Here is a 68,598-nt window from a genome sequence, read left to right as displayed (position 1 = left end):
CCCAGGTGCCGAGTGGTGCTTCAGCCGCAGTGGTGGGATGGGGGAGAGGCCCGCACCTGCACGACCACACACACACACACACACGCGTGTGCACGCTCACACACACACCCTCCTTCCTGCCCTGCAGCCTGAGTCGGCAGGGCCCCCGATCCTCCCAGTGGACACAGTGCAGGACAGGTGTGGGAGGGAGCAGGGAGCCCAGGGCCCGGCGTCGTCCTGACCCCTGCCCACCCCCCCTGCAGGCTGCGGTAGGTGCCCGGGAGAAGGGCCCTCGGCTGGGCCAGCGACTGCCCTCGATCGTAGTGGAGTCCAGCGAGGTGGGTTCTGTGGAGAGTGGGGAGCTGCGTTGGCCCCCCGAGGGCGCCTTGAGGGGGTCAGCCCAGAGCCAGGTTGCTTCTGGTGAGTGAGGGGCTGCCCACGGGGGTCGGAAGCCGGGCTCCCCCTGCCCGCTCATGCAAACGGGGCCCTCCACCCCTCCAGCCTGTGCACACCATCACCCCCATCTGCCCGTCCTTGGAACTCTGCTTGGGCGCCTGGAAGCCTCCTGGCCTTGACCCTCTCTTTGTCCACGTGCCTCCTCCTACCTGCCCTTAAGGACTCTATCGACTGTGGCGGCCCCAGGCCCAGCCCATCAGAGGGGCCCGTGAAGCGTCTGTTGGACACAGGACCACATGCTTCCCCCTCAGTTCCAATTCCTTCCCCTCTCCTGATTCATTGCCTTTGGGGCACGTGTGCGTCCAAAGGGCCAGCCCAGGTGCCCGTGAGGTGGCCCGGCGGCAGGCCCCTGCACTGGCCGGAGGTGCCTGGTTAAAGGCCAAGGGACTGCCAGAGCCAAGGAAGCTCCTGGGGGGAGGGTGTGTGGGTAGGAGAGGGGGATTCCGTGTTCCAGATGCCAGGGGCGAGCCTGGGCAGTGGGGGCCTTCTGCCGAGGGCACACGAGGGGTGAGCTGTGCCCTGGGAAGTTTTGTCCCCTGGGGAGTTTCCCCCCTGATGAGGAAACGAATTCAGCCTCACTGGGGCTGCCTGGCACCCCCTCCTCATGTCAGCCCCCCAGCGGCTTGGGCCCAGAGGGGGCCCATCCACCCCATACCCCCCACCTTTCCCCCAAAGCCTCCTCCGCCTCTGTCAGGTTGCACCCAGGGCTGAGAGCAGCACCAGGGACCACGCCCTGGGTAACCGCTGGAACTTGGGCTGTGGGGAGGTCTCCGGGTGGGCAGAGGTGCCGGGGGAGGGAGTGCCCCTGCTCCCGCATCGTGGCCTTGCCTGCCCCGCCCAGGTGCAGCCCCCTCCTCCCCGTTCCCTTGCCGGCCTGTCCGAAAGGCAGCCCCACCGACAGAGGGGCCTTTGCGTTTCTGCAGCCCCCTCACCAAGTCTGCCGGGAGCACCAGGGAAGGTTCCAGATGATGCTGGCAGTGAGCGCGCCAGCTGCCAGGCCCCGGCCCCCCAGTGAGAGGACTGGGCCAGGCATGGCCGGATTCTGCTGTGCGAGGGCCCTGCAAACCCCGCCTCCCACCCCTGCTCCTGACAGCTGAGCGGCCTCAGCCCCAGGGTGGCCGGGCTGATGCTTGGAGCAGGGAGAGCTGAGCCGCTGCCTCCTGCCTCAGAGGGTCTGGCCGGGACCACGGGCCTGCCCTCTCCCATCCACAACCCGGGGTCCAGATCACACGCTCCTTGTTCCGTGGTTTGAAGCAGAAATAAAGGCTCTTCCTGGTGGTCGGCGGGCACACTTGCTGGGGACTCGCGGGGGGGGACAATTTTGGTTTTTCCATGGCCTTCCAGAGAAGGGCCGAGCCTTGGAGCCCACGCTGACCAGGCCAGAGTGCCTGGGTGTTGTACACGGGGTGGGGGCCGGGGTGGGGCAGGGGCTGTCCAGGGGCTGTGGGGTTTGCTCCTCTGGAACCCCTGTCAAGGGCCCTGAGCTCTGCTCCGCTCTACCTCAGCCAGGGCTGCCCAGGGCAGGACTGGCTTCCCCCCAGGTGGCCTCCTCACCTCTCCTAGGCGTCTCCAGCTCTGCCTGGACCCCGAGGGCAAGATTCCTTCCTCCTCACTGGGTGCACAGGGCACAGAAATGGACCGTGGGGTGGGGTGTCCTATTCCAGGCTGGATCTTACGAACGCCTCGCAAAAGTCCCACTTTACAGATGAAGAAACGAAGCGTGAAGTGAGGTGCCCCAGCCACGATGGGATCCCTGGGGCTGGGAGGCACCAGAGCCCCATGTGGGAGACTGGGTGGGGGAGGCACCTGTTCCTGCCCACGTGAGGGTCCCGTTCCTCCATGGGGTCCAGCAACACTGTTTCTTGGCTCTGTCCCACTGCACAAGGGGAGCCCTACGGGCTGGTCGGGGTTGGCATGGTGGGGGGACGGGGACAGAAACCTGACCAGTGCCTGGGCCCAGGTTGCCTCCTGCCCTCCGCTCCTCCGAATCTGGTCCCTTGCCCTTGGCTAGCCTGCCCCAGAGCTGAGGAAGCCCGGGGCCTGGCAGGAGGCAGCCGTGGATAAATGTTAGCTTAACAAAGTCCTCAGGACCAGGCAGGGTCGGACAAGACCCCGGTGAGCCTGGAGGGGCAGGAGGGAGACACAGTCCCCTCTGTTCTTTCTGGAGGCCTTGCTAACCTCAAGGATGAATAAGGCACTTTCTCCAGCATGCCTGCCCTCTAAAAATAACCCGCCCCCCCAAACGCAGGAGAGGTCGGAGGCGGAGGTGTGGAAATTTGCCTGGCAGCCTGCTTTAATTTTAACCCTGTGGCCCCATGGGCCACGTCCGCGGGCCCAGATGTCTCCTTGGTCTCTAGCTTAGGCAAGGCGTTGGACTGTCCTTCCAAGTCCTTCCTGTCCTCCTCCGGTGCTTTGGTGGTTCCCCGAGGGGATGGGAAGGAGGCAGACGTTTCCCAGGAAGCCCCGCCAGGACTTGCTGACGCGTACGACGTGGGGCCAGGGCCTCGAGCCAACTGGTGATTTCCGTGTTCCTGGTGCGGAATGTGGGGTGGGCACCGGTGTCATTTAGGAGATTTCGTCCTGGCCCCTCCCGGGCACAGTGTTCCCCCCACTTAAGCACGACTCTCCCAAGGCCTCACAGCTGACAAACAGCTGAGCTGGGACAGAATCCAGAGATCCACCCGAGACCCAGGCCTGAGTGGTACCCACAATGCCACCGTGGAGCCCGCCAGCTAACGGGGCGGGTCTTGAGTGGAGGTGACCCATAACTGGAGGTCCCAGGACCCTGTCGTGCCCAGTGAGCTGGGGGAACATCTGCTCGCCCCAAAGAGCGTGGGCCCCCACCCTGCAGGACCCGGTTCCCTGGAGTCGGGCCGCAGCCCGCTCCCTTCCGGTCGGAGCCGGTGCCCTCGGTAATGGTAGGGGGCGGTGCCAGAAGCGGATGCCCCACACATCCCGAGCCCCCCTGAGCCCCCGCCACCAGCACTCAGGTGCAGGCGACCTGGGGAAAGCGTTTTGGGAATCATCCCGTAGCTCCCTCTGGCACGGGCTGGGGTCACCGCCTCGTGCCTTTCGGAGATGGGCCACCTAAACTTTGCAATATTCACCTCGAGATAGAGGCACCGTCCCCTGTCCAGGCCCAAAGCCAGTTAGGGGCAGTGGGTGGAGCTCAGGCTTCCCGCTCTCCTATCGGTCTGTGCCTTGGTCCCAGCCGGCCGCAGTGCGGGTGAAGTTCGCCGCCTCTGGCATCTACATTTGGGGTGTGGCAGCCTGGCGTCCCCGGAACCCCTAGGACAGGCAGGCATCTGGCGTTGAGAGTCCTTCCCCCTGCCCTTCCCCACCTGAGAGCCAGGTCCTCTGCAGAAGCGGACCCATTTAATGCCAACAACACCTCCATTTTATGGAGGAGTAAACTGAGGCTCAGAGTCAGAAGTGCCTATCCCAAGGTTGTGCGGCCCAGTGCGGGGGAGCTGAACTTGTACTCTACTTGGGGTCCCCAGCTGTGCCTCCCCTTCCCAACTGCCCCCTCCGCTCTGCCTTCTCCTGACCCAGCCTGCCCAGCCCTGTGCCCCGGCCCCTCTGAGACAAGGCTGGGACTTTTCCAAAGGGATTTTACTGAGAAATTTGGGGGAAAACAACGTGGAAATGGGATAAAAGAAACATCACAGTCTTATGCTGAAAAGTGGGCGCAGGCTAGAGTGTGGAGTGGATCTGGGAGTTGGGGGAGGTCCAGGAGTGACTCCCCAGGCCCTGGGCACCACCAGCTTTTCAGGGACCTAACTCTTGAAAGGAGGTGACCCATGATTGAAGGTCCCAGGACCCTGACGTGCCCTGTGAACTGGAGACCAGGAAGGTCAGACAGAGGAGCCCCCGGTGTCTGTCCACCAGGGCCTGGCCTCTGTCCTGCCAGCTGCATGGCCACGAGCAGGGTCCTAGGCCTCTCTGAGCCTGTGTTCAAGTGCAATGAGGTGGAGAATATTTACTCCACAGGGGCTCCAGGAATCCCACTGAAGAACCCCGGGCAGTCATCTTGGGGTGTCCCCTCTGACTCCTGAATTGTGCCGCTCCCGGCCCCCCCCCCCAATCTCTCATTCTGACTCTCATCCTGACATGGGACAGGACCAGCCTGAGCCAGGAGGAAAGGCCCACCCAGCCACCGGGGCATGAGCTGGGACCCTTATGACCCACCCTATTTCACAGGGGGCACCCAGGGATCAGGGGGCTAATGACTCAAGTGGTAAGCCAGGGGGCTTCTTGGAGGAGGTGCTGGCATGTCTGGGTCCAACTTAGCCTGCCTACAGAGGGCTGTTGGGGTGCTGCCGTCTCTCAGGTGCCTTCCAATCGGTTATGGGCTGGGTTTTGTCCTCAAAAAGTTCTTATGTTGAAGTCATAGCCCCCGGTACCTCAGAAGGTGGCTCTATTTGGAGACACGGTCTTTAAAGAGGTGACTAAGAGGGCGCCTGGGTGGCTCAGTCAGTTAAGCGTTGTACTGTGGCTCAGGTCGTGATCGTGGGACTCATGAGTTCGAGTCCCGCATCGGACTCTGTGCTGGCAGCTCGGGGGAGCCCGGAGCCTGCTTGGGATTCTGCGTCTCCCTCTCTCTCTCTCTCTGCCCCAGCCCTGCCGACCTCCGGGTCTTGGGTTTCCAGCCTCCGGATCCTTGAGGAAGTCACTGTGTTGTTTAAGCCCCGGCCAGCCACGCTGTGCTGTGGCAGTGCCCAGACAACAACACACAAGCTTGTCCCTGCGTCCTCAGCACCCCGCTCGGAGCGCCTGCCCTGCTCGGCCTCATGCCGCGGTGGCTTCAGCCTGGCTGGGACAGGCCTGGATCTGTCCTCCCCGGATTTTCCCCAAGTTTCTTCCTAGGATGCTAGCGGTGGGATTCCCCCAAGAAGACGTGCAGCCTGCCTCTTCTGGGAAGTCTCGGCGACCCTCTCCACAAGACGTCTCCAACCTGAGCCACTGTGGAGGAGGAGGGCCCGGCTTCTCCATTCAGCAGGCTCAGGGCCCCTCTACACCTTTGCCCAGAACGCCCGCCATCCCTCCTCACCTCTGAGTGTAATCCTTCCTTCCTTCAGCCCCCATCCCCTCCGGCTCCTGAAGCCTTTCGGAATGGCTGTGGCTTAGGACATTCCCTTTGCTGTCACTGTGACATCCTCTCCCCCTCCCTGTGCCCCACGGCCCACGTTTCTGCACGCCTGGCTCTCAGGATGAGCCTGGCACACGGGCCTGGCGCCAGCATCTCTGTCCTGGAGGGAGGGGTTCTTTGGGGCTTTGGTGCCGGGGGCTGGATGTCCCTGTCCCCCCACCCCCACCCTGCACGCCCTGTCCCTGCACCTCTGGTCTCGTGTGAGCACGGCAGGGGACGGCTGGTCCATTCCCCTCACCTACCTGCCCCTCCCCTCCCCCCCCCCCCCCCCCCCCCCCCCGCCTGGAGCTATGGAGCGCTGCCCCTCCCCTCCCGGACTCTCAGGACTCAGCCCGAGCCAGAGCCACGAGCTGCCAGGGATCAAAGGTGGCAGTGACAGTCTCTGGAATGGGGGGAGAGTAAGAGCCTTTCTGAAAGTGAAAGTCTGGGGTCAGGGTGGAGGGTGGGGCCGGGGGTGGGGCTGGTGGGCCCAGGGCAGCGTGGAACAGGCTGGGAAGTCCCAGCTGCTGGTCATTCGCTCTGCCTGGCCCAGAGGCCCCACCACGGAGGCCCAGCTCCGAGGGCCCGGCTTCCCCTGGCGGCCCCGACCTGCCTGGGGCCCGACCTACTCGCTCAGCAGGTATGTTGGGGTGCAGGTGGGCACTGGGGTGCTGTGGACAGTGGGCGGGAATTCAAAGGGCCCGGGGTAATTCCGGTTCTGCCAGTGGCTTTCCGGGCCAAGGGCCTCAGCTCGGAGCCCAGGCCGGACTGCCAGCTCCAATCACAGCGTTCGTACACAAACATGCAGAAAGCAGACAGATGCGGACATCAAGACACGCACGCGGGCACAGACACACGGACGAGGACTCATGGAGAGAGCGGCTTGCACACATACAGGGAAACACACTCAGGTCAACGCACAAAGCCCATACGCACCCCAGTGCGGCAACGTACCCCCAGGCTACACTCTCACATTAGATTGCTTAGCTTTTTTCCCTGGGTGCCGGCCCTGGCCTGGTGGGCTCCTGGTCAAGCGGCAGATGCCCCAGACCGTGCAACTGTCCCTCAGTCAGGGGAGAAGGTACACCCAGTGCTGGGGCCAAGCCCGGAGAGAGAGGAGCTGACGATGGTCAGGAAAGGCTGCTTGGTACTGAGGCTCAAAGGCGGCTCGAGAAGGTGGGGGTGAGGTCACTGCTGGCAGAAGGAACAGCCTGTACAAAGGTATGGAGGAGAGGCGAGGCGGTTGGGCGGGTGGTGAGCGAGGGGGGAAGGAGCTGAGGGGTGGGTTAGGAAGGGCCTCGAGTGCCCAGCTAAGGAGGAGTCTGCTTTTCCTGATGGCACCCCAGGAGGGCTATGCTTTGTCACTACTGAGAAGAGGAAACTTTTTAGTGCCTTTTTCTAGTAGGCTTTTGTAATACACAGGAAAGCCCTTGTAAGCAGGTCTCATATCGCCTATGAACAACGACAAATTTCCCAGGTCCTTCCCAATATTCAAACCTCATTTATTCTCTTGCCTTATTGCCTTGACTAATCCTTCCTGGCAAATGTCGAATAGAATGACTGAACAGACACCAGGCCTGAGCCCCAGGTGCGGCCGCCAGTGCCTCTGAGCATTCAGGGCGATGGGGCCAGAGGGCCAGAGAGAGAAAGAGCCAGAGAGAGTCGTCACGGGAATGGGGAGGCAGGTACGGACGGGGCAGGGGCCGAGGTAGAGTCAGCAGGACATCCAGTCCCGCAGGTACCCGTGTGGCGAGGGGCGACCCTGATCCTGACGGTCACTCCTCCTTCAGGCTGGCTCTGGGATGATGGGGAGGAGCAGATGGGCAGAGGCTCCCAGGCCAGTAAGGAAGTGTCCCCATCCCCACAGGGACAGTGGTGCAGCCTGGCCCAAGGACACCTTGGAGGTGGGGGCACCCATGCCCCTGGGCCCTGAAATCCAGGTCAGTTTTGGGGGAGCAGAGACAGGGGGGCTGGGAGCAGAAGCAGCCTGTGAGGAAGCTGGAAAGCTGGACATTCTAGGGACAGGGAGGTGCCCAGGAGGCTGGGTGAGCGCAGGTCAAGGAGGCGAGGCTGGAGAAAGTTCTGTCCCGGACTGGAAGGCTTCCAGTGCGGGGCTATGGGGAGCCACGGAAGGATTTAAAGCAAGGGGGTGACCTGGTTGGCTTGTGCTGTGGGAAAGTCAGTAAGAGCCTTTCTGAAAGTGAAAGTCTGGGAAATGGCTTGGGAAACTGGGGGAGCAGGGTCAAGGGGGCAGCGAGACCGTCCGGGGGCCTCGGTGGGCCTTCAGTACAGGTCTAGTTCTGGACGAGGGTGGTTGAGCAGGCTGGGGGGACCCGTCTGCTTGTGTGGCCTCAGTAAGACCCAACTGCCAGCTGCTCCTCCTTCCCCCAGAATCGGCCTCTAGACCCCAGTCCTGGCATCTGAGAGCTGCCCCCACCGCGGGCCCTCGGCCGGGAGAAATGGTTCCTGGGGCAGCACCTGGCTTCCCGGGGCTGGAAGATGTGGGAGCCCAGCCTCTGCTCCCCTTTCCACACAGGCCTGAGCTGGCTGAGGCTCCCCGTGGGGGGCTGTGTGACTAGAGGCAAGGCCCTGCCCCTTTCTGAGCCTGTTTTCTCATCTATGAAATGGAATGACACCCTACAACTCTGTTGTTACGGGCATCTGATGTGTGCCAGGCCGTGGGCTGGGCACACAGTAGGTGCTTACTAAGTGTGAGCTCTACTCAACCAAGGCAGGGCCCACTTGTCCTGTCCCCACGTCCCCCTGGTGATAGAGCTTGAACTGCATCTGGGCACAGCACAGGCCCAGATGATTCTCATCATTCACTCAGAGCCTGCTGGATGCTGAGGGGCGCCAGGGAGAGGGGAGTCGGGGAGGGGCGGGGTGCAAAGAGCTCTTGCGACAATGTTCTGCGTGTGCATGGGTCAGTCTGAGTCAGGGCAGGAGAGGTGCCTGGAGAGGACAAAGTGAGTCCTGGCACCAGGAGACGACAAAGACCTGTGGCCTGGGCAGGGCAGATAAGGCCTCATCAATCATCTGGGCCTGCCCCTCTCTCGGTGAGGCCTCTGTCCAGCTGTCACATGGCATCTGGGAAGAGGAAGGTAGGCCTCAGCCGACCCCTCAAATGTCTGACCCCTGGACAGACATCGCCGGAGGGCATAGAGGGGTGGATGAGGGTCTGGGCCCTGCCTATCCCAATAGGCAGGCAAAATGGGGGCCTGGGGAGAGGGATTCCACCTGATGTCACCTAAGGGTCAGGTGCCGGCTCCAGCCTGACCTTTGTCCCAGGGATGGGGGCAGCCTGAAGAGGTCTCGGGGTTCTGGCCTCTGGTTGGCCAGTGACTTCGGTAGGTCCAGCCCTCCTCTTGGCTGCCCTCTCCAAGGCTTAAGTAAGATCCTGCTGATCTAACACAGCACCCCCCCACCCCCACACAACACCCTCACGATGGGGTGGGTGGGAGGTCCCAGCAGGCTATGAAATCTCTCTCCTCTCTCCCACCCCAGCTTAACCTAAAGCCAGAAAATCAAACACCACTGGGCTGTGCTTAAAAGGAGAGTGGGTGCAGCCTGGGGAGGGCCTGGAGCCCAGGGTGGGACCTAGGCAGCCCCTGCTTTGCACCTCCATGCTGTAGGGACCCCCGCCCCACCCCTTACAGGGGAGTGGCCGGAGCGCACGAGGGGTGGGTGGTGGGGAGATGCACCGGTGAGGAACAGAGCCTCGGGGAGCCCCAGCCCCTGGTTAAATATAGACCCGGGGCCCCTCCCACCACCCCCGCCCACAGGGCTGCAAGGCTGGGATAAGCAGATAAGCCCCTGGGGGCAGCCACGGGTGGCCACAGACCTCAAGCCTGACCCTGCCTCCCTCCAGGTCTAAACAGAAGGAGCCTCTTCCAGGGAGGGATCCCTGAGCCTCCCTCTGAGCAGAAATAGTTGGACCTGATGGGCTGAATGGGGGTGAGCTGAGGGCTTGGTGGGGGGGAGGGGCAGTGAATGCTAGGTGGTGGGGAGATTGGGCAGTTAGGCCTCAGGACCTAAAGTCCAGGAAATCCTGGATGTGGTTGCTGGGCCCAGCCCTGGGGACCGCGGGCTGCCGTCTCGGCTGTGCCCCCAGAATCTGCCTGTTTAACCCCCCTCTCCAACTCTGATGATGGCCTGGCAGAGCCAGAGAGGGTGGGCACCTGGGGGTACCCTTCGGAAGATGGTATCAGGGAAGTTTTCCCGAAGGAAGTACCTGTCTGTCTACATCTCAGTGCCGGCTGCGGTGTGGCACGGAGAGAGCTCCAGCCGTGAGAGCTGCCCGGTGACAGCTTGGGGGTCATCTCTGGGAGAAGCTTCTCTGACCAAGCCGAGCCACTGGGCCCCTCCAGGTCTCACAGGGCTCTCACGAGGTTTCTGTGCCCATTCCCCAGGGCTGCCCCCCCCCCACCCCACCCCAGGCCTCGTGAGACTCCTTTTCATCCCCAGCTTTCCTGCTGCCAAGATGTCGTTCTCACCGACAGTGACCTCCTGGCCAGAACCGCACAGCCCTGAGGAGTCTGATAAGCTGCAGACCCCAGAGCAGGACACTCAGCAGGCAAGCAGTGGGGACGTGCCCAGCACCCACTGTGAGGACACTCGGCCCGGCCTGGGCACCCTTCGGCGGGCCTTCTCCAGAGCAAGCCGGCGGGCCTTGGGCCAGGCCCCCGGGGAGGACACTGGCCTGCTCCGACGCAGCTCCCACTTCCTGCGATCCTTACGGCGCCCCCGGGATGATGGCCCGGCTGCTGCACCAGGGGGGGCCCGCGGCCCAGAGGGGCCCCCAGGCGTCACGGATGGTGGCAGCCGGCCGTCAACCACTGGGGTGGGGCCTGAGGAACCAGGACAGGAGGAAGGTGAGAGCTTCACAAAGGATACCAAGCATGGGAGGAAACTGAGGCCAAAGAGGGAGCAGCACGGCCCAGGCTTCCCGACAGCTCCCCCAAACACCCCCATGCACAACTGCATTTTACATTCTCCCAGCCTTTCAAGCAGGGGAGCATCCACTGGGCAGCTCAGAGGGGCCAGGGTGAGCTAAGTGAGGCTCAGAGAGGTTAGTGATCTGCCTCACGTCCCACGGCCAGGAAGTGGATACGTGGGAGTTGAACCCACATCTGTAGGACTCCAGAACCCTCACCTCTCCACAGACTTCCACAGCCTGGCCCCTGGCCAAGCTAGAGTGATGGATAAGGCGCTGGTCCTCTCAGAGCACAGGGCCGCAGGGGGTGCGTGGCAGTAATGGGCCTGGAGGGGAGCTCAGGAGGGCTGCGGGCGCGGGATGCATTGGCGCTGGGCCCCAAAGGGGGGGCTGCAGGTGGAAGTAGAGGGCTGCTGGGGGCTGGGGGCTGGCCCAGAGCAGGGAACAGCAGGAAGCGTGGGAGCTGGGCACAGGGACGGGACGCGCCCAGGCTGAGCTCTGACCCCAACAGACCTGCAGTCAAGACAGCAACATGAGGCCACCAGGCCCAGCTCAGCAGAGCTGGGAGCAGGGGAGAAGGTAGGGACCGAAAGCGGGGAGGGCAGGGCCTGATCCCAACTGCTGCTTTCAGCCAGGCTCGGGGCTTGGGGTTACCCCTCTTCCAGAGTGATCCCGAGGGACGATTCCCCGCAGGTGGGGGCCGTTGCTCCTGGAGCAGACCTTAGGGGAGCGCTGGGGCCAGGCGGCCCAGCTCCCGGTGGGCGAGAACGGGGCCCACAGGCCTTGGTTGGGGGCCCGAGGTTCCGGCGCGGCACCCCCCACCGCCCTCTCCCTGCCTGTCCTTGCCAAAGGCAAATCTGTGGCGGACCTCATCACGGAGCGGCAGCTGCTGGCGGCCTTCGAGCAGCTGCGGCAGCTGGAGACGCGGCTCCTGGCGCAGAAAGCCTCGGGCACCTTCGAGCAGGACCCCACCGGCTTCGCGCGGCGCGCCATGGACGTGTGCCTGCTCTACGACGGGCTGGCGGCGGAGATCCGCGCCATCGTGCGCGAGACGCTGGGCCCGGGCGGCGTGGACGCGGCCGCGCTCGCCGAGCTGGCCCGCGTGGTGCGCGCCGAGGAGGAGGCCCACCCGGTGCCCCCCGCCGACGGCGACTTCCTGCTCACGCCGCGCCGCTGGCGGCGGCACTGGGAGGACGCGGTGACGCGGAGCGCGCAGGAGCGCGTGCGGCAGGCGGGCGCCGGGGACGCCGCGGGGGCGGCCGAGGGCGCGTCGGGCCTGGCCCGGCTTCTGGCCGAGCTCGGCGGCTCGGTTCGCCGCGACCTGCGCCAGGTGCGGCTGCAGGTGCAGCCCGCCTGCTCGGCCGCCGGCCTCCCGGCGTGGGAGGCCTACCTGCGCGCCTTCCACGGCGCGGTGGCCCAGCGCCTCCAGGAGCTCGCGCGCGACGCCCGGGGCTGCGAGCAGCTCTACGTCCTGCTGGACTGGACCGCCAATGTCTACGGCAGGTGAGGCCCCAGCCAGAGCGCCGAGCCCGGCGGGGGGAGGCCGGTATCGCCCACCTGGCCCTGCCCACCCGGAGGCCTTTGGGCGCCCGCCCCGAGGAGCCCCGGGCACCTTTTCTCTCTTTCTTCCCGGGAGAGGGCTGGTGGGTGGGCGGCAGAGATCCCGGGGACTTTGACGTTCTTTCCTTTCCCCTCCTCTGGGCCGCGGTACTCTGCCGCCGGGGTTTTCCTACGTGCTACCCAGGCACCCGGTCCCGCGAGCGGGACAGCATCTGAGGGGAGGTTGCTTCCCTGACAGGGAGCCCAGATGGAGGCCTCTGCTAGTCCCCAGGACGCTGTTGAGCGGTTAGAAAAGGGCCCCCCACCCAGGCGGGACACAACCGTGGCTCACAGATGCCCGGCGCGGGTTGGACTTCACCCGCACTCTTCCCCTTGGATGGGCACCTGGGTACGGGGCCGGCGCTCTGACAGCTCCCAGCTCCAGCCCCGCGCCGCGGGACGGGCTGGGTTTCCTTCGCTGCTGAGCCCTCCTCAGCTCCGAAGGCCAGAGAGCGGGTGGGAGGAGGGTGCCTAAGCTCCGGGGCTCATTAATTTGCTGTGTGGCCTCGGACAGCTACCTGGGCCTCCCTGGCGCGGCTTGGATAGTGGCGGGTCCCCGAGCTGTGTGGTGCTTGGGTGCCTAGGTTTTGGCCAGGGGGAAATTGGGGCAGCCGCTAGTGCATCGGAGCCGGGCCCAGACCCTCAGCCCCTACCCTGCCTTCCAGTCCTGACTTCCTCGGTGCCCCGGACCTGACTCTGTCCACGGAGCCGCTGCCCCCACTCCTGGCACCCAGTGTGTGGGCGCGCCTGGAGAGCGACTACACCAGCTTCCTAGAGGTGAGGCCCTCGAGGGGCAGGGCCTGAGGGGCGCCATCCAGGCTGAATGTGGCTGCCTCGCTGTGGGGAAGTGTGGAGCCCAGAATCACCCTGGGTGTGTGGCCTCGCTCAGGGGAGAGCCACTCCTCACCCTGTGGCCTTCAGCACGGGCCTGGGCCCCAGCAGGGTGGGTCAGTTTCTCCCAGGGCCCAGGACAGGGCTCCGAAGGTAGGGGGACCCACGCCTCCCTCTTGGGAGGGGCTCACTGTGCCCCCGCCCCTACCTCGCACAGACCAAGATCACAAGCTGCTTCGACGGCATCCTGCAGCTGGAACAGAGCCGCTGGGTGGCCGCTGAGGCCCCCGATGTGCTCCAGGGCCTGTACCACACGCCTCTGTCCATCGACATCCACATGGTGAGTCTTGGGAGGGGGGGATGTATGTTTGGGCCTCAGGTGGTGTCTGTCCCCTTCCAGGTGGGGACACCCAGAGCTATACAATCCAGTCCCGACCTCCCTTCCCCAGTAGGCGAGAGCCTGAGGCCCCACCTGGGTGGAATCAGGGACCCTGGGTCGCCAGCCAGGCTGGGAGTGCCAGGGCACAGCGCCCAGCTTAGCAAGTGGCCCGTGGATGTGGGGGTGCCGGGAGGCTGCTGGAAGCTAAAGCCGAGACCACTGGAGTGGGGCAGGTTGGAGACGTCATTGGGCCACAGGTGAGGGACAGGGGGCATCAGGTGGGATCTGGGCTTCGACGTGGGTTCAGCACGTGGCATCTCTTACAGCTCGTGGCTGAGCACGTGAAGGCGGCTGGTGCCATCTCTGCAGAGCTGGAGGCCACCACCCTGCGCATCTGCGCGCGGGCACTCGGCCTCTTTCTGCCCAGGTGCAGGCATATCCTTGGCCCAGGGTGGGGAGGGGGGTGGAGGGACCAGGGTAAGGATGGTGGTCGTCCCTGGGGAAGGGCCACCCTGTTTGCTCAGAGTCCGAGATCCAGGGACAGATGGGAGAGAGGAGCCTTCTTATAAGGCCCCGGGTCTGGGTAGGGACCTGAGGGGGAGGGCAGACCCCAGGTCATCGCGCCACGGGCAAGGGTCCCTAAGGCTTTTGCGTACTTCGCCCCCAGGTTTGAAAAGGCTTTTCTACAGTCGGAGGCGGTGAGCGAACCTCATCTGGGCGCCAGCATCAACGCCTGCGAGGAGCTCAGGTGGGTCTCGACCCTGCTCCTCCGCAGGGAGGTGCCTGGCGCGGCCAGCAGGGGGCGCGCGAGCTCGGGGAACCGGGAAGCCGTAGGCTCCCGTGGCGGCCGGCGCGCATTGAACAGTCTGGACCATGCGCCCGGCGTTGGAGGGACTTCCCGGAAAGCCTCCCAGGAGGGCACCCGCCTCGCAGCTCCCGCCCCCGCTGGAAGGTCCTCCCTCCTCCCCGCAGGGGTGAGGCCCTGGAAGGGATGCAGGGAGTTTCAACGCTGAGCAGAGGCTAACAAATTCCAGCCACCCCAGTTATCGCCTGTTGTCTGCCCAGTGTGTCCCAACCCCCCGACCCTCCCCCCCCCCCACGCCACCCTGGGCTCCTTTCTTTCCTCCCTTCACCCAAGTTGGCCGGCTTCCTTTTTAAAGACACTCCCTCCTCTTCCCCACTACCCTGGGTCCCTCTGCCCCCAGAGGGCAGATGCCTCCCCTTTCTGCAGGCAGTGGCTGCCCCCCTCCTGGGCCTCCGGTGTACCCCACATTATGGATGCACCAGCTGCAGCAGGTACGGCCATGGACTTTGAGCCGGGCAGTCTGGGTTCTGATCCCAGCTCTGCCACCTGCTCCCTGTGTGCCTAGAGATAAGTCACTTCCCCCTTCTGTGCCTCCTTTTGTCATCTGTCAGATGGAGACGTGGGGCTCCACGCCCTAGAGGGAATCATTTCGTATTCACTTTTTGTGAGCGCTTGAGATCCAGGCACTGAGCTGGAGCTTTACCCGCCTGATGTATTTCGTCCCGAGGGCAGTGTCCCCATGTACTGGGACAAGTGGAGGCTCAGAAAAGGAGTGCCACCGGCCCACCATCATGCACCGTCCAGTATGTGCTGGACCTGGGACCTGAACCACACTTGTCTGAATCCAAGCATGACCATGATGAGGACCACTTGTCTAACACTCTCTCAACCCTGATCGATGCCAGGCTGGTCCGTCCCCTTCAGCCCCAGGAAACATTCTCTGCCCCTTGGTAGGCAGCCTCTGACCCAGCCCCTGATGGAACTTTTTAGCCTGCCTTTCTGTGTCCCTGTTCTGAGGACTGGGCATAGCCTGGCCCTCAGTCTCCTTGAAAGTGTGTGACGGGGTGGGTTTGAAGTGGGGGACATTGTCACCTTCAGAGAGGCAGTTATGAGGCTCAGGGGAGGGCCTCTGTGCCAGTCATGGCCAGGCTGCCCTGTCTCATCACCAAGACGGTTGGAGGTTTGACCCAGAGACACCACAGGGGCGTTCTGCGATGCAGTGGGGACACCACCATCACCCTGCTGACCTACCCTCTGGGATCAGCTCCTGGGGCTTTGGAGCCATCTTCTCACCCGACTGTGCCTTCGGGGATACTACGCTGTACAGCCCCAGGGGCTGCCCTTCACATTATAGTCTAAGTGAATGGCACCTGGCCTCCGCGGCTGTCTACCGGAGCTTGTTCCACAGCCTCTCCTCCTTGCCCACTCCATCTCCTGTCCTGGCCTCTCCCCAGGACCAGTCTTCTGGCCAGGTTCCCAGGAACCTTTGAAGAGCTGGAGAAACCTCTAGTGGCTGCCGTCTGTGTCTTCCAAAAGCGGCTGCTCCAAGGCTTGCAGTATGATGTGCAAGTGAGTGGGACAGGCCCTTCTCTCCCCACTTTCCACACCCAGCGGCTGCTTCCTGTGCCCTGGAGCCTGGGGCCCCCAAGTCCCAGCATTCCCTCACCTCAGGGGCAGTTTCGGGGGTGGTGCGTTGGGGGGTGGGCAAGGGACCCAGATAAATTCCTAGTTGGGCAGGGAGGTCAGGAAACGCCTACCTACTTGAGACTCTCAGAGAGGGTGTGTTCAAGGAACCAGACCCCTCACCCCACCCCTCAAGGCCTCCCCAGGCTCCCCTAAGCAGGGCCTGCCTAGAGGCTCAAACTCAAACCCTGTCCCCTGGAGCTCAGGGCTTGGAGGAGTCATCCTTGCAAGAGGCTTAATGACATTCATGGCTGAGAGAGATGTTACTCGGGTGGCATTAGAAGGGGGTCAGTCTCCCCAAAGTTTCTTCCTGGCGACAGATTGTCCTTCGGCCTGAAACACCCCTGTTAGGAACCACGCACTGGCTCTGAGGAGAGGGTCTAGGGGATGAGGAGGAGACGGTTTGAGGAGGGTTAGAAGATTCCTGTCCCCCTCTGCCCCCAGCCGCTTTTCAGGGTCCTGTGTACCAAGGCCTGGCTGACACACGACGTGCTGCAGCCCCTCATGGACAAAGTGGTGGCCTTCGCCCATCACCTGGAGCACGTGGCCCCACTGCGGGCACAGGTATTTCGGGACAGGGCTCTGGTGGGGCCGTGCCCTGGGCTGGGGCCTGTGACTCTGACTCTGACTCTGACCCTGGCCCTGATCCCCCGACGGCCCAGGAGACTCTGCAGGAGGCACACCGATACGTGGTCCGTGAATACCTGGCACAGGTGCTGAGGCCTCGTGAGCGGTTCCGCGGTGTCGATCGCGTGACTGGCTCCCAGAAGATGGGCCTCGACGCCCAGGCCATTGGCAACACCTTCCAGGGCTTGGTAGGAGCATTGACTGACTGCCCCCAGTGCCCGCCTCCTCCTAGGGCCTCTGGCGCGAGGAGCCTCCCCTGGCACCCCCCATTCTCATTTCCGGGAGGGGGGGCTCCGCAAGAGCCCCCTGGGGCGGGCTTTGGCAGAGGTGGTTGTCACCACTCTGCAGCAACCGGGAGAGGGTTTGGGAGTGCTGGCACAGCGGGGGCGGGGCCAGGTGGGATCATTTCCATATATTTGCATACGGCCCTCGCGGGGCGGGCGCGGGCGGGCCAAGTGAGCAGCCAAGGGGCGGGGCCTCCGGGAGGCCCCTCCAGCATCCCTGACCCAGCCTTTGGAGCCTGGGCACCTGTTCCTTACGCCGGCGCGGATGCGCTGTAGGATTCCCGGCAGGACTTCCGGGCCTGGGTCTCGGTTTACCCACCTGCGCAGAGACCGGAAGACCTCTCTGAAAGTGCTGCGGCTCCGTCCACAGCGCCAAGACCCGAGTCCCCTAACGCCGCCCGTGCAGTCACAGCGGGTGTCGGTGCATTAGTGTTGGGACTGCAGGCAGGGGTGGCAAGGGGGCTCCCGCGGGAGGCGGCCCGTGCCCTAGGAGGCTCCCTGTCCCCGCAGGGCTCAGAGGCCACGTGGCTGGGCCAGGCTATCCCATGTGTCGCTGACATTCTCGGCGAGACTTACAAGGACGACATCGGGCGGCACCTGGAGACACTCATCGGGAGCTACCCAGACATCAGGTCCGTTTCCCACCTGCTCCCCCCCGGGGTCGGGGGACCGGGGTCTTCAGAAGGGTCCCTGTGGCTCTGGCGGGGGGGCAGGGGAGGAACCAGAGGGAGGTGCAGCGCGTCCCCTACGGAGCGAGGCCGGCACCGGGCACGGGCTCGTGCGCAGGTGCGTGAGGTCCGGGGCGTGCGGGGTGGCCCTGACCTTCAGGCGCGGGGCGGGGGCGGGGCGTGAGAGCCGGGGCGGCCCCTCCTTCTACAGCTGTTCTCGGATTTGGCGTTCGGTGCCTGGGGTCCCGAGGCCTCTAGAGTGTGAGGGGGTCGGGGCCCCTCCTCATGCGTCCGAGGATGGGGACAGGTACCCGTCCCGGAGTCTGAAGGGGAGACGCCCCCTCTACGAGAAAGCCCTATTGGCAGCCCAGGACTCCTGAGACCTGGCCAAGAGGAAAGAGGCTTTGATTCCGGGGTTTGGAGGGGAGGTGGGGGGGATGGTGAGTCATCGAACCCGTGGAAATTCCAGCCCGAATCTCTCCATAGCCTTGGAGATTCCGGGATGGGGAGGTCGCAGAGAGCCTGGGACAAAGCCCTTTTCCCCAGCTCGGACTGTCTCCGCCTTTGGCCCAGAGTGACAACTTCCCCCACAGTGCTCCGGGGTTCCCCCCTGGTCCCTGGGGCTTGTCTACTCTTGGCTGCCTGCCCCTGTCTGCCTCCCCCCACCCCCTCCCCACCCCCATTCCTGGAGGCGGCACTTCTAGTGCTGTGCCTGGGCCTCTCTCCTCGCTGCCTGTCTGTGGCTCCCGGCACAGTGCTCGCAGGAAGAGGCCTCAGACACCTCTGGGCCCGGACCTGCTGTCCTTGAGGCCTTATCACGTCTCTCACTCCACTGATCTTTGAACCTCTGCTTAGACTGTGTTCCCCCACGGGCATGCCCTTTCCCCTCCCCACCCAGCTCAGCCCCCTTCGAGGCCCAGCCACCCTGTCCAGGGCCCTGCCCCTCCTGCTTCCCTCATTCGCAGCCTTTCTCGGGCCAGCTTCCGGGAATGCTGGGGGCACCCGCACTTGGGCCCAGGGGCTCGCCTCACTCAAGGCTGGAAGTGCCACGGAGATGCGGGGCCTACAGCGATAGGGGCGTGTCTTTGCAGGCGGGACCACGTGCTGGCCATTCTGGCGCTGCGCAGACTGGGCCGCCGTCGGAACCAGCGCCTCTTGCAGCATGCCCAGAGCCTGCTGAAGGCTGCGGCCAAGGCAGAGGGCTCCGGGGCTGCTGGCGGCCGTGTGCTCTTCGAGGAGATCCAAGTGCCTACCTCCGTGGACCTGCTGATCACCTGCATCTAATGCTCCGGGTCTCGGAGGGGGCGGGCCTCAGGTGGGGGGCCGTATTAACTGAGGGTCAGCACCTTCACCCAGGCATCACCCAGACACTAAGCCCCAGGCTGGGAGTCTAGGGAGGCGCTCTCAGCCCTGCCCCCAACCTTGAAGCCCGTAATCACACGACGACGTTCGTCCTCAGCTGTGCGTGGTTGCTTACCAGAAGGAACAGCACGAAGAGAGGCATTTCAGGCATTTGTGGGGGAGTGTTTGGGGGTGGCGGAGGTTCCTTTCAATACTGCCTCCCGGCCTAACGGTCCAGCACCACCCCCAGTCTGAAAGTGAAGCAGAGAGTATTTATTTTTAAAATAAAGGTGAATTAAAATGGTGCCTCCCTAAAGAGGGGGCAGGGCCAAGTTGACAGTCTGAGTCTCCAGGTACCAAGGGGTCGGGATGGGAGGTTCTGTGGTGACTCCATTTGGTAGATGGTCCTTTCCTGTGCATTGCACAAATGGGGAGACTGAGGCAGGCCCAGAGCTGGGAAGGCTTGTGCCTGTGGCTGCAGAGGAAAACAGTCTTCAGCCCTGGGTGGAATCCTGGGTGCACTGGCCTCGTGCCAAGTGCGCCTCACCCAGCAGGAGTTGGCACTGTTCTGTCCTGTTCTAACAGGCCTGGGCCCCTAGGAGACAAGAAAAGGCCGAGGCTTGTTCTGCAGCCTGAAGTATTTGGGTTAGATGTGAGAGGGACTTCCCAGCAGCGAAAGCTGTAGAGCTGGTAGAGGGCAAGTGTCAGCCCTGGAGTGTGTGTGGGGGGGGGGGGGATGGGGGGGATGGGGTCATGATCCTGTCGGTCTCAGCTTGGCTGGCAGGGCTGCAAGGACATTGCCCCACCAGGGCTGCAAGGAGATTGCCCCACCGTGCACCTGTTATCCACCCCCATCCCCTGGTTCTTCTCTCCCGGAAAGCTAGCACTGAAATCTGACTCTAGCCTCTGGCAAGGCTGCTGAGAAACCCATTTGCATTGGCAGCCTCCAGCTTGCCAGGGAGGCTGAGTGCTGAGATGGTGTGTGCGTGTGGAGGGGGTGGGGTAGACGCTGAGGCAGACAGCGATAGGTGCCTTCCTGGCCCATCCCTCTGCAGCAGACCCCCATGAGCCTGACCGTGACCTTGGCAGAGGTGGGGAGCAAGGAACTGCAGGTGGGCCAAGGTTCTAAGAACCCAGTGAAGTTGAGCCTCCCAAGGGCAAGGTGAGAGTTCTGAAAGGCTGCAGGGCCAGGCCGGTGGGGGATCTGACTCCCCTAGCTCCTTTCAGGCCCATCTCCCTACACTGTGGACAGCCAGGGGCGGGTCTGCCACAATCCCTACACCAAGGCTGGAGAACTGCGTCTTGTTGGGGTGCTGAAGGGAGCGGGAGCAGGTACCAGGGGCAGCCCCTCCGTGGATACACGGGGGTCAGGGGTGGGCGGGCAGGAGGCCTGGGTGTCCAGCCCTCCCTAAGCAGGAAATGCAGAGGGGTGGGGTGGGGTGGGAGGAGCAGGAGTGGGATCAGGAGTGGTTGGGGCTCCCGGGCTCCAGGCTAAGGATGGGGACAGTGTGTTCCAGTGTCGACACTGACGAGCAGTCCTGTGTCTTTCCTTTGTGGGGAAACTGAGGCCAGCGGAGGGTAGAGGTTGCTTCACATCAGGCCCCAGCACAGGTAGCCTGAGACCCTCACAGTCAGGAGGAAGGGAGGTATCAGAGGGGTACCTCCTTCCCCAGGAAGGGCAGGGACTGACGGGCCAGCCTGACTCCACATTTGACCTCAGTAGCCATCAGTGGCCTGGGTGAGTCCAAGGCTGGGTGGGGTGGGGCATAGAAGGTTGGATTTGGTCCTGGCCGGGTTCTCCCTAGGGAGCCCATACCCCATGTTTGAGCCCCAGTCTCCTCACGGAAACTGCCCCCCCACCGGCAGCCCCTGCCCTGACCCCGGCCCTAACACGCCTGCCCCTCCCCCCCGCCCCCCTGAGCCCCTGGCTAGGGTGGGAGCCCTGGGGCTGGGTTCCCAAGGCAGGCTGCAGAGGTGGGGAAGGGTGCAGTCCCAGCCCTGCCACTTTCCCGTCATGAGACCGTAGGCACATTCCTTTACTTCTCCATGCCTCTGTTTTCCTCGCTGTGAAATGGGGGTGCTGTCTGTGCCCCCCAGGCTGGGAAGGGTTACATACGAGCCAGCCAGAAAACCAGATGCCTGGCTCTCTTGGAATGCCATCCCCAGGGCCTGGCCAGGCCACGGTCTGCAAGCAAAACTTAAAAAGGCCCCGGTGCAGGAGTGGGGGCCTCTGAGTGACAGCGAAGCCTGAGGCCGGTGGGGTCGGTGAGTGGGGAGGGCGCCCGGGAGGAGGCGCCAAAGTGGGGGAGCCCCTCGCTGACAGGAGCATCCCGTTGCGGTGGAAAGGATTCGGGCTGAGACCCAGGGCCATCTTCCGGAGTGTGTCTGGGCCTGGAGACAGGAAATCAGATCCTCGTGTGTGTTCCTGTGAGCCCGGCAGCGCCCGGAGGCAGGGGCTGGCTTCCCGAGGCCAAGCTGAGAGGTGCAGGAGGCTGGACGGCGGCTCCTCCGAGGCTGTGGTCAGGACGGTTGGGGCCCAGAGGTGGGCCAGGCCAGGGGCACCGGACTCTGGCCATTGACCGTTCTGCCTCAGACCCCCTGGCTCTCCCATCCCACCGGGTCTTATGAGGCCTTGCGGAGGGCCTGGAGTATTTCGTTGGCCATCCTGTGGTCCGGGCCAAGTGTGGGGGAGGGGCTGGCCCTCAGAGGGCAGCTTCCGGACTTGCAGGCCAGGTTGTCTGCCTGACAAGGAAGCATGTGCGCACGGCTGTTCCTGGAATGTGCCTGGGGACGGAGGGGCCTTGCCCCGTGTCTGCACTCCCCAGGTGGGGCAGGACATCCGATCTGCCCCTAGAACTCGGGTCCTGGGCCCTCCCAGCTGATCCCTGGCTCCGTCCCTGTCTGGCCACCCTCTTTCTCCTGCACGGCTCCCTTCTCTTTCCTCTCCAGCTCAGCCTGGCTTCCTTCGATGCTCACGTTTCTTGGGGTTCCTTCCTGCCTTGGGGGTTGCTTCTGGCCTCTGGCCCCGAGCCTGCGGGCTCTTGAAACAAGGCTTGCTCTGAGAAGTTTTGGGGACCCCAGCCCAACCTGGGGAGGGCAGTGAGAATATGCGGAGGGCCACCCTGCCCAAGGCAGAGTGCCCAGGTCCCAGGACATGGTGAGCCACAGCCTGAGAGTCCTGCTAGCCCCAGGACAATCCTGGGGTGACAGACGGGGACTGGAGTGTCACCTAGGAGCCTCGCCCTAGCTCAGCCTCGGACTCGTGCCTTCTGTGGGCTCCTCTCCCTGCTGGGACTCGTGGCTGGGCCCAGCTCCCCTGGAGAGTGTTGTGCCGTACAAGCCCACGGGGCCATACCAGGCAGCAGTGTTTTCGGGTCTCGGCTCTGCCCTCCTCGCTGGTAACCTGGGGCCATCTCCTCCCTGAGGCTCTGTCCCCTCATCTGCAGCACCCCCCAGGTGAGGGAGGGCGGGAGTAGATGAGACCGTCCTCAGATCCGGGCACGCTGTGAATGACAGTGTGTCGCCTCTGTCCCCGTACAGCCTCTCTCTCTCTTCCTTGCTTGCCTGGTGACCCCAGCCCCTTCCTTCCTGGCCCCTGACCACATGGAGCCCCCGTACATAGGGCGGCACCCTCATCGGCCAGCAGGCAGTCCTTACGGGGCCCCCACCCCTTCAGGGGAGGGGAGAGGAGGCTGCAGTGTTCCCAGAGTCACCCTCCAGCCGCATTGTCACTTCCTTCCTTTGCTGCCACCAAGTCCCTTTGGGAACTCCAGCAGGCCAGAGGGGCCCTTCTCCCAGGTCAGGGCCCGCCCTTCCCCTGCTGGCTGTGGAGCACTGGGTGCTGAGGGGCCCGTAAGGATGCTGCTGATGAGGGCCAGCTCCACAGAGGCCTGGGTCTGGGAGGACCAGGCCCCCCTGGTGGCAGTGCAGGCCCTCTTGTGGGAGAGATGTGCCCGGTGCCGGGAGCTCCCCTGGGCAAGTGCTGCCAGGGTCTCAGCCCGCACCCCCCCCCCCCCGCCCCGCCCCAGGCCCTCCTGTGGTGAAATGGTTCGAGGGGACTAAACCCAAGACAAGTCAAGCCCACCCCTGGGTCCACTCCTCTCCTGGGGCCCGTGGGGCCTGGACTGGTCCATTGCAAAGACTTTCCTCCTCTCGAGATTCCCCTACTCTGCACAGTATAGCTCCCCACCTGTTAGTGGCCTTTAACATTTATTTGTGAAATGTTTTCATTTTTAACTCTCATAATATTTTGGATAGTGACACAATCACACAGCTCAGAATTTTTGTTAATGTTTACTTACTGATTTTGAGAGAGAGAGGGAGAGAGAGAGAACCCCAAGCAGGCTCGGTGCTGTCCGCACAAAGCCTGACGCGGGGCTCGAACTCACAAACTGTGAGATATGATCGTGATTTCAATCAAGAGTCAGATGCTTAACTGAGCGAGCCACCCAGGCGCCCCCACATAGCTCAGAATTGTAAACGTACAAAAAGGTTATAAGGTGAGATGTCTCCATATTCCCATCCCCTATATCCTTCCCCAGAAGCAACCAGGGGATCCTCACAGGATACTGGCATTTGTAAAAAGCGATGCTCATCCGAGGAATATACGTGAATAACGAAATGTCAGGCATCCATGAAGCCTCTTGCTGGAGGCGGTTGGGGACGCGGGCAGTCCTGTAAACAGAGCAAGTGACAAAGAACCTAACACCGTCAGATTGCCAGAATCCTCAAATCATGGAATCTCAGGATGTTGGAAAAGAGGAATGTCATGAAAAGCCCCGCGGTTTCTGGGGCACCCACTGGGTGCCTGCCTGGCTGTGCTCCGCGATTTACGGCTTCCCCCCTTCCTGTGGATTCGGGGCAGCGGCAAGAGTCAGCTTCTGGATTCAGACACCCCGGGCTGCACCTTCTTGGCTGTGTGACATTGAGCAAGTTACTCTCCCTCTCTGGGTTCCATCTCCCGGTGTAAAATCGGAAGCATTACATGAGAAAACGCAAATATGGTGCCGGATGAGAGCCTGGCTTGTGGCTTGCACTCACCAAGAGGAGCGTTACTGCTCTTGGCACGCACGTCTCTCGTAAGCCTTTCCTGGCAACCTCCTGAGCGTGTGCCCCCTCCACTTCCAGGAGGGAAGACTGAGGCCTGAGGGATGGAGCCACGTGTCTGAAAATACAGATGTGAGTGACGCAGCTCCCCAGGGGCCAGGTGGTCTTCGCGCCCAAGCCCCCATCATCACGCCTGCCTTCTCCAAAATCCAGAAGCTCGCAGCTTCCGGTGCCCTGTCGGATGAGGGGGAGTTCTCAGCACCCAGGCCCTGAGAGGCTGCGGGGAAGCATCCCTCTCGTCCCCGCCTGGCCAGGCCCGTGCGGTGCTGGGATTCCCAGAGAGCCCCTGCCATGCGACTTGCCTCTGCCGTCGGTGGGGCCTTTGGGGGAGCAAGCCTCCTGGCCGTTTTCCCGGAAATCCTACGGACTCGGAGAAGGGCCCCAGGGCAGCCCCAGGCCAGAAGAGACAGGAGCTGAACTTGACTTGCACTGCCCTGCACTCCTTGGAAGAGTGCTGGGCTTGAGGTGGGCCAGTCTCATGGAACAGCTGCAGGAGCCATTTCCCCTTGCCTCAGTTTCTCCATCAGGCAGACGCTGAAGGGATGGTGCTGCCGGCTTCCTCTGGGGGAGGGGGGAGGGGAGAGGCTTCATGGGCGATGGGAGGGGCACTATCTATTGGTAAACATTTGGCCTGGTGAGTGCGCGCGAGGGCGGGCACGCCCTGTGAGGGAGGTTCCCGGTCAGCTGTCCTGGCCATCCCGTGGTCCCTGGGGAGGTCAGCAGACTCCAGCTGAGGTCTGGTGCAACTTCAGATACCCTTGAACAAGTGACTTCCCCTTTTGGGAAAGGTCAGTGGCAGCAGGGACCACAGACTCAAGGCCTCAAACTCTGTGCCCACTTACACTCTGAGACTCAGTTTCCTCATCTGTCAACAGGGGATACAATGGCTCTGCCCAGTGCCGTTGGTGAGTGGGGTGTCCCCAGGATGAGGGAAGGGTCCCAGGTCGGGTGATGGCCTGAGACGGACAGGGAGAAGTAGGACTGGAGAGCTGGTTTAGGGTGGTGGTAAATGCATAGTCTTCTCGCAAAAGGAAGTGGCCTGTGCCATGGAGGAAGGGCTCAGTGACATCCTGGAATGCCCTAGACACCCGGTCCTGGGGAGTCCACCACACGGTCAACACTGCCCTTGCGACCAAGGCACTTTGGCCGGGTCTTCCCAGTGAAGCCCAGCCCTTCATTCCTGTGCGATCCCCTCCCTGGGCCTTTGCACCTGCTGACCCTTGCTCCAAGCTGCACCCTCCTTCTGCACATGACTGGACCTATCTGTGCCTCTGTTTCCCTCGTCTGTGAAGGAGAGGGAAATGCATGTAAAGCACTTAGAACAGAGCTCGGCACCTGTGGAGGCCAACACACGTCAACTGACCACCCTCAGAGTTGAAAGCAGGGTCTCAAACAGGTATTTGCACACCCACGTTCAAAGCAGCATCACTCACGACGGCCACAGGGTAGCAGCAATCCAAGCGTCCACCGACAGGCCGTGTTGCATAAACAATGAAATATTCAGTTGGAAAAAGGAAGGAGAGTCTGACCCAGCTACAACATGGGTGACCCTTGGGGGCATCGTGCTGAGTGACATAAGCCAGTTACAAAAGGAGTAACGCTGTTATGATTCCACTTCTACGAGGTGCTTGGAATAGTCCAGTTTACAAAGAGAAAGTGGAACAGTGATTGCCAGGGGCTCGGGGAAGAAGAAACGGGGAGTTAACGTTTAAGAAGTACAGAATTTCATTCTTGCAAGGTGAAAAGCGTTCTGGAGAGGGATGGTGGTGAAGTAATAATAATATTGCGCAATAATGTACACGCCACCCAACTGTATACTTAAGATGGTCAAAATGGGAAACTACGTTATGCGTGCTTCATCACAACTTTACAAACCAACCAGCTGTCATTTCTGAGCAGAGGGAAGGGAGGCCGACTCACTTTGTCTGGGCTTCTGAGCCCTGGGCTGCCGGTGAGGAGCTGACCGCTACTGCTGGCCGGGGGCTGATACACCTGACTTCCGGGCTAGGCTGGAGGGGTCTGATGCCACTCTGCTGTGCCTGCTGTCCACCCCTCTCTTCCGGGTGGAGCTGGCCTGCTCTCCCCTACCCATCCCTCAGGGAGGTGGCCACTGGGACAGCAGCTGGCAGGAACACCCCCAACCAGCGTCTGATGCTCATTTCCTGCTGAGGGTGGAATCCTTGGCTGGCCTTCTCTGGAAGTGTCTGGCCTCTTGGGGAGGTTTCCTCATCTCTCCAGACGGGATAAAAGCAGCACCTGCCCCACTGGCTGTCGTCCCCTGGCCGTCCATGCAGCCCTGTTTTCAGAGGATTTCCCTTGTGTTGGGGGCTCCGTGTAGGAAGCACTTGACCTCCTGTCTCGACGCAGGGAAAGGGGAAGTGAGTGGTACGACCACAAAGGAGAAGGCAACTTTTCCCAACTCTTGGCTGCTGCCCAGGGTGAGGCCATGGAGAGGGAGCCCAGGCAGCCTGGGCATCCAGGGATGAAGTTGGCTGCCCAGCACCTGCCCTGTGAAGTGTCCGTCCTGTCTCTGCTGATCAGGATCTGGGGCTCTGATGGGTGGTGGGGTGTGTGGGCCTGACAACCCCCTCCCCCGGACACACACCCACTATGACCCAGAAAACTTCAGATTCTCCAGTGATTTCCCAATCTGTTTGGGGAGAGGAGAGAAGGGCTGGCAGGAAAGTGTGGGGATTGCACAATGTGGCCACGGGAGGCAGTGAGCCAGGACCCCTTGGCTCCCACCCTCCTGGCCCCTGTCTGGCTGGATGAACTTGGGGGAGTGGCCTTTCATCCCCACAGTCTGTTCACCAGGGAGGAAATGGAATGACCCTCCCAGCCCCGGGGCACTGTGGCTCTGTTGGCTCCTCTGCAATGGTCACCGCCCCCCCCCCAGACACTTAGGGAAAGAGAGTGTGGAATCCGTCTTACTGCCATTTCCTGAGGTCCCCCCACAAGTGCCCCCCAGGGACAGGATCTGTAGCCAAGCCCAAGCCTGGTACTTGACCACCACTCCCAAGGAGGAAGAGGAAGTTCTTAGTGCAAAGGGCACCCCCAGCTCCCCTCTACCCCACCTACTCCCTGACCTCAGAGATCTTTGCCCAGCTGGTACGGGGAGCAGGAATCCACACGTTGGGGGAGAGAGACCAAGGGCAGAGGCAAACAAAAGGTTGGAAGGGGCAGAGGCTCTAGCAAGAAGTAAAAAGGAAGCCGGTGCCCAGCTGGGGAATTCCTCAATGACAACACTCTTTCCAGAAGGCAAGAATTCCTAAAACAAGAAATGGGGAAGGGGGTGAGGCGCTAATGGTTGCTCTTCACCAGCAACGCCCCCCCCTCCACCCCCGCTCCCCCAGACCCCGAGAGAGGGAGAAACTGGGTTTGGATGAGGAAACTGAGGCCCAGAAAGGGGCCTGGCCTGCCCAAGGCCAGTAAGGACAAGGCTGCACTGCGTGAGGATCAAGCCTGAGCTGCAGGGGTCTGGGCCTGGTGCCTCGGAAGACGTCCCGGCCCCACCCCAATCCCAGAAAGGGAAAGTGCCCCCGCGGGAGTCCGCAGCACGGTGTGCAACCTCGGGCGACTTGGAGGTCACGTCACCTTTCTGAGCCGTTACCCCCTTTCGAGCCAGGCTTCGTGAACGAGCGGATGCCAAGCCCCCAGCACGGTGCGCTGTGTCAGTAGCTGGCCAGCCCTGCGGCCCCCTTCCCCTCCCCGCCTCCTCCAGCAGCGCCGCCCCCCTGCCTCCCGGATACCCGGAGCGGGGACGCTCTACCCAGAGGGGGCAACCCTCGCGCGGCCCAGGGAGTCAGGGTGGGACGGTCCCCGGGACCCCGCGGGGAGAGAGCTCGGGAGCCGGGGCGGGTGCTGGCTCTGTGACGCGGGACAGAGGTCCCGAGCCCCTTCCAGCCGGCCAATCAGAAGCCGTGGTCGGACAATGCCAGCGCCTGGCGGGTCCCCGTCCGCCCAGGGTGCGGTTCCCGCGCCCCCAAGCCGCGGCGACGCCCGGCCGGCCCCCCCACCCCGCCCGGGCTGGTGCCAAGCAGTGCCGCCCCCACTCCCCTCTGCGGGGCGCGCGCGGGGCTCGGGACTCGGGGACACTCGGGCCGGGCCCCCGCCCGCGGGGTTTCCGCGCCTGCCGCGGGCGGGGCAGGAGGGCGGGCGGGGGCGGGGTCTGCGACTATTTCAGGCGGCGCCGGGCTCTGCGGGGACAGCGGCGGCCCGGCCCGGACACAGTAAGTGACCTCCACCCGCGCAGCGTCTGTCCCCCGCCGCTCCGCGCGGCTGCCCGCCCGCCTCCGCCCCGGGTTCCCGGCCGATCCCCCCCCCGACGGAGCGGCCAGGGCACGTCCGGACCGAGGGGGCAGAAGGCTCCGAGGGCCCCAGGCCTCCGGCGGCCCCACTCCTAGGGAAACTGAGGCCCCTGCGCTGAGCGGTGGCGCGTCAGGGTGCAGGGGGCCCGGATTTGGTGCCCCCAGCCAAGAGCTCCGTCCTGCAAGAGGCAGGGGGGAGGAGTGTGGGGGCAAGGCGCAGGGGCCTCTGGTCCTTCTGCAGTAGGGAGGCTGAAGGCGGTGGGGCTGGCGGGCTTGTGTGACCTAGGCCAAGTCACTCTGCCTGCCTGGGTCTGGGCGTCCTCACTCGGGGGGATGGCTGTGCCCTCCGTCTCTGGGCCAGGACAGAGGAGCCAGGGACAGAGGCTGTGAGAAACCGTGGGCCTCAGCCCTGACCCAGAAAGGAGGTAAAGGGATGTGCGGTGCCTGAGAAGAAGCTGGGAGGCCGGGATGGGGTGGGGGGGGGGTTGCTGCTGGGCCACAGGCTGTGGTCACATGATATGACTGAGCCGGTCCCTTGTGTCAGCGTGCCTAGCCTAGAGCCCAGGCTTGAAGGGACGCCTTTCCTGCCCTCCTCCGCTCTACCCCAATGCTGAGGTTGGCTTCACAGACAAGGGGACACACGACAACCTCCCCTTCCTTACAAAGGCTGGCTGGGGGCCAGCACATGGCGGTGGGGTTTTGCCACTTCCTTCAGCAGCCCTGTGAGGTGGGGGTCGTCATCTTCATTTCACAGATGGGGAAACTGAGGCCGATGAAGGCCCACATGCTAGTGAGTGGTACAGCTGATCCCCTAGCCCGTTAACTTTCCACTGCACCAGCCGCCTCTGAAAATCAAGTCCCGGGACCCAGCCAAGGGGGCTGCTGCAGGACCTCAAGGGGTGAGAAAGATTTTGTGTCATAGAGGCAAGGAGGCAGCGATGTCGTGTGGGGACCCGCAGGAGCCAGTCTGGAGGCCAGATAGAGCCTAGCATGTGTGGGGACCGAGGAGGTGTGGGACAAGGAAGGGAGGGCAGAAGTGGGGCCTGGCCACTCAGGGTGGTGCCCAGTAGCCCCGGCCTGCTGGCCAGACCAGCTCCTGAGGGTGTGCAGTGTGACAACGGGACGGATTGGGAGAGGGCTGGGGCAGTGGGTGGGAAGGGCGGGAGAGCCTGGCGGCCTTGCGCCTTGGCTTTGGGGCTCCCCGGAGCGCCCCCTGCTTGGTCCTGGTGCGGAAGCCTCAGCCCAAATGGCACAGGGAGACAGCTGAGGTCCAGCGGTGTTGGGCTCTGCTGAGGGCACTTGGTGAAGCCACTTGGGAGAAACTCAGGCCATCTGCCCCCCAAGCGGCTGTGGCCAAACTCAGGGGTTTGTGATGAGGCCCTGGAGGGGTGTGGGGCGGGGGGTAGTTGGGCTGCTGGGGATGCAGCAGGGGCTGTGAAAAGGGTCTGACAGCCCTGATCCATGCCTGCTGTGGGCTTGTGGCAAGCATCTCCCACACCCCTCCTCGCCTCAATTTCTCCTGCACGATGGATCATTCCATCTGCCTTGCGGAGTTGCCGCAGAGGTGAATCAAAGTCATCGTGTTCCATGAGTCACAACTTGTCGTGTTTGCTCTTGGGTGGTGGGGCAGGCACCAGGGTGGTGGATCGCCCCAGTCATCAGGGAGGCCTGATCCTATCTGCTCCCCATTCCCAGCCCTGCCTTGCTCCCCTCTCCTGGGCTCAGCCATGTTCCCCTCCACCGGCCTTGCTCTGATAATGGTTACGGTGCTGGCGGGGGGTGGTGCTGGGCACAAGGGGGTCCTGCCTCTCTGAATGCAGCCTGCGAGGCGGTGGGGGACAGGGAGGCAGGAGGACGCGGCACCAGGTGATCTGAGTTCCAGGCCCGGGCTGTCGGCCGCAGGCACATTTCCCCGAGTCAGTTCTGTGTGATGAGGACGATAAATCCCCTCCTTTAAGGGAATGAGGAAGAGGCGTGATGGGCACCTGGGGAGGGCGTGGGAAGTGGAGGCTTTTGTGGTGACAATGTCACCAAGTTTGGGACCGGCGGGGTAAAGCAAGAGCCAGGAAGCCTGGCTTCTGGTCTGAGTTGCTGGGTGACCTCAGATAGCTCGGTGCCTCGTCGGGCCCCTGGCCTCTGCCGGCGTGTGAAAGCCTCTCTCTGGTCCCTTCCCACCCCTGGAAGTTTGGGGGGCGCCACGCTTTCCAGACCTGAGCCCCAAAGCCAGGATGGCGGGTGGGGCCCTGCTCCCCTCATGGTCCCAGCAGGAGCGGCAGCCATGTTTCTGCCCAGAGCATCTCTCTGGGACTCCACACAGACAAGAAGAAGCAGGCAAGATGGAGCGGCCGCTGGTGCCGTGACCCTTGTGGACCCCAGTTCTTGCTCTGTGCAGAGGCACAGCAGCCCGGGCTCTGCCTCCTCTCCCAGGGTCTCACGGGATGCAGGACGGCACTCGCACCCGCCGGTCCTTTCCCCTGGCCCAGGAGGATTTGCCGAAATGAAGTGAAGGCCCCCTCTGCCTGGGACACCCGACATGCCCAGATTCCTCCCTGCCTCTGGTGATCTCGGGAGGGACTGGGCAGTCCTGGAAGAGAAACCATAGGTGCTGAGAAACTGGTGTCCGGGGAGGGAGCTGAATTGTTCGTGCCGCTCTGGGCCGGGATCACCAGACCCGGAAGGTCACACGGTGAAAACAGGCCAAGCAGGCTCACGGCTGCCCGTGCGGATGTGTGCTGGGGCCTGTCTGCTGCAGCCGCTCTTACCTTCCCTCTCCCCTCGCCTGTTGCCCGTCTGCAGGCCCGAGTCGGGGTGATGCTGAAGATGATGACCTTCTTCCAAGGCCTCCCCGGCCAGCAGACTGTCCCAGGGGTTCCCGACCTCCCCGGAAGCTCCCAGAAGTTGCCCCCCGCCTCAGAGGTGGAATCAGAGGCCTCCATGTCAGAGGCCTCTTCTGAGGACCTGGTGCCACCCCAGGAGGCCAAGGGAGCCCCGGACAGGGAGGAGGAGGAGGCTACCAAGAAGAAGAAGAAGAAGAGGCCAAAAGGACTGGCCAACGTGTTCAGCGTCTTCACCAAAGGAAGGAAGAAGAAGGGTCAGCCCAGCTCAGCAGAGCCAGAGGGCCAGCCCGAGTCCCAGCCTGAGCTGAGCGGCCCGCTGCCCACAGGTAGGCCCGGGGCCCCGGGCGGCGTGGGTACCCGGGATCGGAGCCGGCGGGGGCGCCCCGGGCAGGGCTGGGGCGCATGCCGGCGAGCGGGGCGCGAGCGCGGGAGAGACTGGCCCCGCCGCGCCGGGAGGAGGCCGACCCGCTTCCGCCCGGGCCCGGGGCGCGCGACGCCCCCTCCCGGGCGCCCGCTGACGGCGTGTCCCCGGCCCCGCAGCGGAGGAGCTCAAGGCGGACCTGGAGCGCGGGCGGCTGGAGGCGGCGCGGCCGCTGCTGGTGCTGGAGCGCGAGCTGCAGGCGGCGGCGGCGGCGGGCGGCGAGAGCGCGGAGGAGCTGGTGCGGCGCCAGAGCAAGGTGGAGGCGCTGTACGCGCTGCTGCGCCGCCAGGTGCTCGGCCTGCTGCTGCGGCCGCTGGACGCGGCGCCCGAGCGGCTGCGCCAGGCGCTGGCGGTGCTGACGGAGCAGGAGCGCGAGGACCGCCGGGCGGCGACGGCGGCGGCGGCGGCGGCCGGGGGCTCCGGGGCGCTGGTGTCCGCGCGGCCCCGGCGCTGGCTGCAGCTGTGGCGGCGCGGCGTGGAGGAGGCGGCCGAGGAGCGCCTGGGCCGCCGGCCCGCCGCGGGCGCCGAGGGCCTCTCGGAGGCCGAGCGCACCTTTCTGCACATGGGCCGCACCATGAAGGAGGACCTGGAGGCCGTGGTGGAGCGACTGAAGCCGCTGTTCCCCGCCGAGCTGGACGTGGTGGCCGCCTACGCCGAGAGCTACCACCGGCACTTCGCGGCCCAGCTGGCGGCCATGGCGCAGTTCGAGCTGTGCGAGCGCGACACCTACATGCTGCTGGTCTGGGTGCAGAACCTCTACCCCAAGTGAGTGAGGAGGCCGCGCTGGGAGCGGTGCTCGGCGAGTCTCTGCCGTCTGTCTGGCCCCGGAGACTCAAAGGAGCAGGGCCCGCGCTGCTTTGCGCTCGGAACCCTTCGTTTCCTGGCTTCGGCCACCTTCCACAGCTGGGGAAGCTGAGCCGCCGAGGACGGCAGGGACTTCGTCGTTCGTTCCTGAGCTCCCATCCTGAGGAGGGGGCCAGGTGGTGACCATCCAGGGCAGGGAGGGCGGTGGCAGAGGAGACCAGGGACCGTGGGAACCAGGAGCAGGGGCCCTGACCAGCCTGAGTCACTTGAGGAAGCCGTCCAGGAGGTGGTGGAGGAGGAGGAAGAGGAGGGAAGGGAGGGGGAACCAAATTCTGCCCGTGGCCGGAAGTAAGAGAGGCAGGCAGGGGAGCGGACACGGCAGGCCTGGAAGAAACTGGAGAATGATGTCCCCGCAAAAGGAGTCATCTTCCACCGCCCAGAGGCTGAGCCCTGACACGTTCCGGCAGCGGTGCAGAGCTTGCCAGTGTTTGGATTTACCCAGCAGGCTATGGGGCACTCCCGGGGGTGCAGCAGGGCTGTGTGGCCATCGAGCCGGGTCACCCCGTGAGCCCACTGCAGAGCTGGGTTCTGGCCACTGAGGCCCAGGGCTCCCTGGGTGGGAGGCTGGCTCTGCTAACAGAGTGCCTCGGGGTGTCTCGGGTCTCCTCTGATTGACCCAGACTCCGCGGGGCCCTGAGCGCATCTGTCATTTGTACAAGCAGGGTGAGGAAAGACTGGCAGCGCCGTGTGGAAAGGTCCAGGGCACGGAATGCCGGGGGCTCCTATGGGGGCTTGACCCTGGTCACCAGTGTGAAGCCTGCAGGAAGCCTGGAGGTATAGACAGCGTGAGCAGTGTCTGAGGGTCTCGGAGATAAATCTGGGTGGCCAGGGGTCTCAGCTGGTGCCGGTGGGTCGGCCTCCAGCGGGGGGCGAGAGGAAGGGCCCTGCGGGGGCAGTGGGCGAGGCAGCAGGGTGCAGGGAGATTGGCATAGGGCAGGAGCTGTGGGAGAGACAGGCCGGTCGTGAGCCAGTTTCTTCTTGCTTATCCTAACTCACCAGGAAACGCTGGGCACTTGCACCTCAGCCTTCCTGTCCCAGTGACCTCGGGGCTTTTGGCCTGGGGCCCACTGGGGTCGGCGCAGCAGGAAAGTGAGGCCAGCCGAGTGGAGCCGTGGGGAGAGGGAGTCTCAGGAGGTGCCGTCGGGGCCTTTGTGGCCAGAGTGGCCAGAATGCAGGGAGCAGAGGGACGCAGCCACATCCAGACCGGGGAGAGGGGCAAGCGTCCAGGCGGATAAAGGCCTCTGAGGAAGTGCCAGGGCTGGGCAGTCCCTGGGGACCCGGGGTCCCACACAGGCGCCACAGAATGAGTGGAGTAGCTGGGGTGGGGCAGCCCTTCCGGCCGGGACTGACCCACCCTCCGGGGGCAGCAGGGCCAACCTGGGGGTGGTGGAATAGGGCTGGCAGGACGCCTGAGGCCAGCAGTGAGGGGATGAGGTCGGGGCGCGGCCGAGAGCGAGTGGCTTGTCTCACAGCTGCCGCCAAAGGAGCCGGGTTTTATCTGTATGAGACGGAGGCCTTGTGGCAGGGAGGAGGCCGGAGTTGGGTTCGAGAGGCAGTTCCGCCTGCCGGCTGGAGGAGGGAGGGATTGCTGGGGACGAGGGTGGGAGCCAGGAGGCTGGAGAGGAGGCCTCTGCCACGACCCGGGGGAGAGCTGGTAGAGGCCGGGCATCAGGCGGGCTTCTGACCTGAGCCAAACTGGGCAGACAGAGACGGAGAAGCAGGGATGGGGGAGGGCGATCGAGTTCTGGGCCCGCCAGGGACTGAGGCTGCGAAGGCGGGCTCTCGCTCGGGCGAGGCGCCGAGGGGGTGCAGGCTTCCTCACGCTGGCCCCCCTTTGCCTGCAGTGACATCATCAACAGTCCGAAGCTGGCCGGGGAGCTGCAGAGACTCAACCTTGGGAGCCTCCTGCCCCCCAGGCAGATCCGGCTGCTGGAGGCCACGTTCCTGTCCAATGAGATGGTGAGTCCAGCGCCAGGGCGGGGGCGGCGGGGGGGGGGGGGCAGGAAGGAAGCTAGGGGAGGTTCGGAGACAGGACGCAGGCAAGGAGCTTGACAGGGACTCTTCCACGTGGGCAGGGTGATGGGCTCCGTGCTACCCTAACCTGCCTCTCCTCCCCGCAGACCAGTGTGAAGGAGTTGATGGCCCGTGCCCTGGAGCTAGAGTGTCAGCGCTGGGCCCGGGATGTGGCTCCCCAGAGGCTGGACAGCCACTGCCACAGCGAGCTGGCCATTGACATCATCCAGGTAGCACAGCCGGTGCCTCGTGCTCTCGTACAGGCTGCGTGCGAGAAGCCGTGCACCGTGCGGGGCCCACGCCCATGGGATCCCTGCGTGTGCACACGCACGTGTCCACTCCGAGCACCATCCGCCCCTTGTTCCCGCATGTTCCCCGGTCCTGGTCCAGGTGGGCTCTTGCTCAGCTCTCCCCTCACCCCTGCAGATTGTCTCCCAGGGCCAGGCCAAGGCCGAGAGCATCACCCTTGACCTGGGCACGCAGATAAAGCAGATGCTGCTCCTGGAGCTGGCCACATTCCTGAGGAGGTGGGTGTGTGCGGTGTGGGGGGGGGGGGGGTCTGCCTAGCCACTCCTCTCAGAGCCGTCCCCCCTCCCTTGTGGCCCAGGTGGGTATCCCTTTCCTGCCTCTGGGGTGTCTGTCACTATAAGCAGGAGTCCTTTCTGCCCCCACACCTCTCCTGGGACCCCTGAGTGCCTCAGGTGATCTGACCACCCACCCCCTCCCACTCAGCAAAAAGCTCTCAGCAGTGCAGCCTCCAGCTGCAAAGAGGCCCCCCCCCCCATGAGGCTGCTGGCTTCCCTTCTGGTGGCGCGCCGGGTCTCCAGCCCTGCATTTCTCTTGGCTGCTCCCTCCCCACCCCTCACCCCCTCTCCAGTCCTCCAGCTATAGAGGGATCTGGAGGGAGGAGTCGGGGCAGCGGGAGCCTTGACCCCACTGGCTTTAGCGTGTGAAGCCCGTTCCGTGATGCTCGGGGGCCAGCAGCCCCTCCCTGGACTGCAGGGAGCCTGTCAACCGGAAGAGCACTCTGTAGACCCAGGGAGGCGGCTGGGCTGGCCGGAGGCTGCCATTGTCCGGGTGTTTGTGCGGGTCCGGCATGTGCCCCTTCCGGTTTCAACAGCTACCAGCGAGCCTTTGATGAATTTCTGGAGAGAGGCAAGCAGCTGAGAAATTACAGGGCCAATGTCATTGCCAATATCAACAACTGCCTGTCCTTCCGGTAAGGGCGCTAGGAGGGGTTTGTGGGAGCGGGAATCACTGGGCCTGCCAGCCTATTGGAGGGAAGGGCAGCTGGAAGGGGGAGAGGAGGTGCGGGGTTCGGGAGGGGGTGGGGGGTGCAGCATAAGCGAAGATGTGGAATTCGAACGAGCATGGCCCGTGAGTCGATCGGGGTCTGTAGGGGCAGCGGCAGCAACGTTTATCAAGTGCTGGTGGGCCAGCACTCCTGCGGAGGATTTATTTCTTATTTTATTCGCATGACACCCTCGTGAAGTAGGCGCAGTGGTTACATCTGTGAAGCAGATGTGGGTTAAGAGCATGTGGTGCAGGTGTTTCCAGGGGCTGAGAAGGGCTGGGTGCTGCCTGGGGCGCAGAGATGGGTTGACTTGGACTTGCTTCCACAGGGAATGGGGAGTCACGGAAGGTTCTAAAGTGAAAAGGTGGTTTAGGAAGATTTGCCGAGGGCATTGGGCTCTCTGGGTATGGGGCTGTAGGTTGACCTCTCTGCCTCCATCCCTGTCCTTCCAGGACAGCCATGCAGCAGAAATGGCAGACACAAGACCTCCCCGGCCACCTGCTGGGCCCCCTGAGTGAGCTCAAGAGTCACGGCTTTGACACCCTGCTCCAGAGCCTGTTCGGGGACCTGAAGGTAGAGGGAGCCCCCCGCCCTGGGATGCACGCTGAGCTTAGCGTTGGAGGGGGGGACGGAGGGGGCCCGGGAGGGGAGGAAGGGCAGAAGCCAGTGCCTGGCACTTGTGCGGCCAGCTGTTGAGGCCCGTGCTGCCCAGGCGATGGGGGCCATGGAGGGCTTTGACCTCGTCCCCACCACTTCAGCCCGGGCTTGGCCTCAGAGGGGTTGCCCAGGGCTGGGAGCTTTAGTGCCCCTTCCCACATCAAGACCCCGTCCTGAGCCTGCACGCTTTTTCTGCAGCTCCCCCAGACCTACCCGCCCATGCCGTGTCCCCATGCCCGACTCCCAGCTGTGATGCCCAGAGCCTTTGATGGCCACTGCCTCATCTGTTCTGGGCCAAAAAATACGCAGAAAGCCCTTGGCTCCCGTAGCAGAGGGCGAGGCAGGGGTCCCTGGAAATGAAGAGGAGGGTTCCCTGCCTGCTTTCTGTGGGAGCCCGCCTTGTCCCTGCTGCTCAGGACAGGCGGCCGTGAGTGGCCAGCCAGTGGTGAAGGCCGGGCAGTGACCCTGGGTGACTTGGCACAGGTCTTTAGAGGCTCAGCCAAGCACAAACCCTTGTTTATGCAGGAATTTATTTATTTCAGAGGGGACGGTGGAAAAGGCCCCAAGGCAGACAGATGGTTGTCCTGGCTCCAGGGCTGCAGCTGGTTGACCTTGGAGAAGGGTACACGGAGCCTGTCTCCACTTCCCGTCTGTGAACGGGGACTTAAGTTCCCTGGGGAGTCCTCGAGACCCCCTTGCCCCTGCACTGGGCCCTGTGTGTCCGCGTGCGTGTGTCTGCGGCTGGTGGCCCTTCCTCTGGAGGGCGTGACCAGACATCCTGCCTCTCTCCTGTCACAGCCGCTGTTTAAGAGGTTTACACAGACCCGCTGGGCCGCCCCCGCGCAGACCCTGGAGGAAATCATCTCCACCGTGGGCGAGAGGCTGCCTGAGTTTTCGGAACTGCATGACTGTTTCCGGGAGGTGAGGAGGTGCCGGGCTGATGACTGGGCCCGGCGGGGAGGGGCGGGAGGGACAGTCTGGACACACGCTATCGTGCACATACATACTCAGAAAACACACGCACGCACACACATGCACACGTACCACTCTTTTGCTTGGCCTCTGGCCCTCCCCGGACTCCTGGCTTCAAGGCTTCGAGGGAAGGCGGTGAGCTCCCCAGCGGTGATGGCTCACGCGTCCCCCCCCCCCCACCCCGCTCGCCTCCCAGGAGCTCATGGAGGTTGTACACCTGCACCTGGTGAAGGAGTACATCGTCCGCCTCAGCAAGCGGAGCCTGGTCCTCAAGTCCGCGGAGCAGCAGCAGCAACTGGCGGGTCACATCCTGGCCAATGCCGAGCTCATCCAGCGTTTCTGCACTCAGAATGTAAGCTCCTGTCTACCCTTCCCAAGCGCCACTGGGATGGGCGGCCCCTCCCCCCAAGTCCCTTCAGGGCCAGGCACGACCCCAGGCCACTCCAAACCCGATCGGTTCTGACCTGAACTTCTCTGAGCCCTTGGGTGCCTTTTGGGGAAGGGGCAGCCTACCTCCAACCACACCTGTGCCTGCAGGGCTCCCCAGCGACCTGGCTGCATCACGCCCTCCCCAAGCTTGCTGAGATCATTCGCCTGCAAGACCCCAGTGCCATCAAGATCGAGGTGGCCACTTATGCGACCTGGTACCCTGACTTCAGGTGAGAAACAAGGGCGCCACGGGACCTGGGCAGTCAGCATGGCCCTGCTGGACCCGGCCGGAGCCTGGTAGGGCCGGAGTCGGTCCCTGCAGGGCTGGTAGAGCTCAGATACTGGCCTTGAGGATGCAGTCCCAGCAGTTAGCCTGTGCTGAGGGCTGACTGTGTACCCGACGCTGCCAGGACCTTTACAGCAGCTCATGCGTCTGAAGCTCACTGACCACCTTATGATGCTGGTGAGGTCTGAGCTTAAGGAACTTGTCTAAGGTGACACAGCTGGTCAGTGGTAAAGCCAAGATGGCAAAGCCAGGTAGCCTGGCTCCACGGTCCATGGTTCTAGCCTAATATGATACTGCCCTCAGAGGGGAAACTGAGACCAGAGGGACTAGGGACCTGCTAGAGGTCGTGGCAAGTCAGGAGTGAAGCTGGGGTCCACCACTGAGGTCATCCTAGGGATCCTCAGAGTGGAGGTGCAGCCCCCCGCTGCCTGAAGGTCTGGTGAACTAGGACAGTTTTTTCTCTAGGGTGAGTCCTCTGACATGACAGGGAAAGTTTGCACAGTCTTGAGTTGGAGTGCTTAGCCTAGTCCAGCCTAGTCTAGTCTCTGGCTGATTCACTCCATCCATCCACCTACCTGTCTACTTATCTATACACTCATCCATCCATCCATCCATCCATCCATCCATTTATCCATTCACTCATCAACCCATCCACCCATCCCTCCATTCACTCATCAACCCATCCACCCATCCATCCATCCGGTCATCCAACCAATCAATTATCCATCCATCCATCCATCCATCCATCCATCCATCCATCCAAACACCCATCTACATGTCTACTCATTTACCCATCTGTGTAGCTATCCAGCCATCTGCTTATCAACCCTTCTACCCATCTCCAACTGTCTAACCTTCCACCTACTCATTCATCCATCCATCCATTTAGCTACCTATTCATCTACCCGTCTACGTCTACCCATGCATCCATTCATCCCATCCATCTACCCCCTAACCTACCTATCCATCCACTCATCCACTTACCCATCCATCCACCCACCCATACAAACACCAACATACTCATCTACCCATCCATCGAGGTATCCATCCATTTGGTCACCCACCTGTCTACCTATCCAACCATCCATCTACCTCCCCACCCACTCATTCATCCATTTATCCATTCATCTACCTAGTCATCCATCCATCTACTCAGCCATCCATTCACTGATCTGCCTATCCATCCATTTATCCGTCTACCCATCCGTCTACTCACCAACCCACTTACCCATCCCCTCATCCATCCATCCCCTCATCCATCTACCCACCTGTCCCCCATCCATCCATCTATCCATCTACCCACCCACCCACATGTCCATCCATCTACCCATCCATCCTCCCTCGCTCCCTCCATCTACCCATTATTGAGTGGTCTCCTGCTTAGTGCCAAACTCTGTTCTAGGTATATGCGTTACTTCTGCAACGAAGTAGAAGACAGAACAGTCTCAGTCCTCCCTCGTGTAGGTTGCAGCGTGATGAGAGTTAGTCATAATGAAGCGATCAGGCACAGAAATAAACTTACGAGCTGTAAGGATTGTTTAAGCAAGGTTGTGAATGACAGGAGGTGCTGACTTTAGAGATGGGAAATCTTGGGGGAGGTGACATTTTAGCTGAGACCCGAAGAGTAAGAAGGAGCCGCTCACCTCCAGAGTGTGGGGAAGAATATTTCAGGAGGAACAGCCAGTGCAGAGGTCTGAGGTGGGCAGGAGTTCGGTGCACTCCAGGGAAGGACAGATGTCCAGGGTTGCTGGAGTACAGCGGGCAAAGGATCGAGTGAGTCCCCCTCACGGGCAGGGGCTTGGCTGCGGGGCCCTGTGGCTTGGGCCAGGTGTCTGGGGAGCTGGAAAGAGGGGTGAGCAGGGGTGTTGGTGACTAGACTGGACTGACAGGATGCTTTCCTTGCCAGCAAAGGCCACTTGAGTGCCATCTTGGCCATCAAGGGAAACCTATCGAGCAGTGAGGTCAAGAGCATCCGAAGCATCCTGGACGTCAGCACGGGGACACATGAGCCCTTCAAGTCCCTATTTTCGCTTATAAAAGTTGGTTAGCTTTTCCTGCCACCTGACCTGCTTGTGAGCACACAGTGAGCATCGGGCACCACCCCCCTTGGTGGGCAGCCACCCACTTGGGGGCTGTTCAGACCAGCCCCCGCTTCTTGGCTCCTCGACAGGCTTCCGGCCTACTGCTGCTGCTTCTGCCCAGCCTTGGCTAAGGCACAAACCCCTGGGCAGCTAGAATCGGATAAGCCCCGATTTGTTTACCGGTCCAGCTCGGGGCGGGACACCCAGTGTGGGGAGCTGCATGGAGCTGGGCTCAGCACGTCTATGGACTCGAAGGCAGAATTGGAAAGGCAAGGAGGCAAAAATGAACTCTTATCTGGGGCCTTGGCCTCCTGGGTCCTCCATGCACTGACAGGGGTGCCTCCATGGGTCCTCCTGGAAGTCAGCCTGAGGTCTGGACAGGGCAAGCCTGACCTCTGACCCCTTGGCCTCTGTATCAGTGTCCCTGTTGCTGCTGGAACACGTTTCCACAAACGTGGCAGTTTCAGTTGGAACTTATCCTTCGGTTCCAGAGGTTAGAAGTCTGACACAGGTCTCTTGGGCTACAACCAAGATCCCAGCAGGGCGGGCTCCTTCTGGAGGCTCTGGAGGGGATTTCGTTGCTTTTCCCAGTTTTGAGAGGCTGCCTGAATATCGTGGCCCGTGGCTGCCTTCCATCTTGAAAGCCATCAGTGGCCAGTCAAACCTTTTTCACATCACAGACCTCAGACCTTCTCTCCTGCCTCCGCTCCCGTCTTCCAGCTTTAAGGACCCTTTTGATTACCTTTGGCCCACCTAGATAATCTGGGATCATCCCCATTTTAAGGTTAGCTGATTAGCAGCCATAATTCCTTAATTATGTCAGGTCCCTTGGCCGTGGACCCTGACATAATCACAGCTCCAGGAGTCAGGACGTGGGCATCTCTGGGGTGGGGGGGCACTATTTTGCCCACTGCAGCCTTCATGCATCCCTGCCCTGTAAGGCACCTTATCCTACCCCTCTGTCACCCCCCCCCCCCGGCCTCTGCCCACCCACGAGGCCCTCCAGTTCAGCCAGTGCAGTTCAGACTTAGGCACGCCTCAGCCGCGTGCCTCTGACAGTACTGAGCTGGGGTTTGTCCCCTCTTTCCAGGTACTGTGGCCAGGAGCTGGCCTGTGTAAATGGTGCACAAAGGCCTTTGTACATTTGTAGGAGTTAGTGTGTGTCAATAATGTCATTAATATTATTTTTGATAGTACTGCTTTTGTATGTATGTACTCAGGACATGGTCCGGATTTTTATAGCTTAATATAAAAAACTGATTTCAGAAGTGGCTTGGAGTGATTTATTTGGGGAGCAGGAATGGGGAGCAGCAGTGGCTTTCTTAGCCTCCGGGGGCCTGGGAAAAGCCCGTCTCCCAGGCTCTGGGTCAGACCCCCAATGTGTCCGATCCTACAGCGCCCCTCCCCCTTCTCACCCATAAGCATGAGCTTTGGAAGGGTCTGCCTGTGGGGCATGACCAGTCACTTCACTCTCTCGTGCCTCAGTTTCCTTACCTGTAAATAGAGGACCATAAACCAGTTTGGCCTCCCCACTGTCCTTCTGAGGATGCAGGGGTAGGCAGTGGACCCCAGACAGTCATGTCAGCCCCCCCCGCCCGTAGGCCCCTGTGGGGACTCACCCTTATATTTCTGGAACCGATCTCACAAAGCTGCAGCTGTGATCAGGGGAGCCCCACAATCTACCTTCAGAGATGGCCCCAGCTCACCTGGACACCAGTTCACCTGGCCCAGGATTTGGGGAGGGGCAGAGTCCCTGGGACCAGGGTCCCCTCCATTCCACATAGCTGAGGGAGGGTCCCCAAGGGAGCCATGTGTGGAGTCTGGGGCTCCTTGGGTGAATTCCAGAGGAGGGGCGAGGGGCCTGTGGAGGTGGGGATGGGATGGGATGGAGCCAGCCTCTCAGTGGGGAGCAAGGAGGGAGGGGGACAGTGGCCCCTGGACATCCTACTCCCCAGAGCTGGGGCCCCAGGTCCACAACATGCAGATCGAGGGTGGGTTGGAACCTCGCTGCTCCCACGGAGCACGGGGTGGGAGGGGCAGGGGGTCCTGGGACCAGCGCGCCTGCCCCCCACTGGATAGGGCCTGCGGGGAGCTATGGCACCGGCACCCGGGACAAGCTGGAAACTTCAAATCCCTTGGGCCAGGCCGACCTGATGGACCTAAAAGCCCACCCTGGCTGCGGCTGGGATGGGTGGGGGTCCTCAGCACGGAGCTCCCCTCCCGCCCCAATGCGCCCCTGCACCCCCCATCTCCAGGAAGCAGAACTCCAGGAGGAATGAGGAAGAAGAGGCACAAGGGGTGGGGAAGGGACCAAGTCGCTGGCCCTGGCTACCACCAAGGGTTCCACTTGAGGAACTTCCCCATCCCGCAGGAAAATCCCCTTAAGGGAAGAATTTGACCCTAGTGGTGGAGTGAGTCACCAGGCTCAGGGCACAGAGGGGCGGCCTGGACAGGGGGCCTTCTGTGGCCACCTGCTCTCAGCTGTACATGGACATGGGGCCCCGTGTGAACGGGGAGTGAGGGGCACAGCATTGATGGGGCCCTCCACCCCTCCCCCATCCCTGCTGGGGGCGGGGCAGCGGGGAGAGCTGGCCAAGGCCGCCCAGAAGGGCTGACGACATTCCCTGAGGCCCACAAGAAACACAGAGCCAGTAAATAAACAGTTCAGGTCCAAGTGCAGTGGGGTGATGGGTGGGAGTGACTCAGTAGAGATTAAAGCGGGTGGGGGGGAGTGCTCACGCAGGAGGCGATACTTGGTTTGGGACCCCAAACTTGGCAAGGCCACTTACACAGTCCTCGACAGAGCAGTGCAGGGGAGGGGAGCAGCCCGGCAAAGGACGTGGGGTGGGGGTGGGAGCGGGGTGCTGGCAGGGTTCCAGTTCTAGGAGGAGCTCCAGGGTTGGGTGGTGAAGGTAGGAGGTGGAGCGGATCCCCCCGGAGAGGCAGGCGAATGTCCGAGAACCTTAGCTGGGCCTGGGAGTTGGGGTTCACTCCAGCTGTACGAGGAAAGCACTGAGGGTTTTGAAGAGGCACTTGGGGCTGATGTGATGTAGGACTTGGAAAGACCTCTCTGGCTGCTGCATGGACACTGGAGGGCCGAGGGGAGGCCAGGAGACCCCTAAGGGGTGTGGGGTTGCCTGGGAGAGAGATGATGTTGTCAGTGAGGGCTGCGGTGTGAAGGGAGACAGGGCTGGCCCTGGGGTGGCGTGTGAGACGAGCAAATCCCCGAACCGTTGAAAAGACACTGACTCAGACATATGGACCATGGTGCCACCTCCCAAACGAGGAAGGCCTGAAGGGGAGAGTGGGGAGGCCCCAGGAGAGACATCTGGGGGGTTAAGTTTGAGAGGTCTGCAGAAAGAGTATGTCTCATAAGATTGTCGAAAGCATGCGAGGCCGACAGCCATCAGGTGCTGTCACCCCCTACTCTGGGAGGGCGATTTGACACCCCCATGGAGGGCCATTTGACAATATCAGTCAAGTCAACAAAAACTCTCTGAACCAATCATTCCCCTCCCAGCAATGTATCTTTTTTTTTTTTGAGAGAGAGAGAGAAAGATAAAGGGGGGGAGGGGCAGAGAGAGAGAGAGAGAAAGAGAGAGAATCCCAAGCAGGCTCCATGCTCAGTGAGGAGCCCACCGTGGGGCTCGATCCCTAGGATCTTGACCCGAGCCGATCTCAAGAGTCGGTTGCCCAACACACTGAGCCACCTGGGCACCCCCTTCCAGGAATATATCTTATCCATGTTGGAAACTCCCTACATGTCCATCAGTAACCCCAGGCAGATAATTGCAGTGCACCAAACAATGGAGTACTATACAGCCAGAAAAAGGAAGTTCTCTCTGTCCTGATGTGGAACTGTTCCAATATATAATGTCAAGGAGAAAAAAAGCACACTGCATAACAATTTGTGGTATGTTACCTCCAAATAAACAAACGTGGGAAAAGATACCTGTAGAAAATTATATCGACCTACCATACGTATATGCATATGCATATACATATGCATATGTATTATATTCATTTGCATTTGCCTACGTGTGCATTGAGGCAGCCCGGAGGAATGCGCCAGGAACTAATGAGAGTGGTTACTTGTGAGTGTGTGAGCACACAGGTGTGTGTCTGCACACCGGAAACGGGGAGGGGAGAGCAGGAGGCAGGGAGGTGATGGGGAGGGAGATGGGGAGGCAGATATTTCACTGTATATCCCGTTTAAAATTTTTATTACTGAACCACATGAACATGTTACACATCAACATGTTATATATGACATTTAACTGAGAAATGCAAGCCAGCGTGGTTGGAGGTTTGAGGGGAGACTAAATGAGACCTGGGGTCTCAGGTGTAGGGCTGTCCAGCAATGTCAAGTGCCCTCTGAAGTGTGTTCAGCAGCAGCCTGAGACCTCCTCCAGCCAAGTTCAGTACTCAGGTGCCCGCCCGGAGTCCCAGAGTTGGATTCAACTGAGAACAGGGCTTTGGTCAGACGGTCGCATCAGGGGATGAGCACAGCTATGGCGTTGAGGAGGGCTCCCTGGGGAGGTCATGGCCTGGGACCTGGGGGCTGGGGGAAAGTGGGAGGGGCTGTGATATCAGGCTGGGTCAGAGGGGGGTGGAGCCAAGGGCTGGGGTGGAGTCACAGAAGGAAGGGAGTGACGGGAAGAGGGCTCTCCGGTCACAGAGGAGGACCCTTACAATCGAGGTCGTGGCAGTGTCGCGGTTGCTGGTGAGGACGCCCCCGGGGGCATGACCTTGAGAGAGTGTGGCTGACATTGGCAGTGTTGAGGACTCAAGGAACAGGAGGCAACCGGTGGGTGCAGAAGCCCCCAAGAACATTGACGAAATCATGGAAGGGATAATGGGCGGGGGCTGCTGTCCTCTGAGGGTGCCACGGAGGGACACCGCTGCTGGTGAGCAGAGGACAGCGGCGGGGAGGACAGGGGGAGCCCGCAAGCTTGCCCGCGGCAGGGGGCGCGATCAGCTTTAGCCCCCCCCCCCCCCCGGCGTCTGTCCCTCACCCTAGGGCAGTAGACAGTCCTCGGCTGAGCGGACGCATTGGGCTTGTGACGGATCACGACGCCAGAGCTCGGGCGGGAAGGCTGAGCCTGTGGAAGGAGCGGTGCCTTCTTGTGGGTGGTGCCGACAGTGGACCTGAGGACTGCGGGGAAGTCAGGTGGCCGGTGCTCCCTAAGGACAGTTACTGTCCCTGCAGAGACACCCTGAGGGCCTGGGGTTTGTCAGGGGCAACTAGCCCGGGAGGCTAACCTGGGCTTGTTCACAGACCGCCAGAAGGTTCTAGTAGCAAGTGAAGACGAGCCTGGGTGCACAAGTGCGTTTCCAGCTTCTGCTCGTGTCACGTTCGCTCATGTCCCCGTGGTCAAAGCCAGTCACTCGACCAGGTCCAGATTCAAGGGGAGGACTAGGTGCCCTTCTGATGGGAGGGACTGGAGCGCGTGGTGGCATCTCCTCCAATCTGTGTTGTGACTACAAGTACTTACACTCCCCCTCGTGAAACTCAGGCTCCGGCCGTCCTCAGGTCTCCCAGGCTCCTCCAGTTACGGGTCAGACGGACCAGGCGTGCGGGACCGAATGGTGACGGGCTTCTCACGCGTGTTCCTTGGGTCGGCAACTCCAGACCCACACGCCGTGAACTAAGAGGACAAGTCAGTTGCCGGACACACTCGGTGGTGGGCCCAGGGACAGGACGGCCACCGTTGGCGACATCACTCAGAAGGGGAGGGGCAGGAGACGAGGCGCGGTCTCCTCCACAGCCCTAGACTCCCCGGCTTTGCCCTCCGATGGGACTTCCTTTGCCTTTTTTGTTTTTAATTTTTTAATGTTTATTTATCTTTGAGAGAGAGAGAGAGAGAGAGAGAGAAAGTGAGAGACAGGGAGGAGCAGAGAGACGGCGAGACACAGAATCCGCAACAGGCTCTGAGCTGTCAGCACAGAGTCTGACATGGGGCTCGAACTCACGAACCATGAGATCATGACCTGAGCCAAAGTCGGATGGTTAACCGACTGAGCCACCCAGGCACCCCGGGCCTTCCTTTGCCTTAACGCACGGCCTGTTTGGTAGCTGAGCAATTTCCTCAGTCTTTCTATGGTTCAGGGTCCAACCAAGAGGAGGAAACCCCCCCGGTCACTGGAACGGGACGCTTAAAGAAGGACTGTGGCAGGGGGTTGGGGTAACAAGGGGTTGGCTACGGAGGGTGAGGGGAACTCTAAAAATGCAGGAACAGCAGACATGTGGCCGCCACCCCAGAGCGGAGGCAGAGCTCCAAGGAAGGAGCAATTCTGGAAGAGTCTCCTCACCCCCCAAACCCGCACTGGGATCCGGTCAGGCCTCATTGGATGCAGCCTTGGTGAAGTTCACTGAGGTCTTCTGCCAGCAGAACTGGCTGGAAAGCCACTCCCTGGGATGCCAGGTACGCCACGTGCAGGCAAGTGCCGTGCCCGGGACTTGCTGCAAAGCCCCGCGAGGAAGTGGTGGAAGAAGAAGTCCCTGGGGAGGTGTGGCCGGTGCCAGCCCACAGGCACGAGTGATCTGGAAGAAAACCCCCTCCCTCCGTTGCCGTCCCTCCAGTGCCCTCTACTGACAAACTTTAGCACTCTGCCAGCGGGCAAGGCAGAAAAGTTCCAGAATGCCCAAGAGACGGATGAAAGATGAGTTTGGGGCTCAGTTTCCAGACACGCTCCTCTACGCGCGTTTAACCTCTGTGAAAGCGCCCAGCAAACACTATACATCTTCCTACAAGTGAAGCCCCTCCACGACGCGGAGACGCAGTCCCAAGAGTAACCACCCGTCCCTGGGGGTGTCCGTAACTCCTCAGGTCAGGTCCATGGCTGTCCCGTTACCTACAGACTCACTTGCACAGTTAACCTCTGACGCGTTGCACCCACGGGGAAAACGTCAAGGGGAGGAGAGCGGGAACGGTCAGCATGGGCGAACAGGCGCGTTGAACAAGCAAAGCTGCCGCAGCCCCTGTTTCTGGGACCCTCCTCGTCCCAGAACTCCCCCCTCAGCCAGAGCCTCAGGAGTCGGGGATCTTTACTCGATGAGATGGCCTGGACCTTCATGCCCGAAGGGTCTGAGTCCCAGTTACACTGTCTTCTGTGCGGGGGAGGGGGTCGCCTTCCGTGAACCTTTCCTGTGGGTCACGGAAGTTACGAGAAGAGCTGCGGAGAAGCCCTGCTTTCCTGACGTGACCCTCCTGCCCTGACTGTGTGGAGGCAACACAGCTTCCCCTGAGGGAGCGGGGCCAGGAGAGCAATCCCTTTGTCCCCGCACCCGTGTACTTGTCTAGGGGGGAGACACGCCCATAGGATGGTCTCTAATTCAAAGTATATATGGAATCCTGTGGAACAGAGCCCCATCCTCCCTGAATGTGGTCTCCCAGCTGGCGCCATAACTGAATCTTCAGTAGGTCACTCGGCCTTTCTGTCAGGCCAGCCGCTTCCGGGGGATACGGCATGTGGTAGGACCAGTAAGTTCTCGGCCATGAGCCCGCACTGCTGGATTTCTCTGGCGGCGAAACGAATTCCTCGGTCAGAAGCAATGCTGTGTGGATACCATGATGGTGGATGAGGCGCTCTGTGAGTCTGTGAATTGTGGCTCCAGGAGCAACGTGATGGGCAAGGAAGCCAAAGCCACGTCTAGAATGCGTCTATCCCAGAGAGGGTGAATCGTTGCCCTCCATGATGGAGGAGCTCCACTGCAATCCACCAGGCTGGCTGCTTTCCCCAGGGAATGATGCCGGCAAGACCTACGCACTGGTCTGTGCTGTTGTCACATAAGCCACTCAACAGTGGCCAGAGCAGCATGGGAAGAGGACGCCCATGTTGTTGAGCCCACGAATAGCTCCCATTCCTGTCACCGTAGCTACTTTGTTGGTGGGTCGATTGAGAAAACACTGGGGTGATTGGGGACAGAGGCCCTTATGGGCTGGACTGTGTCCCCCAAAATTCATGTCAATGTCCTGATGCCCAGCACCTGAGAATGTGACAGTAACAACAAAGAACAAACCCTGGAGAAGGGGCAGAATCTGATTTCCAGAGTTACTACATTATTACATTTAAATGTCCATGGTTCTAAAATAAATAAATAAATGCCCACCATTCAACAAAAAATTATAAGACATACAAAGAAACAGGAAGTAAAGGGGCGCTTGGGTGCCTCAGTCAGTTGAGCGTCTGACTTCGGCTCAGGTCATGATCTCATGGTCCATGGGTTCGAGCCCCACATTGGGCTCTGTGCTGACAGCTCAGAGCCTGGAGCCTGTTTGGGATTCTGTGTCTCACTCTCTCTCTCTCTCTCTGCCCTTTTCCTGATCACTCTGTCTCTCTCTCTCTCAAAAATAAATAAACATTAAAAATTAAAAAAAAAAGAAACAGGAAATATGCTTTATTCAAGGAAAAAAAGAAATGAATCAACAGAAAATGTCCCTGAAAAAGACAAGATGACAGATCTACTAGACAAAATCTTTCAAACAATTACCTTAAAGATGTTCAAAGACCTAAAGGAAGACATGGAGAAAATCAAGAGAGTGATGTGTGAACAAAATGGAAATACCAAAAAGAGAGAGAAACCTAAATAGAAATCAAGAAGAAATTCTGGAACTAAAAAGTCCAATAACTGAAATGAAACATCTCTGGAGGGATTTGAAGGCAGATTTGAGCCAGAAGAATCAGTGAAGATAGAACAATAGAAATTATCAAGGCTGAGGAACAGAATGGAAAAGGTGGAAGAAAAGTGGGCAGGACCTAAGGGACCTGTGTATGCAGAGGACCGATATACACATCGTGGGAGCTGCAGAAGGAAAAGAAAAAGAGAGACAAAGAGAGAGGGGGTAGAGAGAATATTTGAATATTTAATGGCCGAAAACTTCCCAAATTCGATAAGAGACATGAATATGAACAATCAAGAGGTTCAACAAGCTTTAAGTAAGATGAACTCAAAGAGATCAACACCATGACACATTATAATCAAACTTTCAAAAGAAAAAGAGAATCTTGAAGGCAGCGGGAGAAGGAAATCATCACATCTGAGGGATCCTCAGCGAGATCTCAGTAGATTTCGCATCAGAAACTTTGGAGGCCAGAAGGCAGTGGGTTGATTTATGCAAAGAGCTAAAAGAAGATCATCAGCCAAGAATCCTGCATCTGAGAAAAGTGAGAGAGAAATGAACACAGTCCCAGATAAACAAAAATTGAGACTTTGTGACCACTAGGCCCGCCCTGCAACAAATACCCAGGGGGGCGCCTGGGGAGCTCAGTCAGTTAAGCAACCGACTCTTGATCTGGCTCAGGTCATGATCTCATGGTTGATTGGATTGAGCCCCGTGTCGGGTTCTGTCCTGACAGCGCGGAGCCTGCTTTGGATTCTCTCTCTCTCTTTGCCTCTCTCTCTCAAAATAAATAAACTTTAAAATAAGTAATACATACATACATACAATATTCAGGGGAGTCCTACAAGGTGAAATGAAAATACATCAGACAGTAACTTGAAGACATATGGAGAAATAAAGATCTCGATAAAGGCAAATAATGGGGAATTTTAAAAGCTAGTATTGTTGTAACAATGGCTTATAACTGTACATTTGCTTATTTTCTATGTGATTTAAAACAATTTAAAACAAGCTAGTATTACTGTAACTTGGTTTGCAATTCCAAGTCTTGTTTTCTACATAATTTAGGACACTAATGTCTTTAAAAGAATTATTAGTTTATGTTTTTGAGAATGCAAGTGTAAGTGCCTGGCATTAAGCTTTTGATTGCTGAGACATTCATTTCAAAAGACACCATTTTTTGAAGTTTATTTATTTACTTTGAAAGAGAGAGAGAGCGTGCATAGGGGAGGGGTAGAGAGACAGAAGGAGAGAGAGAATTCCAAGCACACTCCATGCTGTCAGCACAGAGCCCAATCAATACGGGGCTCACTCCCACAAACCGTGAGATCATGACTTGAGCTGAGATCAAGAGTTGGACGCTTAACCAACTGAGCCACCCAGACGCCCCAAGACACTCATTTTGAATAAATATATTGCCAGCTATAAGACACAGCATAGCAACCAGATAAGGAATGAGGCCACCTACACCCATGAAGTGTCCTTTGTGGAAAACTGTGGGCACCTAGATAGCTGACCACTTGATTGGCCCTACCTCCACCCTCCCCCACCTTAATTCCCACCCCTATGCTTCAAATTAGCCAATACTGAGTGACCCCACAAAATCCCAGACACCCCACCCTGGAACCCTGATAGAGGCAGAGTCCCAGGTCCACATTCTCTCTCCCTCTCTCTGTCTCCCCATGACCTCACTTTTTGGCCCTCGGGTATGCCGTGTACCCTCCAGAACCTGTAATAAAGGTTTCATGATTTTTTTTTTTCTGAACTGCATCCTGGGATCACAATAAGAAATCCAGGGCTGGCCCAGCTATATAATTTGCCCCCTCAAGGGAGATGTCTGCGGGGCTCTCTGTGAGCAATACTGGTCTGGGCCAGTGCCCCAGACGTTCCTAGCTGAGGGGATTACCATCGGTGCTGGGACTGACACCACAATGTATAAGGATGTAATTTTGTGATATCAGTAACCAAAGAGGTGGGGACAGAACTGTAAAGGAGCAACATTTCTGTATGTTATTGAAGTTAGGCTGGTATAAATTCAAATCAGGGCATTATAACCTTAGGACGTTAAATGTAATCCTTACGGCAATCACAAGGAACATAGCTATGGAATATACACAAAAGGAATTTAAACATTTCACTACAAAAAAAAAAAAATCACCTAATCGCAAAAGAAGATAGTAATGCAGAGAATGAAGGATGAAACAGCTACATGGCATATAGAAAACAAACAGCACATTGACAGAGTGAGTCTCTTATCAGTCATTACCTCAAATGTAAAGGGTTAAACTGTCCAATCAAAAGACAGAGGTGGGGGGAAAGGATAAAACACACGACCCAACAATATACGGCCCACAAGAGCCTCAGCTGAGATCCAAAGACATAAACAGGTTTTTCAAGGGATAAAAAGGGATTAAAAAAAAGATAGTCCATGCAAATAATAACCAAAACAGAGCAGGACGGTTCTACCGACAATCAGACAAAATAGACTGTAAATCAATCAGGTTTATAAGAGACAAAGAAAGACTAATTTATACGTTAATAAAAGGTTCGTGTATAAAATTGTCAAGTCACTAAATGGGACCTCTGCAACTAATGTAACATTGTGTGTCAACTCTACTCAAATAAAAAACTTTATTAAAAAATAAAAATAGAATCACAGATAAATAAAAAGTTCAATACGGCTAGAAGATACAGCAATCATAAATATTTACACGCTTAATGACAGACCATCAAAATATATGACCTAGGGGAGCCTGGGTAGCTCGGTCAGTTCAACGTCCAACTCTTGATTTCAGCTCAGGTCATGATCCGAGGGTTGTGGGATCAAGCCCTGTGTTGGGCTCCGCGCTGGCAGCATGGAGACTTCTTGGGATTCTCTCTCTCTCTCCCTCTCTCTCTCTCTCTCTCTCTACTCTCTCTCTCTCTCTCAAAATAAATAAATAAACATATATATATATATAGTAAAAATTGACAGAATTGAAAAACAGACAGTTCTACAATAACAGAGGCTTCAATACCCCACTCCCAATAATGGACAGAACAACCAGACAGAAGATAAGTAAGGAAACAGGATCTGGACAACACAATAAACCAAGCAGATCTGACACACACACACACGTGCAGAGCACCCCACCCAACAACAACACATACCTTCTTCTCAAGTGCACCTGGGCCTTCTCCAGGATGGACCATAAGTTAGGCCATAAATTAAGTCCCAGTAGATTTAAAAAGACAAATATCACACAAAGTATCTTCTCCAACCATAGTGGGATGACGTGAGAAATCAATGATGAGGAAAACTAGAAAATACACAACGTTGTGGAAATTAAATAACACACTTTTAAACAACTAGGGGATCAAAGAAGAAATCATAAGGGAAATTAGAAAATACCTAGAGATGGGGTTCCTGGGTGGCTCAGTTGGCTAAGTGTCTGACTCTTGACTTCAGCTCAGGTCATGATCTCACAGTTTGAGTTCAAGCCCTACATTGGGCTCTATGCAGCACAGAGCCTGCTTGGGATTCTCTCTCTCATCGTAAGTCTCTCCCCGATTTGTGCACTCATGCTTGCATGCTTTCTCTCTCTCTCTGCCCCTCCCCTGGTTATGTGCATGTGCTCTCTCTCTCTCTCTCTCTGTCTCAAAAATAAATAAATAAATAAATAAATAAATAAATAAATATTTAAAAAAAAACAAAGAAACTAAGAAAAGAATAACAAACTGAACCCCCAGGTACCAGAGAGAAGGAAACAATAAGGATTGGAGCAGAGATAAATGAGAGAGGAAATAGAAAGGCAATAGAGAAAGTCAATAAAACTAAAAGTTGGTTCTTTAAAAAAAAATCAACAAAATTGACAAACTGTTAGCTAGATAGATGAAGAAAAAGAGAGAAGGCTCAAATTTCTAAAATCATAAATGGAAGTGAAGACATTACTATTTATTCCTACAGAAATAAGAAGGATTAAAAGAGAGTGGTATGACCAATTGTACAGGAAAAAATTGGATAACTTAGATGAAATGGATAAATTCCTAGAAACAGGAAACCTACCAAGACCCAGTCATGAAGAAATAGAAATGTGAATAGACCAATAACTAGTAAGGAGATTGTATCAGTCATCAAAAATCTCCTAACATAGAAAAGTCTTGGACCTGATGACTTCACTGATAAATTCTACCAAACATTTGAAGAAGAACCGATACCACTCTTGTTAAAATTTCCAAAAAAAAGTTGAAGAAGAGGGAACACTTCCTAACCCATTTAGTGAGGCTAGCATAACCCTGATGCCAAAGCCAGACAGACACCACAGGAAATTACAGACCAGTATTCCTTATAAACATTGATGCAAACATCCTCAACAAAATATTACAAACCAAATTCAGCAGCACATTAAAAAGATCATGCACATGACCAAATGGGATTTATTACTGGAATGCAAGGGTGGTTTGACAAATGCAAATCAATCAGTGTAGTACACCACAGCAACAAATGAAGTTTAAAAACAACATGATCATCTCAACTGATGCAGAAAAAGCGTTGGGCAAAATTCATCACCCTTTCATGGTAAAACACTCATCAAAATGATAATAGAAGGAAAATACCTCAACATAATAAAAGCCATATGTAAAAACTCCACAGCAAACATCATACTCAATGGTGGAAGACTGAAAGCTTTTCCTTCAAGATCAGGAACGCAGTAAGGACGCCTATTTTCACTACCTTTCTTCAACATAGTATTGGAAGTTCTAGCCAGATCAATTGGCAAGAAAAAGAAATAAAAGGCATCCTAATTGGAAAACACTTAAGAATTAACTAGTGGCAGGGGTGGTGGTGGTGGTCGAAGATTTGCACAATGTAAACTACAAGAGTTGGCCAAAATAAATTAAAGAAGACATAAATAAATGGAAGCACAATGATGTTCATGGATTGGAAGACTTAATATTGTTAAAATGTCAGTACTACCCAAAGTAATCTACAGATTCTATTATCTGCAGAAATAGAAAAAAGAAAACATTCTAAAATTCACATGGAATTTCAAGGGACACTGAATAGTCAAAAAATTTTTGAAAAAGAAGCACAAAACTGGAGGACTCACACTTACCGATTTCAAAACCACTACAGAACTACAGTAATCAAAACAGTGTCGTTTTGGCATGAAGATAGGCAAAGACCAATGGAATAGAACGCAGAGCTCAGATATAAACCCTCACATATATCATCAAATGATTTTTTTAAGTTTTTTTTTTTTTAGTACCCTCTACATCTAATGTGGGGCTCAAACTCACAACCCTGAGATCAAGAGTTGCTTGTTCTTCCACTGAGCTAGCCAGGCACCCCTCATCAAATGATTTTTAATAAGGGCTTCAAGACCATTAAATGGGGGAAAAGACAGTCTTCTCAACAAATGGTGCTGGGGAAACTGGATATCTAATGCAAAAGATTGAATTTGTACCCTTACCTCACACCATATACAAAAACTAACTCGAAATGGATCAAGGACCTAAATGATAGACCTAAAACTATCAAACTCCTAGAAGAAAACATAGATCAAAAGCTGTACAACAGGGGCGCCTGGGTGGCGCAGTCGGCTAAGCGTCCGACTTCAGCCAGGTCACGACCTCACGGTCCGTGAGTTCGAGCCCCGCGTCAGGCTCTGGGCTGATGGCTCAGAGCCTGGAGCCTGCTTCCGATTCTGTGTCTCCCTCTCTCTCTGCCCCTCCCCCGTTCATGCTCTGTCTCTCTCTGTCCCAAAAATAAATAAACGTTGAAAAAAAAAAAAAAGCTGTACAACATTGGAATTGCCAGTGATTTCTTGGATGTGACACTAAAGGAACAGGTAACAAAATAAGATATCTACAAATTGGACTTCATGAAAACTTAAAAAATGTGTGCATTAAAAGACACAATCCACAGAATAAAAATGCAGCCCAAAGAGTAGGAGAAAATATTTACAGATCACAGATCTGATAAAGGATTAATAGCCACAATATGTAGGAAACTTCTAAAACTCAATAATAATAATAATGAAACACAGCCATTTGGTTCAAAAATGGGCAAAAGACTTGAATAGACATTTCTGCAAAGAAGATACATCAATGGCCAGGAAGCACATGAAAAGGTACTCACACTATGCAAACCACAACTGCAGTGAAATACCAGTTCCTATCCAGGAGGGTGGCTACCATCAAAGGCAAAATGACAGAAACCAGGTGTTGGTGAGGATTTGGAGAAATTGGAACCCTGGGCACTGTTGGTAGGAATGCAAAACGGCACAGCTGCTCTGGAAAACAGAATGGTGGTCCGTCAAAAAATTAAATGGAATATGATCCAGCAATCCCATTTCTGGGTGTGTACCAGGAGGAGGAAGCAGGATCTCAGGGGGAAATTTGCACCCTTACGTTCAGAGCAGCAGTATTCACAATAGCTAAAATGCGGAAGCAGCCAGTGTCCATGGATGGATGAATGGATAAGCAAAATTCAGTATATACATTAAATGGAATGTCATTGAATTAAAATAGAATTAATCACTCAGCTCAACACGGGGCTCAAACTCATGAACTTTGAGATCATGACCCGAGCCAAAGTCAGACACTCAACTGACTGAGCCACCCAGGCGCCCCGGGACTTTTAGAAATCTACAAATAGAATTAATCATTCAGTCTTAATTATTTTGCAATATGCTACAACGTGGACAAAACTCGAGGGCATTATGCTAAGTCACAGAAAGAGGAAGACTGTATGATTCCATGCAAAGACAGAAAGAGAAAAGCAGAACAAATTTAACAAATAAAGGCGGAGATAGAGAGACTCAGTGCCTCCACCCGACAGCCAGTTGTGAGTGCTTTCTCCTTCTCTTGAGGTGAGGGAGAGGGGAGGCTAAAGAGGCGAGGTCAGGGTCATGGTTCTCATGGATGCCTCCCGAATGCCTCTGCACGCACACTTCCCCTTACCTTGTTTCTTGGAGCAGTTTCCACATCAGAACAGAGAACTTCCTCATTCTTTTTACGGCTGTATAGAACTCCATTGTCTGGTGCCCTGCGATTATGTCCCTGGTTTTTGCTGACGGACATTTAGGGAGTTTCCAATATTGTGCTGCTACAACCAAAGTAACTGATGTGATACCTGTGTCATTCCACATAAATGTTAGAGTATTGATAGGGTAAATTCCTAGAAGAGGGATGGCTGGCTCGCAGGAGTCTTTGTCAGTGGGACTGATATGGCCAAATGGCCCTCCACAGGGGACGTGCAAAATTACACTCCCGGAGCAGCGAGGGAGAGCTCTGGTGGCCGTCAGCCTCGCCACTAGAAAATGTTAACTGATCTAGTTAAGAAAGCAGATGGGTCCGTGTCTGTGCACGGGTGAGCAGGGAGGGCCAGGGGCAACTTTCAGTAATAATGGACATGTTAATTGTCTTTATCATTGTGATAGTTTCATGGGTATATGCACATATAAAAACTTATTAATATACTTTAAATATGTGCAGTTTATTGTATGCCAATTATATCTCTGTAAATGCAAAGACATAACAATTTTTTTTGTCTTATTAGATTGTCAAAAAAGAAACAAGATCATTGCCTCCAGGTCTGGCAAAGCTGTGAGGAAACTGGCTTCCCTACCCGTGGAAAAATGATTTGGCATAAGTCTTTTTGGAATGAATTTTTGCAGGAGCCATTACAAAGTGTTTCTATTCTTTGGGGAAGAAAAAATATTATAAGCTCTTATTAAGATCCTATTCATTTATTTCTTTTTTGTCTCAGTAAATTTGAATTCCACAGGTTGTAAGGGCAAGTAATGAATTTCCGGAGCCTGGCTTTTTTTTCCTTTAATCTATGCTTTTTAATTTTTTTTAAGTTTATTTATTTTTGAAAGAGAGAGAGATAGAGTGAGAGCAGGGGAGGGGCAGAGAGAAGGAGACACAGAATCCGAACCAGACTCCAGGCTCTGAGCTGTCAGCACAGAGCCCGATGCGGGGCTCGAACTCATGAACCGTGAGATCATGACCTGAGCTGAAGTCAGACACTTAACTGACTGAGCCACCTAGATGCCCCCCCAGAGCCTGGCTTTAAAAAATGAAAGTCTACGTAATTAACAAAAGGCAAGGAAGGCGCCTGCACGACTCAGTCACTTAAATGTCCATCTGACTCTTGATTTCGGCTCAGGTCATTATCTCACAGTTTCGTGAGTTCGAGGCCCACGTCGGGCTCTGCACTGACAGTATGGAGACTGTTTGAGAGTCTCCCTCTCTCTCTGCCCCTCCCCGGTGCGTACTCTGTCTTTCTCAAACATAAATAATACATTAAAAACTTTAAAAAAAAGGACCTAAATGTTAAAGATGTCTCTTTCCCCCTGAAAACATGGAGGGAAAGATACCATTCTGAATTATAAAACTCAAAGAATTTGATTTGGTAAGGTGTTGAATCAGGTCACTTACAAGTGTATAAATCTTGTTTTCCTACAAAACTGGGACCTGTCTGCACATTCATAACTGTTACCAACCTGCTCATTTCTCAGTTTCAATCTGTCATTTAAAGAAAAGGATCTTAGGGGCGCCTGGGTGGCTCAGTCAGTTAAGCATCTGACTTCAGCTCAGGTCATGATCTCCCGGTACGTGAGCTCGAGCCCCATGTCAGGCTCTGTGCTGACAGCTCGGAGCCTGGAGCCTGCTTCGGGTTCTGGGTCTCCCTCTCTCTCTCTGCCCCTCCCCTGCTCATGCTCTGTCTCTCAAAAATAAATAAACATAAAAAAAATAAAGAAAAGGGTCTTGCAATATTTCTAAGAAGATGCCTTCAGACAGAAAGCTGGAACTCTGCTCACTTGTCTTACTTGGTAACTGTTGTCCTGGAAATGTGTGCAGTCATGTTTCTGGATTCCTACACAGTGCAAGTACCTGGCAGATTTCTCCAACAGAAGACAGTGTGCATCCCTGCTACATTTCTTACCGTAATAAAGACATTGAGTCTTGGCTCACCTTAAATGAGATCCTTGACGTACTAATTCTACTCCTAGGGAATATATGTTTCAAAACAATAGGACAAACGTGTCATACAGATACAAGATTTTCATTGTAGAGAAAACTGGAAAATCCCCAACTATCCAGCAAGAGGGAGGGAGCCAAACAATTACACCACATATGACAGTGTGGCCATTCAGATGACAGGCTGGGTCCATTGTCACTGGTGGGGAAAAGGTCCGTGACAAGGCATTCAGTCAAAGTTCAAATTTGCAGACCAATGTCGATAGCAGAATGGCTACATAAATATGGATGCGTTTGTGCCAAAACGCCAACACGGCCTACGCCTGGGGAGCGGGCATTGGGCATTGCACGGACTGAGGGGAAGGATGACATCCAGTGTATGCTGTACATAATTCCTTAGAATTTGTTATTTCTGAAACATACATTCCCTAGAAGAAGATCTTGTTTAAGGTGAACCAAGACTTTCAGCCTAGGAGACTCTTCCTTGTTCAGATTTTTGAAAACAGTATTTTGTACAAACAGAGGGGCCGGGGAAGGCGTTTAAGACCTATGTTTAGTGCTTGAGTCTTTTGGGATTTGTGAGTAATTTAAATTCCTTATTTTGATATTTTATTGGGTTTGGACACTTTCTCCAATGATGTGCTTTTGAAACTAGGAAAAAAAGGTGAGGGGGAGGGGTGGTTCTTGCCCAGGAAGGTGTCATCGGCCGTGGAGTGAAAGGGGACTTGGGTCAAGTGTGGCCAACAGTTGAGCTCCTGGACTGGCAGTGTGTCTGTTTCTCAGGGATGGGCAAGGTCTGGACCTTGAAGGGCAGGAACGGTCTCCCAGGACCAGCCCTATCAACCCACCCCTGCCGGCCTGTTGCGCTGGCCGTCATCCAGCTCCCTGAGAAGTAGAGACACAGCCCTACCGTGTGCAGGAGCCCTTGGGTCCTCCTCCAGCTCGACCAGAGGCGTGAGAGTTCCACTTTAGCCAAGAGGGCCTCTGCCTCAAGTCCCCCAGCCCCACAGGGAGGAGAGGGCAGCTCTGTCAGGTGCCCGAGTGCAGTGAGTACAGCAATCCATGTGGAACTTGGAGGAACAGGAGAAAGGGGAACTCATTTTTTCCAAAGTATCCATGAATTGCTTCAGAATTGTTTAGCAAGGGCTGAGCTGCCTTGTAAGCATCTAGACTGACTTAGAGACGAAGCAGTGTTGGGATTCCCAAGGAAAGAGGGCACCATGGCTGGACCGAGCAAAACCAGGTGGGCAGAGGGGCCCAATGAACCCCAGAAAGAGGAGGCCACCGGAGCCATTAGCAGCCCCTCCCTCCTGCGCTCGTGGGGAGGGGCCCCTAGTCCCAGGGACAGAGAAGAGGCTGGGTCACCCATGGGGACGCCCAGGGATCGTGGATGCTGGGCTGGGAGCCCCCCTGGCCTCCCTTTGGTAGTTTCCTCACTGGTCAGATGCAAATATGTAAAACCACCTCTCCAATAGTCTGTGGGGACGATGGGTGGGCCAGCTCCCGGCTGGCCAGGGCCATCGTCACTCTGGGTTCCTCAGGCTGTTGTCTGAGGGTGTTGTTCTGACGACATCATGGTCCACATCCACTCTGTTTGCATCACTCAGCCCTTAGATCCGTGGCCCTTGGGTCAAGGCACGGGACCTGGACAGTGCCACCTTTCCTGTGTGTCCATGTGCTGCCCTGGGCAGAGGGCAGCCCAGGTTCCCGCCTCGGGCAGGCATCTCCAGGGAAATTGCGGCCACCAGGAGGAGGGTGTCAGTCAGGCAGTGGCCCCAGGGACTGCCCCGGACTGTGGGACACTCAGCTTCATAGAGCAGGTGCCTCTGGACGCTGAGGAAACCGTGGCCGTAGAGAAAGCTGGTGGGGGGGGGTGCTGAGGGGATTTCCAAGAGCCCTCTCCCCCTCCCCCAGGGGAGCCCCAGAGAGCAGGGTCCCCTGGCCGAGAGAAGACAAGCCATCTAGGTTTTGCAGGAAGCTGTCTGGGGATGGCAGGCCCTGGCCCGATACCCTGATGTGGAAGCCGTGCTGGTTCTGCCCCCTCGTGTTGGCAGCTGGGGCGGTGCCTCTCCTGGACACATCCCTCCCCCTTCATGGGGCACGTTGGTTACTCCCCTTGAGTTAGGGATTTATGACCCAGTTCTCACTACAAGGTCAAGGCAGCTCTCATCAGCACCCAATGGCGTAGAAGGTCAGTCCAAGGGGAAGCATGGAGTAGACTTTGACACCTGTTGCTAAAGTGCTCGCTGAAACAATTTTGAAACCCGTTGAACTCACATTTTTTTAAATGTGAATATACAACCTTTTTAAACATGAGTTTAAATTGTTTCTAGGGATGTGATTTCTGGGATGGTGCCAACATTGACACCTTAAAGTAAAACAGTCATGTCACTCTCCTAAATGTATCTAACTGAATCTAAATATCTCAGTGAGGGGCGCCTGGGTGGCGCAGCCGGTTAAGCGTCCGACTTCAGCCAGGTCACGATCTCGCGGTCCGGGAGTTCGAGCCCCGCGTCAGGCTCTGGGCTGATGGCTCAGAGCCTGGAGCCTGTTTCCGATTCTGTGTCTCCCTCTCTCTCTGCCCCTCCCCTGTTCATGCTCTGTCTCTCTCTGTCCCAAAAATAAATAAACGTTGAAAAAAAAATAAAAAATAAATAAATAAATATCTCAGTGATTTATGGAGCTGTAACTTAAGTGCAGCAGAGTGCATGAATGTGGAGTGTCATTTTTACATCTGTTTGGCTGGTAGAACCAGATCAAGACGTGGACAGTTTCCTGACCCCAGTATTCCTTTGTGCCCCCATCCAGGCAATATGTCCCTACCCCCCACTGAAGGGCAGTCCTCACGGCTTCTATCATAGATTGACTGGTTTTTTGTTTTTTTTTTTAAATTTTTTTTTCAACGTTTATTTATTTTTGGGACAGAGAGAGACACAGCATGAATGGGGGAGGGGCAGAGAGAGAGGGAGACACAGAATTGGAAACAGGCTCCAGGCTCTGAGCCATCAGCTCAGAGCCCGACGCGGGGCTCGAACCCACGGACCGCGAGATCGTGACCTGGCTGAAGTCGGACGCTTAACCGACTGCGCCACCCAGGCGCCCCAGATTGACTGGTTTTGATCATAAAACTGGAATCATACATCGTGTTCTCTCTTATGTCCCACTTCTTCCACTAGAACTGTGTCTGTGAGATGTATCCCTTTGTCCCTTGTATCTGCACTTAATTTTTTTCCACTGTTGCAGATTATTCCATTATATGACTACACCACAATTTATTCATTCTACTATTGATGGGCATTTGGTTTCCAGTTTGGGGCAATTGTGAATAAAGCAGCTATGAACATTCTCACACATGCCTCGTGGGACGAGAGCCCTAATTTTGTTAGTCACACATACACCCAACCAGGAGTGACATGCTGGCCTGGGTGCCCACACGCTTCGCTCTAGGGGGCGCTGCTGGCTCTTCTCCAGGGTGCCCTTGTCTTCTGCTCCCCACCGCCATCCATCCAATTATAGCTGATTTTTCTTTTCTATGTCTTCTTATATCTCCTGGACTCTGGGCCAACAGAAGTTAAATTGACAAAAGTAATAAAGCAGGTGACGGAAGATCTAAACAACATAATCAATAAGGTAGATCGTGTACACGTACACTGTGCAGCCAAGTAAAAGAATGGCACATCGCCACGCTGGCTGCCATGTCCCAGGGAGCCACAAGGAAACAAGCAGATTGCTTAGCACATGGGACTTCTCTGGATAAACTGGAAGGAATTTTCCTCAGTGCTTCAGAAAGGCAGGAGAAGGAGTTTATCTGCCTAGATCCTTCCCATCTTTGGTTTTCCATTGGTCAAACTTTGCCCTATGAGGATCTCACTTCTTCAAGCTTCTAAGTTGCGTCATTGGTCCTTCAGGGGCCAGACCACAGATCCCACCGCAGGGGGTGTGGCGCTTCATCCAGAGGAGTAGAGAGGAGGCCAACAGGCCACATGGGTGTTGGGTGTGTTTGACCACAAAGTGGCGGCCAAGGGGGAGAGTCCAGCATACCTCGGACACACAGCCGATCTGTCACGGGTGCCAGAACCATCTGGGCCTTGGGGGAGTCAATCGAGGGTGGAGACAGCTAAGGACGAGCAAGCAGCAAAGGAGTTTAGGAGGTGAGTGGCACGTGGGGAAGTGCATGACACTTGTGTCCATCACAGTCCTCCTCCTGTGGGCTCCATCATGGGCTCGTCTCCTCCTATATCTGGCTTCCACACTGTACTATGGGGTCTCCTTTTTTTTTTTTCTTTGTAATGAGAACAGGATAGTGTCATTCCAAATGATCACAGATTCCCTTTCAGGGTGGAGGCCAGTAACTACCTCTTGGAAGTCTTAAGATTAGATGTCCTGGTGAATCCCCAGGTTCCAGACGATCTCTCGCTGCCCCCATCGCATGGGAGCAGCCATAGCATCTCGTGGTAATCAGGATCTAGTACCTTCCTGCCTGTTGGTTCACTAGCATGAGAAGCTGCACGATATTCAGAGGAAATCTCACCAGTGATAACTCGTGGCCAGGTGACAACCAGCAAAACCAATAGCGTTAAGAGCTCTTTCCTGGGAGAGACCTACAGACCATAATTTGGCAGACTTTTAGGGGCTGGAAGCACCAATTTCACAGGTGGGTCACTGGCCCAAGTCCATCTTTTCCTGTCAGTTGGACTCTTCATGAGTCCATAGGTGTGGGTGGACCGAGAAGAGGCGGCACATGTACTGAGAGAGTGTATTCGTGTCTTCTGGACTGGTTTGAGCCTGATGTTGAAATATATTACATGATGGATTGCTCCTGTGCGTGCCTGTCCTATGACTCTGCTATGACTCAGTGGGTCAAACAACAGCTCACGCTGGGGAATTCTGGTTGCATAGTCACTTGTGTCCCGTGACCCCCTGCTGTTTGTCTTCTAGCGCCTGACAGCTTGCTAGCAGCTGGTTCTCAGGTGCTCGAAAGGGCACAGAAATGCTCCATATGCTAGATGGCTTTGTAGCAATTCCCTGATCAGGGATTGTCAGAGAATCCAAACAGTATTCAAATCCAATCCAGATACTTCTATTTCCATTAGATCCGTTGGGTCTGTGACTCAAGAGGCATCCTGGACCTTTTGCAAAGCTCTCCCTCCCTCTCTCTCTTGTTCTGGGCCCTATCCAAAACTGGAAGTCTCTGGATCACTAAATAAATAGATGCGGTGTTTGTTACCTCCTAAACCCAAAGGGCCCCCTCAAATAGCTGTACCTCTTACGTAGCTACCTAGCTGTACCTCTTTTTCAGTGGTAGGAGAAGCAAGAAGTAGCAACTTGTACTTTACCTTAGGAGACATGGTTCAGAAGGTCCATACCATTGAACCCCTAAAAATTGTCACCGATGTGGCAGTTCACTGATTATTCTTTAGGATTTCCCTTCTCATTATCTGTACATATGAGACTTACTAGCATACCCAAAGTAGTTGCCACTTCCTTTTTAATAGGTTTTTTTTAAGTTCATTTATTTATTTTGAGAAATTGGGGGTGGGAGGGTCAGAGAGAGAGGGAGAGAGACTCCCAAGTAGGATTTGCACTGTCAGCGTAGATCGTGGCACGGGGCTCCAACTCACAAACTGTGAGATCATGATCTGAGCTGAAACCAAGAGTCGGCCGCTCAACCGACTGAGCCATCCATGCACCCCCTGTTTAACAGGTCTAATTAGCATGATGCCATCAGTAGGGCGGACCACCATGATGTCATATAAAACATCAAGATGATCAAACCTCTGTAGACTCTATATCACTGAGGCAAGACACAGAGGTAAATTGCCATCCTTATCACGCAGAGATGAACTCTCTTGCCCTTCTGTCTTCATAAGTATTGAGATAAAACCACTCACTAAATCAATAACCATTTATCAAATTCCAGAGGCTTAGTTGATCTGCTCCAGTGAAAATACCACATCTGGAACAGCAGCTGTAGCTGGAACCACCACCTGTTTAAGTTAACATTAGTCCATGATCATCTGCCATCACCCACCTAGGCCAGACGGGAACCGAATGAATATTTTGGAGGGGCCACCACCCTTGTATGTTTTAAGTCTTTGATGATGGTGCTTTTACTTGGCTCTTTCTACCATACTGGCCTGCACTCGGTAGGCTAAGGAACGACTGGAAAGGCAGGTCTCAATGAACAAGTACTTTTCAAGCCTCGGTTGCTGATGTTTGCTAATGTCACCTTGGCCAAAGGGACTCACGTGTCCAAGCCTGAATTCAAGCAGTAGAGACAGACAACGCCTCTTCATGGGATGAACTTCAGAGAATTTGTGGCCATTTTTTAAAAAAATTGACTCCAGCCCTGCTGTAGAGTGGAAATATCTCAAAAGTACCCTCTTGACTTGGGATGAGTCTGGGGTGAGTCTCAGCTTGCACGGACTCCTCCATTGCACTTGTGGCTGATGGTCTGTGACACGGGGCATTGGAAAGGTCAGCCACAGCAGCGTCTTGCATCGCTCAGGTCTTCTCATGCCACCTGTGAGTCCAATTTCTCAGTTTCTTTCAATTCCTCTAAAGGCTTAGTGCACAAAAACCAGGGGAATAAGCTAGAACTGTTAATGCAACTGAATCTCCGATTGCAATTGATATTGTCTTCCTTCTCCACCAGTCACTGTAGATTTCCCTCCCCTTCAACAATAACATCAGTTGGTCTAGGTTTCTTGCTTGGTAGCTAGCGTGTCCAAGTCTTTCAGACTTGAGGAGTCCGAGACTTCAGATGTCTTTCCTTTGTCAATATATGCTTGCCGTGATGCCCATTCATCATTTTCATTTAGTACATAAGCACCAAGCGATGCCCTAGAGAATCCTGAGTTCCAGACCGATTCCTCTCTGTCTTCATTGTATGGTAGCACCATAGCTCCTCATGGTCATTAGGGTCAATTACCTACCCAACAAAGTAACTCCTTTTTTTTTTTTTTTTTTTTTGCCTGTGGGTCCATCAGGATAGAGTTCAGAGTGATGAGACGGTAAGCATGGCTTCGAAATCTTACAGCTCCTGGAGGAAGAATTCACCCCCCAGACAGTAATGTAGTAGAGCATAAGTTTTCAGTGACTGAAAGCACAGACTCTTCACGTGGGTTCTGGGAGTGATGTTGAGTGTGGTCACTCCTATCTCCACCCAGGGTCTTCTAGCTATTTGGATATGGCACCGTATGTGGCTATTCTGCATCCTGGCGGACAGAACCACAACCCTGCAGGGTGAGGACCCCAATCTGGTGCTTCAGCTGAAAATTCCAGTCTTGTGTCTGGCCAGCTGCTTCAGGGTGATATGGTCTGTATTAGGAATAGGTCACAGCCATAGCCCATTGTCCCACCACAGACGCTGAGGTGACGTTATGTAAGATCTACAAAAATCTATACCCAGGGTCGGTGTTGACTCTTTTGAGGGAGAATCTCTTCCCCTCCTGGTTGGAAGAGGCCTGATGTAATAAATGGTCAAGGGAGTGGTCAGTCTCCTCAGGGGACAGTGCCACACTGAGGGCGACCGTGGAAGATGCCATCTCTTCAGCTGTAGGGCAACATTTGGCGACTTCACCAGTGAGAGGAATCTCAGTGAGGAGTCCACGCACAGCCTCCGCCTCTGCCAGCATCGCTCTCCTGGCCAGGGTCCCGTTGTGCAAGTGTTCGGGTCGAGGAGGACAGAGGCTGGCTGACTCCTACTGGAAAAGTCATCTTGTCTCCCAGGTTGTCAGGCACTTCCTTAAGGGAAGGGGCTCCAGGGAGGGCTCTGGTGAGATGCAAAGATCTGCTCACTTCCTGGCCAGCCCCCTCATGTTCACATGTTCTTCCCCAGAACCCCTGATCACCAGTCTTCCAGCCTTGCTCTTTTCTCATCCCTAACCCAACGGCCAACCATTCAGCGCTGCCCAGGAATCAGGTATAACCTTACCGCAGGCCTCTCCCCCTCCCCTAAATCAGATGGCCATGTGTATTTCTCACAGCTCTGCCTGCTGGCAGGGGTGGGGTTCACTTCACCACTGTCCCTTAGGGACAATCCCGAGTGCGGGAGCAATCTATCTTTAGCTTACACCACGGTATCAAGCAGTTCTATCTACGAATCAAGCCAAGTTCTGTCCTCTTCTATCAGCCAGTCTTCAGAAACGTCTCATGAAGGCGTAGGTGTGTGTATTGAATGAGAAGTGTTAGCACGGGAGAGCTGGGTCACATGTGGGTCTGGACCACCTGCTCAGGGAGCTTATTGGCTTGATCCCACTTTGGCATCGTTCGCTGTCTGATGAGTTTCTGCTGCTCTACCTGACTCTAGGACTTGGTAGTGCCTCTAATGTCCCATCCAGAACACCAGTTATGTCCTCACAGTTACCTAACGTCCTGTAGCCAGGTGCTCAGACTCTACTAGGACCCAGTGGCGTGCCAGGATCTCGTTCTCAAGCCTGCTCTGTGTGTCATGCCTTCACCCCAGAACCCTAGGGGCTCTGCCCTGTGACTCCCCCATTAGGCTCGCCACAGATTTCCCACAGCATCATTACCTAGTGTAGATATTTTGAGTACCGTGGGACCTACTGTGAAAGGGCAGCTCTGGGCCCTACTCATGCTGAAGGGACGACGTATAGGACTTCTCTTTTACCTCAAAGGGAACATACGGACACACTGTCGACCACCGGATCCCTAAAAACATCATCAACGTGCAGGACCCAGAATTTATTTAAGGTCTGTGCCCCACTCCCTGGCACACGTGTGACTTAACAGTGCATCCAGAGTGCTTGCTACTTCCTGGGCGACACGTGAATGTGATTTATCAAAACAGTGAGTTTGCATACGCTTCTGCTCAGCGCGAGGCCTTGGTGCTGGACGTTGTGACGGGGAGGATTAAGAGTCCTGGGGACAGTAAACGTGTTCTGCTGTCTTTTCCATGTCAATGCAAATTATTTGAACCTCTTTACTTATGGGGATTGAAAAGATCGTATTTGCCACATCAGTGGCCGAAACTCAGTGCCAGAGGCCGGGTTGATCTGTTTGGGTAGAGATAACGCATCTGTCACAGAGGCAGCAATCCGGGCTACCACTCGATTAGGGCGACATTAGTCTGTCATCGCTGCTGATCATCCTGGCTATTTCAGGAACCATACAGATAAACTAGACAGGCAGACATCCTCCAGTGCTACAGAAGCAAAAGAGTGCCCAATGCTTAAGGGGGGACATGTCAAAAGGACATTAGTCTGAATAAGGCTCTTACTAGTAAGCTGTAGGATTATTTTAGAGTCAGAAGGAATCACAGCTGTAATCAATTGTAAACCATTCACTAAATAAGACCCACGACTTGATAGTTATGCTGAAAAAGTAAAAAGGAAAGCAGAGAATGTTTATCGTTTTGGAAGGATGCCAGCTAGTGTGGGCAGAATGTAAGGATTACGAAATCACCATTTCTGCAGCCTCCCGTGAGAGGATCGACTGTGGCACAGAGCATGTGCCGTCGGGTTTCTGTAACAGCACCGATGGGGCTGCTACAGAGCAAACAACCTCGCCTCCAAACAAGAAGCGTCTGGTTCTCATTCACAGGTTTGCAATTCTCACGGATGCTTGTGCGCTGGGCTCATCTCCAGGCTGTGGGTTAAGTTCGGTTTTGTCTCTTTATTCTCCATGGACCAGCCTCCACCTGGGACATGAGCCCAACCCAAGTTCACAAGCATATTTTAATTTAAAAAATTTTAATGTTCGTTTATTTTTGAGAGACAGAGCGTGAGCAGGGGAGGGGCAGAGAAAGAGAGGGAGACACAGAATCAAAAGCAGGCTCCAGGCTCCCAGCTGTCAACACAGAGCCCGACGTGGGGCTCAAATGCACGAACCATGAGATCATGGCCTGAGCTGAAGTTGGACGCTTAACCGACTGAGCCACCCAGGTGCCCCGAGCATGTTTTTTTTTTAATTCAAGCTCTTTTATTTGTTTATTTATTTTTGAGAGAGAGCAAGTGGGGGAGGGGCAGAGAGAGGGGGACAGAGGATCTGAAGCGGGCTCCGCACTGACGGCAGAGAGCCTGACGCAGGGCTCGAACCCACGGACTTCGAAATCGTGACCAGAGCCCAAGTCAGGTGCTCAACTGACTACACCACCCAGGCACCCCTACCTGTGTGCTGTCTGCCCGTGTCCTGTCTGCTAACATTAAATTAGCTAAAGTAGGTCGCATGGCCGAGCCCAGGATCCATGGGAAAGGGAAATATATTTCCTGTACTCCAGTGAGAGATACTGTGAAGTCACATGGCGAGGGAAATGGAGGTGTCATTCTAAAACTGGGAAGGGGGTAAAGAAGTGAGAACGATGATCTACCAAAGGACGCTAAAGGCACTTGGTGAAATTGTTGAGAAACAGCATATTTGCAAGATGTAAAAAAGTGTTAACCCCCAGACACTAGCTAATTTCAAAGAGAAAAGCGATGTGGTCGAGACGCACGATGGAATATTACTGGGTCATAAAAAGAACAGCACCGTGGATGACTAGAGGGTGTGATGCTGGGTGAAATAAGAAAGAGGGAGACAAACACTGTATGCTTTCATTTAAAAGTGGGATCTGAAAAATAAATGAGCAAATAAGACAAGACAGACACACTCATAAATACAGAGAACAAACTGGCGATTGCCAGAGTGGGGTGGGGAGGAGGGTGGTTGAAACAGGTGAAGGAGGTTAAGAGGTACAGCCTTCCAGTTACAGAATACATAAGGTGCTGGGATGAAAAGTACAGCTTAGAGAATATAGTCAGCAGTATTGTAACAATTTTGTATGGTGACAGGTGGTAACTAGACTTCTTGTGGCGAACATTTCATAATGTATATAAATGTTGAATCACTACGTTGTACACCTGAAACTAACATAATATTGTATGCCAACCATACTCTGATTTTTGAAAGTAATTAAAGAAAAATAAAATACTCTTACATTTCCATTGAGAGCCCTTCTTTGACCCACGGGTTACTTAGAAGTGTGGTTTTCATTTCTAAATATTTGAGGATTTTTTTTTCAGAGA

At 57.0% G+C, this 68,598-nt stretch overlaps 2 protein-coding genes across 5 annotated transcripts; both read left to right on the top strand.

Moving 5' to 3' along the window:
* The first annotated feature begins 9,428 nt into the window (after window positions 1-9,428).
* On the top strand, window positions 9,429-19,038 carry EXOC3L4 (exocyst complex component 3 like 4). 3 transcript variants are annotated; one of them, XM_047079775.1, is made up of 12 exons: window positions 9,429-9,517; window positions 10,028-10,434; window positions 11,348-11,999; window positions 12,761-12,872; window positions 13,144-13,266; window positions 13,632-13,732; window positions 13,973-14,053; window positions 15,565-15,679; window positions 16,238-16,357; window positions 16,456-16,608; window positions 17,215-17,336; window positions 18,464-19,038. In XM_047079775.1, the coding sequence occupies exons 2-12, from the start codon at window positions 10,044-10,046 to the stop codon at window positions 18,654-18,656; spliced, it is 2,163 nt and encodes a 720-aa protein (XP_046935731.1). In that variant the 5' UTR covers window positions 9,429-9,517; window positions 10,028-10,043; the 3' UTR covers window positions 18,657-19,038. The 3 variants fall into 3 exon arrangements, with proteins under 3 accessions (XP_046935731.1, XP_046935732.1, XP_046935733.1); XM_047079776.1 differs by having other exon boundaries at window positions 9,450-9,517; window positions 9,973-10,434; XM_047079777.1 differs by lacking the exon at window positions 9,429-9,517 and adding an exon at window positions 9,679-9,930.
* A 9,001-nt stretch (window positions 19,039-28,039) lies between these two features.
* TNFAIP2 (TNF alpha induced protein 2) lies at window positions 28,040-41,245 on the top strand. Of its 2 annotated transcripts, none has more exons than XM_047080033.1 (12): window positions 28,040-28,048; window positions 30,923-31,289; window positions 31,504-32,149; window positions 34,093-34,207; window positions 34,369-34,491; window positions 34,688-34,788; window positions 35,382-35,480; window positions 36,008-36,128; window positions 37,011-37,133; window positions 37,381-37,536; window positions 37,722-37,843; window positions 39,806-41,245. In XM_047080033.1, exons 2-12 carry the CDS (start codon window positions 30,938-30,940, stop codon window positions 39,945-39,947), a joined length of 2,100 nt encoding a protein of 699 aa, XP_046935989.1. In that variant the 5' UTR covers window positions 28,040-28,048; window positions 30,923-30,937; the 3' UTR covers window positions 39,948-41,245. The 2 variants fall into 2 exon arrangements, with proteins under 2 accessions (XP_046935989.1, XP_046935990.1); XM_047080034.1 differs by lacking the exon at window positions 28,040-28,048 and adding an exon at window positions 28,700-29,025.
* Window positions 41,246-68,598: the final 27,353 nt, after the last annotated feature.

The sequence above is a fragment of the Lynx rufus genome, unplaced genomic scaffold, assembly GCF_022079265.1.
Source record: "Lynx rufus isolate CCGP_SWC_20201006 ecotype Redwood Valley unplaced genomic scaffold, mLynRuf1.p SCAF_17, whole genome shotgun sequence".
NCBI classification, from domain to species: domain Eukaryota; kingdom Metazoa; phylum Chordata; class Mammalia; order Carnivora; family Felidae; genus Lynx; species Lynx rufus.
This window is presented reverse-complemented; position numbering and strand designations above follow the sequence as displayed.

What these genes read in the sequence shown, in the direction of transcription:
- EXOC3L4 (XM_047079775.1), top strand. Translation starts at nt 10,044, where the DNA reads ATGTCGTTCTCACCGACAGTGACCTCCTGGCCAGAACCGCACAGCCCT. An exon ending in ACCGCCAATGTCTACGGCAG is followed by an intron (nt 12,000 to 12,760) that starts GTGAGGCCCCAG and finishes CCTGCCTTCCAG; the next exon opens with TCCTGACTTCCTCGGTGCCC. An exon ending in GGGAGCTACCCAGACATCAG is followed by an intron (nt 17,337 to 18,463) that starts GTCCGTTTCCCA and finishes GTGTCTTTGCAG; the next exon opens with GCGGGACCACGTGCTGGCCA.
- TNFAIP2 (XM_047080033.1), top strand. Translation starts at nt 30,938, where the DNA reads ATGCTGAAGATGATGACCTTCTTCCAAGGCCTCCCCGGCCAGCAGACT. An exon ending in GTGCAGAACCTCTACCCCAA is followed by an intron (nt 32,150 to 34,092) that starts GTGAGTGAGGAG and finishes CTTTGCCTGCAG; the next exon opens with TGACATCATCAACAGTCCGA. An exon ending in CGTTCCTGTCCAATGAGATG is followed by an intron (nt 34,208 to 34,368) that starts GTGAGTCCAGCG and finishes TCCTCCCCGCAG; the next exon opens with ACCAGTGTGAAGGAGTTGAT.